The following is a 72,089-nucleotide window of genomic DNA, read 5'->3' as shown; positions in this document are numbered from 1 at the left end:
GCCACACATCCTATAGGTAGTAAGTGCGAATGAAAGTATAAGTTAAATAACTATGTGTTTGTTACACTTTTTAACTTTCGGTACTAACCTGGCTATCTGTTTTTATTGCTGGTACGATTATGTATGACAGCTTGCAATCATTTTCATTGCGGTGTTTCTACTTCCTTTCAACCACAACAAATTGTAGATACTTAGGTACTTAGTAGGTTGTTATGTTTCAAATACCAACTTCCTTTTCAAAAACGGTGAAATAACAACTAAGGTTCGGTGAGATTAATCAACTTTATACATATAAGTACGAGTTGAATGCCTTAGATATGATTTGATTTTGTATGGCCAATAAATATATTATGGACAAAGTCATAAAACGTTATTTTCACCATCTATTACCAGTTAATTTTAATAAATATAAATAAAAAAAACGTTTATTCCGCGCCATCGCATCGCACACACACAGATCAAAAAAAAAATTGTTATCAACTTATCATACAGTTAATTAAAATAATACTTATAAGAAGATGATTTTGCTAAGAATTTTTTTTTTCATTTTCACTTATTTACAAATAGATAATCAGTCATGTTAAAAATAAAATATCGATAGATAATCTCTTTTGAACAGATTTGTGCTTTAAAAAAGATATTACCTATATATATTGAATACCGGCTTAAATAATTAATTTGGATCCATTTCTGTTTTCATGACTTTGTATGTGGACTCATAACAGGCTAGATGGGGTGACGACTTGCGAAAGATCGCATCCAGTGGCGTGCTTTGGGAGAGGCCTAAGTCCAGCAGTGGACTGCTATAGGCTGATGATGAACATCATAAACATTATTGCATCAATGTAAGATCTTTGGTAATTATACAGCGGTAAGTACATACTTACGTAGGAACCTAAGTACCTGTATTCTTGGCTAAACCGCGGCCGAGGCGTTGCGTGCGCGCAACAACCACGCCGTCATTTCCGACGCAAGCCGACATGCAACGTACGGCACTCCTGCGCACAGGGGTCACTCTACAATAGTGATGTAACGAATGTGTGTTTTTGGACATTCGCGAATGCGAATGCGAATATTCAGTTTGTGTTCAAATTTGACGTCATTTGTATGGTTTCGTGGCAGTCTTGTTCTGAACGAGGTACGTTCCGTTCTGGGCGCATTCCGAATGAGACTAGCCAATACTAGTCGCAGTTTTTTTTGAAGTAGTTACACTTTATTTAGCTCCGTAACTGTTACGACACATTGCGACTGTGTACGGTTTCTGAGGCCGACTTACACGAAACATTTAAACGTAAGGTACGTGCGCCTTGTAAGGCGCCAAAAAAGGGTTGCAATAATTAAATAAATAAAAAAATTGAAACAATGTAAGAAAATTAACTTGATTACTATATTCTCCATTTATTTTTAAATATTAATCAACAAATAAATCATCAGATTAAATCAAGCTTCATTACGGAAACAATCATTTTAGAAAACCTCTAATGTGGGACTTCTTAGGAACATAGGCACTTATCAGGGCGCGATTTTAATCAAGTATAATTTATAAATTCTATCAGAACAAAAACCATGTTTTTACGTAAAACTTAAACAAAAATATGAGCTTCTTTGTTAATTAATCAATTACTATCGATTTTTTGGGCGTTAATAGTGCGGTGGCTTAGCAAAACTAAATCTACATTCAATACAGAAGTCTGTAATGATATTAAAATAATAAAAATGTTCTTCTCTTATTCTAACAATTATTTAAAGTGAAAAACAATGCTTCAATTTTTCGTGGGCTTTATTAGGTTAATAAAAAAATATTTTTGAATTTTTGTTTATTTTATAAGTATTTAAACTGGAAAGTAGGTACTTAAGAGACCGTAACTACGCTTAAAGTTTAGTTTCAGTGTTTGAATATAACATAATAATAAAAAATATAGCCGAAATTCTATCTTTCATGTTCCAAAGAAACTATGATATTGTATAGTCCTGTAAGGCCCAGGGCATCTTGGTGGGCCTTCATATGAACTTTTCACGGTGACAAGACCTAATGAAATTAATTGAAAAACAAAAAAGAATACAAACAACGCTTAGCTTCTTCAGAATGCCCTTGAACCTACAAAAGTCTGTATCGAAAAAAAACGATAATAGTTTGTTATTTTAAAGAAATACTACTAAAAAGTTTGTAAACATTAGGTTGTAAATCGTAGGCCATTTTTTCTATGGCACTAACCAAACATTAGAGCGAAATTTCAACTTATACGGGCGTTTAGAAGATTCAAATTTTGTAAGTGGGCCATTTAAGGAATAGGGCCATCTTTGGCGCACGTACCTTATTTAAATCTATGGCTGTCTTGCTGTGACACTATTGTGAAAATACGCTTTTTGATTGCTTAAAGAAGCTATTTATGTTTAGGTCTTATGAAACTATTAACTACCTATATCTAAAGTTTCATTTTTCAAAGTAATGAATTATGATAAAGTAAGACTGTTAATTTGATTAAGAGAGTGACTTGTACTTAATAAAAAAGTTACTTATCGACGAATGGATTTTGACTTTGCTAACCTTTGTTAACCATTATTTTCACATAGTTTTTTCTAAAAAGTACCTACTGATATTCGCAAAACATTCGCATCAAATTTTGCGAATGCGAATGCGAATGCGAATATCCAAAAAAGTGCGAATATTCGCGAATGCGAATGCGAATGCGAATATTCGTTACATCACTACTCTACAATACAATTTAACGACAATTTAATAATTCTTATATAATATTATTAGGTAGGCCTAGAAGGAGATACCGGGATGACCTGGACAGATTTTTGCCGAATTGGCGTCAGGTGGTCGACAGCAGAGACGTGTGGAATAAACATGGGGAGGCCTTTGCCCAGCAGTGGGACACTGAATTGGCTACTTAAAAAATATATATTCGTAAATTCTTTAGTACACTTGACTCTATTTGAACATAAATTTTCTTCCACCCAAAGGTTGTCTTGAAAAAATCGCTTTTAGTGATAAGACCGCCTTTTTTGTACCTATGTGTTTGTATATTTATAAGCTTTATAAATTCTGTTCTTGTGTACAAATAAAGAATATTATTCTACCTATCAACCCTTTATTTGCCCAAAAGGATATAATGCAAAAAAAAACTACTTTTAAGTAAGAAAAAAACGGTACAGAAAGGCGGCCTTGTTGCTCAAAGTTATCTCTACCAGACAACCTTTGGATGAAAGCTAGCTCAGCGGTTCCTGATTAGTGTTCCGCGGAACCCAGGGTTTCTGTAAGAGGGCTTTAGCAGTTCCTCGAAAATTCAAGAATACTGTAATCAAGCACTTTGTACCTACCGCAAATTGGTGTACATAGTTACAATATATATGTAAAAAGAATACTAAGCTATGGTATATAGTATATACTTTGTGGGAATGAAGTGGGAGGATCTCGCAACCGTTACCCAAGATCGAGCCAGATGGGGAAATCTTCTGAATCGTCCCTGCTGAGGGACGTCAGGATGGATGTATGTAAGCTACTATGGTACCGCCAAAAAAGGGTTTCGCAAATAAAGGTATTTATAAGAAAATCTCCCGCTTAAGAATAATTCAGTATCCGAACGCGATAACCACAACTCTATCTCGTTACCCATTTTCATATTGTCTATTTCCTATCTATGTGGTTGTCTGAAAGAGATTACTTTTAGTAATAGGGCCGCCGATTGTACTATTTCTTTTCTTTTCTATTTTTTTGAAACTGTTTCTGTTTGTGTGCAATAAAGAGTATTTTATCTTTATCTCTATCTCGTTGTATTAAAAGTATCTACCGATTGCATGAGGGCTTGTTCGTTTTCACCACAATAGAGTAACCCTGCAAGCCAGCTTATTGCTTCATTTTACTGCTATCGCCATATCGTATTTGATTCTGAGGGAGTAGTTATCACTTCTTGCGATGTTACAATACAATATTTATTTATTTGGATAAACTACAACAATATGCTAAAGATATCTTAAATATAATATAACTAACATAGGTTAACATATTGCCTTAAATGTTCATCACCATGACACAATGAAATATTAATAATTTCGTGACACACAAAAAGGGTAGGTATAGGAAGTTACATAATTTCGTTTAACATTTTCTTAATTGCTCCTAGTTTCTTCTGAAAAATATCAACCGACAAAAACTTATCATTATGTGAGTGGCATATTCTGTGTAAGGGTGCGCGTTGGCCAGAATTTGTGCGGGTAGTTGAAAGATAAAATAATTTGTTAGGATGGCGAGATGTGGTGGTGCGTGGGGCTAAATATTTGATCTCATTAACAAGATCGGGGCAGTCTTAGAGATTGTTACAACTTTATTGAACAAAACACACAACATACATTAAATAACAAAAGGAGTAAGCACAATAGGCGGCCTTATCGCTAAAAGCGATCTCTTCCAGGCAACCTTTGGGTGAATGAGAGACTTATTGAGTAAAAGAGGGAGGTGTACACGTATTGCATTTAAGTACTAGTGATATTTTTACTAGTGATGTTATTGGATGATCTGTTTTCAATTGCCGAAGAAGCCTTGGTGGTGGAACATGTCTGGTGGGATAAAATGTTTAATATTTATATTTAGTATGTATCTATCTATGTATTTGTGTAGATATGTCCGACACCCATAACACAGGTTCTGCCTAGCTTGGGGTCGGATGGCCGTGTGTGAGATGTCCCCACATATTATTATTATAAAAAGGTTATGGGGATAATTGGCTGTGGAAGGCTAAAGACTCAGTGTAGTGGCGCTCATGAGGAGAGCCTATATCCAGCAGTGTACGATTACAGGCTGGTGATGATGAAGTAGTGCGTTTTAGCAATTGAATTGTCCTCTTTGAACTCTCAAAGAACTAATTGTTCTTTCACAGAGACACACAGAGAGACAAAATAGTTAAATAGCTAAAACGTCCTATAACGTTTATATGAATAAGGGGGTAAGTATATTGAATTAATGTACGAATGTGTATATAGATACAGAATGATTTTTACAATATCAAAGAGTCCTCAAACAGTTATTAGAGATGTTATCTGATAGATAATGTGGTGCAAGAATTGATTGATTGACTGAATAATTAATAAGTAGCCACTTATCTGAACAAGATTGACATAATATAAAGTAACTTCCATGGAAATTAGAATGGTCTGGTAAATTAAATATCAGTAGGTACTTAATAAGTAAATATACAGGCGTCCCAAAAGTCAACGTCGCGTGTTTTGAAACTATACAAGGCCAGAACGCAGAGGGTGGGACTGCTCACGTATAGTTTCAAATTAAAATGGTGCCATGATTTACTTGAAAGTATACAAGGCCATTACGCACTAATCGCGTATATTTTCAAGTAAGTTGGGCCAAAATTATGGCTTGAAAATATACTGCAGCAGTTACCACTGCGTACTAATCGTGTATATTTTCAAGTGCTAAGCGGCAATGCGAGCACTTGAAACTATACGTGATTAGTTACCACGTAGTATGTTTTTATATTTAATACCCATAGATAGATGGGGTAGGCTCCCCATAACTTGATGAAAAATATGTCTCTAATAGGTCTATAGAGTAATACGCTCACGAGCAATCAATAAGTCCAAGTTGCAAAATGTCAACACCAAATTTATTTTAAGAGTTATGTACAACCGATAACCACTAATCAAAGGTTGGCAGGTAGAAATTGCTTTTAGCAATAAGTCCACCTTTGTGCGCAAATGATTAACTATGTTTTAAAATGCTTCTGTGTAAAATTTGATTTTTGGGTGCAATAAAGTGTATATAAATAAATAAATGACCCTAATTTTCTAAAACATTTAATTTAGAATTTGATCAAAATCTACGTTTATAGTTGATTATAATAATATTTTGATGCGCTGTTAAAAGTACTTTAATATTGCCAACGGCATCATTAAGCTAGTCTTTTCCGTAGTCGTCACTAGCACTTTTTCATTTCTCGTGAGTGTAGTAGGTATTACTCTTAATTCATATAAATAATAAGATATTAGTATTCTTACTTGCAAGTAAGATTGCTATAAATATCAATTTATGAATCAAATTAGACCTCGTTCATCTTTATTTATTAACATTCCATAGGTATGACAGGTAGAACAAGTACATTTAAATTTACCGGTAGTCATGTACATTTACCGAAATAGTTAAGTAAATCAGAATCAGCATGTACATACGAATAAATTATATGCGACAAGTACGCTAATCAAGCAATGTGCGTAATAGCAATGTATATTTTCAAGAACGATTCGGTTAATCCCATCTTGAAAGTATACGCGATTAGTACGCACAAATCGTGTATATTTTCAAGTAAAATATTATTATTTTTCACTTGAAACTATACAGTGCTAGTACACTATGGGTGCGTTCTGGCCTTGTATAGTTTCAAAACACGCGTCAACGTCTGTACTCTGTAACGAGAAGTAGAATTCATGGAGTATTCTATTCTATTCTATTCTCTGTGGGGGTGTAAGTACCTGCACCTGGCTCTCTCGAATGGAACCTTTGTGCATATCCCCAAGGTCTAAACTGCCTTCCTAAGCTTGGACCATTTCCACACCACGCTGGTCCACTGCGGGTTGGTGGGTTCACATATCTAGATGTGCTAGATCTAGATATGCAGGTTTCCTCACGATGTTTTCCTTCACCGTAAGAGCGATGGTATACATTGTACTTAAGTTAAAAGAACTCATTGGTACATGTCAGCGCCGGGATCGAACCCGCATCTCTGGCGTGAGAAGCGGGCGCTTACCCGACTGAGCTACCACCGCTCATGATCACCGATTCATGGAGTAATTTTGTATGAAAATATGAACAGCGCCCCTGGCGGTCGGTAGCAGAAGAAAAATTTTCCTACAAAATTCATCGAGTAATTTTACTTCACGTTCACGATGAAAATTAATGCTAAGGGGTCTGATATGCCAGCTCAGAAGTGACCAGAATATTTATTTATTTTGGTTATGGCCTCAGTAAAAAGTCGATAGTTTTCGAGACATTATATATCTGTAATATTTTTTGTGTAATCCTGTTAAATTGAGCCCCCTCTTCCTTATATCGACGGTGGAAAGGCAAAATGGTTTAAGCGCCATGACATAAAATGTTCACCAGAGCGATTTAAAGTTTGAAATTTTCGAAAAAAAATCATATCTCTGTAATTATTCTAGCTATGGCTTTGAAAATTAAAATACGTTAAATTGAAATAGTTTTCTATGTTATTCTGTATATAAAATGAATGTACATATTCTATTTATTGAAATAAGGGACATAAGACATAGGCATCTGAAATCTCAGTCAGGTAAAATTGGCTTAAACGACATTAACATTTTAATTAAATACAAGTAAAAACAATTTAAACACCAAGGAGATTTAACCATCACACCAGGATTATGTTTTATAATAATTTATGTTACTTTAAACATTCCATAAGAATGAATTAACCGCCAGACTAAGGCAATTTATATCTAAGATGAATGACTTAAAGAATAAATGAACTTATAATTGGACCTCAGAACTCGAGAACGGTTGAACCGATTTTGGTCTAGAAACATTTGTGGAAGTCCAGGGAAGGTATAAAAGGTAAGAAGGGTAGGGTAGGGTAGGGTAGGGTAGGGTAGGGTAGGGTAGGATAGGGTAGGGTAGGGTAAGAAGCGGTACCTGCGGGCCAGCTAGATTGAAAACAAAAAATTCATAATATCTCACCAAGTCGAGCATAGAAGCGGCATGGCCGTACCTTTTCTCGAAGCATTATTTTATTATAAACTTTATTAACATATTGTTCACCGCGAAATCACTTTGAGATTGAGATCCAAGTGATCAGCAGGTTTACTTATTCATTAATTAATAATCATAATCCAACCGACATTTCTTCGTCCGTCTCTATGCCACCATTCTGTCACCGCCTTTGTCCACCTTCCGTCCTGCCTTCGAGCCAAGTTTCCTGCCGACTCGATATTTCCTGCATACCGACGTCGAAGACTTTTGTCTTTTGGTGATTTACCACGCTGGGAATACGGTCTGTAAGCGAAATTCTTAACATGGATCGCTCCATAGCTCTCTGTGCAACTCTGATTCGGTGCACAGTTTCCTTGGTCAGCGTTCTTGTATCGGCACCGTATGTTAGTGTGGGCAAGACACATAAGCAATTATCAATCCATAAGCAGCGTCGCTCGCTTTAAACTATCTGTCAGATTCATACAAGCTACGCTAGATTTGATAAGCAAGCGACGATGCTTTAGGATTGTTAATGGCTAAGTTTTAGTGGTGGTAACCCCAAAGGACTATCACAATGTGAGTTGGGTCTCACCCGACAGCCGGACCAAGAACCAAATCGACCGACGATTAGTCGAAAATGGAGACACTTCTGGATGTTAGGAATAAGAGGGTTGCTGATGTCAATAGTGATCACCACTTAGTCGATGGAAAAATGTGCTTGAAGATAGCGGGAGTTTAGGAGCAGGCCACAAGATCTGCCAAAGGTGTCGTGTAAATAAGCTGCAGGACCCACAAGTTAGAAGAAAACTTAGTATCCAGATCGGCAACAACTGGCATCAAAGACGTGTTGTTAAAAATTTGCGAAGAAATAATAAGGCACAAGGAACACTTAAAGAATGAATGGATATCTAAAGAAACATGGGATATGATCAACCATCAAGGAAGACTTAACGTCGAACTAGACGACCATTCTAAAGAAGCACTTGCGTACGAGTATTTTCTTTGTGAACTTTATATCAAACGAAATTTATAAAAGGACAAACGCTGCTAGGGGTAACCCTATATCCAGCGATGGTCTCATCGGCTGCCATAGGAAACCTGAAGGATCTATACAAAGCATCTTGAAGAACATTGCAACAAAACCCAGGATATCTCCTTGTTACTATGAAAGATTGACTTTCAAGATGGTATGGCCACATTGCCGAAGTTTTTAATGATCCTAACCACCACCTGGGGAGTTGGATGCAGATGCAAATATACCAGGAGCATCTTGTATCTTGATGCATAATCGTAATCATTATGATTAATAAAATCGGCAGGTCTTACAGGCTAGTCAGAGGCCTTCGGGTGGCTTGAAAACGTCTGACAGTTGGGTAGCCCACTTACCCGAAAACTCTCTCAGCACAAGATTGCTTGTGTTGGGGCCCAATAACCCGCGCTAGGCCAACGTGGTAGACTAGGCCTAAACCATTCCTTCATTGGAAGGAGACCCGTGCCCCAGGAGTGGGGACGTAATGGTTCGTGATGAGATTTATGACTATCCTGCATCTTGACAGAAATTTAAATATCCAACCCCCGAATAAGACGAATTGATACGGACCATACGATCGCTGAAGAGTGGCAAAGTACCAGGGAACGATGGATTTCCTACGGTGGCATAAAAAGCAGGATAGATGGAATATACCAGATATTGCACTCTTCAGCGATGGAGGATGATGAAGTGAAGTTAGAGAAAAGTTAATTTAATTCATGTCCAACTTTTTCCTATAAGGTTTGCTTTTCGTTGAAATACTTTATTCTGAAAATTATGGGATACAAACAGGTCGTGGTACTCGTGGTCACTGGTCTTCTATTTCGTATAATTACCTAACAATTATCAAAATCGGTTAAGTTGATCCAGAGATTTGCGCTTGGGAACACATTTTCGGTTAGATTTTTATATAGATAAGAAATCCTGTTTCTGACTAGATTTCGATATAAATTATTTATGAATAAGTTTATTTATGATATATAATTATTATTTTGTATAAAAAGTAATGTCATGTTAATACAATACAAATATTTTACATTAAGAACCATATTGTCATAGAAAAAATATTTTATAAAAAATAAATATTTGGTTGGATCCTTTTAGAGAAACGTTAAAATTCCCTACTTGCATAGAAACAGCAATTTAGGCGAAAGGATCCAAGTGCATATTTATAACTCAATAAATATTAATTATAGCAAAACTATTTATTTAGAACCTGTGTAAAGAGTAATATAATAGATATCATAATTTAATGTAGTTATCGGTGATATAATCAAAAAATATTTACAGTTTTATACTGGCGAACGAATCTGAGTTTGTACCTACGTAATTACGCTGCGCACGCGGCGCCAACTGTCGCATAGACGCACGTCCTCTCCCAATGAACGTCCCGGCGGGGTACTGAAGCGACACCTTTCCAACCGGTCCTATTTATATTATTGGCGTTTTCACACAATATCCTTCTGGATATAACAGCTTAAACACCATAGACCGCTTCATTGCGATTCTTTTGAATTGTTTTATATCACTTATATCAATTATCTACAAATCGCAAAAAGCTGCTTAAGTGCCAATTGTACCACTAAACAGATTTAGGTAAAGTTGTATTAACCGCCAAACGCCGCGAGTAAGGCTGACTGGTAAAATGGTTTAAGTGCCAGTATGGCTTCAAATTACAAAATTGTAAAATGTATTAAGTGATTTTATGTTATTTTTGACCAGAAGGCATTTTGTTTTATATCAATTACGCAATCAGGTAGGTCGCTTAAGTAACTAATGATACAAATTCACATTAGTTCAAAATGAATTAAGTCACAATGTTTTACTGTTTTAGTGAGGGTACAATGTTTTATATAACTTTAGTTTTGATCAAGTATGTTTGAACATACAAATGACTAAAAAAGTGGCTCTTAATACAAGAAAAAAGTATTAAGATTTCCAAAATCACCGTTGTCTTAAGCGCCAAAAAGTGCTCAGATCGAAACGAGACCCGCACCATTCGAAAGAGAAAAATCAGGCGATTCCAACGGTATATATAACTCATATTCGCCAAAAGTGGCGGATAATACATTTTGCCTTTCCACCGTCGATATAGGGTTCCTAGCATACGTCTGAAAACCCCTGGGCAGTCAGCGACAGACCCTAACCTGACTATTTGTTTTTTTTGGCTTGTATCGAACACATGCGGTCGAATGGCGTAGTCGTTAGTGGCCCTGACTGCTATGCCGAAGGTGCCGGGTTCGATTCCCGGCTTGTGCAGATATTTGTTTAAAGACAGATATTTGTACTCGGGTCTTGGGTGTTGATATTTATATTTAATATGTATCTATCTATGTATTTTTGTTGTAGATATATCAGCTGTCCGACACCCATAACACAGGTTCTCCTTGGGGTCGGATGGCCGTGTGTGAGATGTCCCCACATATTATTATCATTACAGGAAGAATGCAGTTGAATTGGCCACGTAATGTGTTGAACACTATGCCTCTAACGGTTATTCAACTTGTGATACCAGTCGTATCTGTTCAATATTTATGAGATGGGCGAGCGCTTCGTCCATTTCTAGTTTTACTTGCAGTTTTATCAGTTTTAATTTTTTTAATCTGGTTTGTATTAATTGGACTATTAAAGTAAGCATCTACCTTTTAACATCGTACGCGACGGACGCATCGCATTCAGTGTTCTTTGTAAAGAAGGTCACACAAGTTTCTCCATACATTTATGAAAATTGGTCCAATACCGATTTGGACGCTTACCTTTAATTGGAAGCGGACGACCTATTGGTCGCATCATCCTAAAGATCGCATCCAGTAACGTGCTTTGGGAGAGGCCTACGTCCAGCAGTGGACTGTTATAGGCTGATGACCTATTGGTATCTATGTGCGCGTCGACGAATCCCATAATATATAGACACATCATCAGTTTTAACTTCATGATAGTGGGAGGGTAGTTTTATGTTGCAGTTACAAGTAGGTCTCGTTTGCTAGTAACCCTACTAAGTGCCAATTTCTCCATAGTCGGTTAGAGCATAACCACGTATTAGTGGTTGCCTTTTGACACATCTGTCAAGAATTTTATATGGAGATGACGTATAATTGATAACCAATCTCTAATCAGTTAGATTTTTTTTTTAATCATTTATTTATCCCAATTACATGTTTTTACTTAATTCTATCTAGCCACTATCGAAAACCACTAGGTTTATCTGTAGCAGCGAGTGTTACTGGCGGAAACTTACTAATTACTTAACAAATTTAAACGAAACAGAGTTACATTACTTACTTCAGTATCTAACAATTAACTTATATATTACAGTTCCTAGATGTATTATTTTTAATAAGATAACCGACTATGGAGAAATTGGCACTAAATATGCTACCATTAATGTGTCAAATCTGGAAAAACTTGAATCCGAATCCGTCAAACAAGCAATGATGCCTAGAATTGTTGATGTTGATTGCTAACAGCTCTTCATGTCGTAATCTCTCGTGGAAGCCATTTGCAGTGATGGCCAGAGACGACGGTTGTGTGATAGAAACCGCATCGTTTACAAAATGAAGGCATTTATTTGTTAGCAGCACTTTATGCCGGATTTCTAGTTACAGAATCAGTGTTGTCAACAATCTTTAGTACCAACTGAACCAAACATACATTTCTTCATACATGTGTCTTGTAATCCTTACCAAGGTACTATATATCTAAGAAATACACTAACGGGAAAAGGACCAAATTACTCTTAAACAAAAAAGGCTAGCTTAATTACGCCTTCTGCGACATTGAAGTACATTTAACAGAGCATCAGGATATTACCAACAAATAGCAGTAATAACTTGTTAAAATATTTTATTAGATCTGTTAAAATATTTTGAAACAATTGGGATCATTTGGTGTCGGAATTTTGTGAGTGGAACTATTTCATTGCCCGTGAGTGTAATATGAAAATGGTGCACGACAATTTTATAATCCATTTTTTCCACTGTCAACGTGAAAACATATTTTTGCCGTAGTTCGATTCATATATTTAAATTTGACCCTGTTAAAATACCTATTTACTGTGGGGTATTTATAATTATTGTTACCTACACCACACGTGCTTTTCTAGTTTTTCTTGTAAGAAAAATGTGCATAACTCGATAAACTAGTTTAGATAATCAATAAAATACTTACGTATATTTCGATTAGTCATTTCTTTGTAGACATAATTACCGTCATATTATTATTATATTAGTCTCTGGTCAGTGCACGTGGAAATCCCGGAAAGAAGTACCTGGATAGTTAATTATTATATTAATTGATTATTGAGAATATAACATCAACGATTACAAAAACAATTAGACATGTTACGAGTAAATAATTATGTATACATGTATGTTATAAATCGTCATGATAATGTATATTGTCCTAAGAGAGTCATCATCACGACCCATCACGTCCCCACTGCTGGGGCACGGGTCTCCTTCCAATAGAGGAAGGGTTTAGGCGGGTTGGTGGACCCCAACACAAGCAAGTTTGTGCTGAGAGAGTTGTCGGGTAAGTGGGCAACCCGACTGTAAGATGTGTCCTAAGAGAGTCAGTGATTCTGAAATTCATCATAGGCTCACCATATTCAATTACACTTATCCCTATTTCATCTCATATCCTTCCACCCAAAGTCTGTCTGAGATGAATCTCCTTTTATACCTGATAGAATAAAATTTCTGTTGTTAAATGTGTCCTGTTTGTGTACAAATATAAATATAAGGTATTCTATCAAAATCGTATTGCGTAAGTACCTATTTACAAAACTATGAAAAAACATATGGTTTCACATCTTTAATTTATTCATCGATGAACCTAGGATGATTTTTGACAGACGCCCCAGCTAATCCAATGAATAAAAGAGTTATTTAATTAATAGTATCTACCAAACCTAAGCAGGTATCAATTATTATCTTTAACAGTAGGTACTTATTCTAACATCCTTTGCAATAATATATTATATTAGGTATTGTTAAGCAATCGAGTAGGAAAAGAACTGTATAATTATTTAACGTTACTTTTAATGTAACAGCTATAATAATTTTATTGTAAAAATCCGAATAATGGCTGCTATTATAGGCGGAAACACAGTTTCTACTTATATAATTTAAATTAAAGCAAGTATACTTATACATATATTACCTCCTATCGCAAACTTGATTTGACAACGATTCTGTTGTCAAATCAATGATTTCACTCTAATTATAATAACTTCGTAAATGTTACTTCGTTTTGACTTATAAATCTTATACACTCGCAAGATTGTTGGAAAATTTTCAGCTTAAGATAAAGATAAAATACTCTTTATTGCAAACAAACAGAAACAGTTATATAGAGTTTCAAATAGTACAATCGGCGGCCTTATTACCAAAAGTAATGTCTTCCAGACAACCACATAGAAAGGAAATCGAAAGTATGAAAAGGTTAAGGTTATATTGTTGTCCTCCACGTGCCAGCAACAATAGGCATCATATTAATAAACATAACCTAAAATTAAGCATGGGTATATCCACTTATTATGTAAATAACGAGCTTTCCAAGTACATTATGTATGGGGGGCAAGAGTCAGCGGTGTCGAGGATAGGTAAATAGTAAATACAAGTTGTGTTTAAGCATAGAATATGTAGTAAGTAAGAAGAATAGTCTATGAATAGAATTCAAGATGGCGGCTTGAACTTCGAACTGGGAAGCTAAAGAGATACATCTCGTGGCAATGGATTTAATGAGATTTTGTAATTAGAATTACTTTTTTAAACACGACATAGATGATTATTATTATGTTTAAAATTAGGGCCTATTTTTTATTCCGTAACTGACGTTTATATCGGAAACTTTGTGGTTTCCGAAACTTCAGAACCTAACTATGTTTTACTATGAATTAGCGTGATTAACCATTTTGTATTGGAATTTTTTGAAAAAAAAACGCTTTTCGCTAGCATAAAGCACCAGCTTCGGGCGATATGTTTAAATATGCGAGGCTTGAGATGTATTTTTCATATTTTGGAAGTGGCAAACAGATACCTAAATGACCTCCGACTGTGTTTGGGACTCATACGAAATCCTGTCACCTATAAATATAGTGACATTAGCGACCTTATCAAGGCACAGTACAAATACACACTGAAGTTATAAGTGTGTGTACTAGTCCGTGCTATGTACGCAACGTAGATATGCAAACGGCTGTAAGTATCATTGAAAACATTTATCAAAGCTCTTTAGAAAGACAAAGAATGATGTAATGGCATGCACTTGGCTCTAAAAATATCTTGTCTCCTTGGAATGAGTACTGAAGCTACTCAGTAGATACATTATATGCCAATAATTATGTGATGAAAACTAACCGAATCTAATATTAAAAAAATAAACAGCAAAGGTACACAAACACATAATATGTTTAACTATAAATGTAGTTTGATAGTATAATACTCTTAAAGTACTGACTTAAACATTTTACAAATAAAATGGTCGAATATTTAATTATTAATCTCTTGGATACTGATACTTGAAGTTAATGTATACATTTTAAGCTACTGAAAACAATTGCCATTGTAATAAACTGGTTTTGTTCCCTAGACATGTGTGAAGCAAAGTTAAGTGTTCATATCTTATTTAATAATTTTCCACAAAAGCTCGGTCGGATGGCCATGTGTTATGTCCCCACTTAATAATCGTACTTCCTACTAATATTATAAAGTTTGTGAGTATGTGTGTGTTCGTGTATGTTTGTTACTTCTTCACGTCAAAACGGCTGAACCGATGAAATGATGTTTGGAGTTCGCTGACACCCTGTATTAACACTTAGGCTACTTTTTTATCGCGGAATTTCCACGGGAAAACTTTTTAAGGCTAAGCGAAGCTCGCGGGAACAACTAGTATTATTATTACATATTTTAAAAGTGCATAACTTCGGGGTTGTGGGTTAAAATTGTGCCAGAGTTTTTAGGTAATGTATATCATTGTCATTATCACCCATATCATACGTTTCGTACGACGCAATGCCAACATAGAACCTCTTTTTTAAAAGCTTTAAAGACAATCGTATGGTATGTTTGTCTTACGTTTAGTATTATGATAGTAATTTGATTAAGATGTGACACTTTGGCCGGTTTTAACTTGTATGAGGTACTCAAGTGAGAATTTGCTGACAAATGAAGTTTGTTCAGGTGGTTTTAGCGTGTGTGCTTATTTTATAACTTATTTTAAAAAACTTACTACCTTGTTGCAAGTGAATAGGCATCTTTTTTGGATGGCAGGTTTTGAGGTTATCGTAACATATAAGTGTTTAGTGGATGGATGGAGCTATACATAAACCTTCTGTAGCAGCAGCAGTCCATCTTTCAGCATAGTACGCAACGGACGCATCGTATTCAGTATTCTTTGTATAGAAATTCACACAAGTGCGTCCACTTTATCGGTATTGCCGACGCTGCCGCCGTTTCTCCATACGTTTTTGAAAATCCGTTTAGTCCGATACGTACGATACCGATAGGTGGGTTCACGTACACCTTAGATTCAAGAGTACGCCTCAAGATTAATTAAGTAAAACTCACAAACTGTGCTATCTTATGGAGGGCACTGTTGCCTGTAATACAGGGATGACCTAGTACCTACGGGTAACAGTGACACTATTTAATTGTAATGTTACTATTTTACTGCTCAAAATAAATTTTATTTTTATTTTTTTTATTTATTTAAGATTAAAGTCTTACGGCAAAATCGGTAACTAAGCTAGCCTATCATACTATCTGCCAAAGAGTATAAATAACAAAATAACACTATCTTTGAAACAGCGTCGCGGCTCTATGGGACTTCAGCGGTGGCGCGGACTCTTTGTCAATTTTGTCATGTCATGTCAACCAACGCAATAGGGCTTCTGTCACATCGGTTTCCCAATACGTATAGTGCCACAATCTTATCTGTTCCGGTGGCGACGTCGCTGTCATTGAATCCAGTGATGCCATCGATTAAATTTTGCCTATTTCTGGTTTAAACGACAACTCATTTCTGCTATTATTTTTATAATTAGGTGCATTCATAAGTATAGATAAATCAAAATATAGGGTCGATAGTAAATGAAAGAGGACATAATATTATATCAAACGACATTTGTTGTATAAAAAAATTGTCCACGGCAAACAGAAACAAAATTAGTTCTGATTATGTTCTGATATAAGACATTAAATCTAGATTTTACAATGATATAGGTATGTAATATCTGTGGGTCGTGGGAATAACGAGATAGAAAACTATTGTACTTAATTATTATTTATTTATTTATGAACACTTTATTTTTTTCATTTTCTTAAGTAACAAGAAACAAGAGCATAAAATTCAAAGAAATTCAGACAATGTACAATGGCTAATTGCCAAAAATCCATTTCTTCCAGCCAACCCTTGATACTCGTAGTGGAAGAAGAAGATGTCATTAATCATCATTATTTCGTCTAAAATCGCTGCAGGTGCGAGAAATTCTTCTTGGTATACTGCCTAAGGTATAGGTACGCAGCTTCACTCACACCTGTAATCAAAGAAAAATAAAGATTATATACTTTCATCACGACCCATCCCGTCCCCACTGCTGGGGTACGGGTCTCTCGGGAAAATATTAATAAAATTACATGTAAGTATATGGGTAAAATTATTCGTCATATTTGGCAACACTAACCTGTAGCCGCTGCAACTCGCTCTTCCAATTTTTCTAACGGAATTAAAGGCGCCTGAATACGTTATTCTTCCTGCATAAAAGCCAATATATCTAGTATTACTTTTCTTGCATCACTTTTCAGCGCTTTTGGCATTATTACACCCAGAAAATCACAAAACAAATTAAATAACGTAGCGTCAGCCTCTTCGCAGAAATTGACAACTCAAATAACGCACAGAGTATGAAAGGACGTTTGACAATGACGTCTCGTTAGTACACATTTTGACCACCGGAACAGATAAGATTGTGGCACTATAAACGTATAGTTGAAGACAGAAACCGGTTCAGTAGGGTTACTCTATACTGGCAAAACCGAACAAACCGGAGCTGTCGTGCAATCGGCACGTGTAACACAACGAGATAGAGTCGTGGCTCGCGCAGCAGCGCTACTAAACTTCGGTTTTTGTCATATAGAGTGACTCCCAGGCAACCGGACGTCGCCGCAAACGGTAATTTTACAAAACAGAATATTTAATTAGAACCTCCGGAATTATAGCTTTGCCTATTCCATTTCTCGCTCTGTTTGATTGCCTGCAGCTTGCAGAAGGTGCAGACTCTTGAATGACAGAATTATCTAGAATCTAGGTAATAAGTACCTATAAGGTATGTTTATTGGACAATATTGTCCACGGCAACGTGAGTGGTAGACTGTCAAACTGAAGTGTATCCTTGCCGTAAGTATTTATTTTATTTATTAAAGAACACTTCATTGCACATTTGCATTTACAAAGGCGGGATTAGTGCCAAAAAGCAATTTCATCCGAGAGAAGATAACATATCAACCGTGTTAAACAATTCATAGCAGCTCTATCGTTTGTAGCTAGTTATACTCTGTCCATTATAGGTACACTCACGGGCAATGAAAAGGTTCCACTGAGAAAAGCACCAAATTACTTCTAAACGGTAAAGCCTAGCTTCGTGACGCCTTCAGCAACATTGAAGTACATTTAATAAAGCATGAGATATTACCAACTAAAAACGGTAATATTTTATTCCAATTTTAAATTAAATGTTGAAAAAATAGGGGTCGTTTAGTGTCTGTATTTTGTGAGTGGAACGTTTTCATTGCCCGTGAGTGTATTATTGGTTTTTTGACAATCGAAATCCCATACATATTTGATGACTGCAAAGGAAAACCAACTACTTACCAGACATAAGGAAACGTCAACAATGCAATAACATAGTGGAAGCTCTATAGCCGGTTAGATATGCTAGGTTGGGCTAGGTAGTTTTCAAACTGCCACACAACACGATGCAATTTGCGTGAATGTGTATCCGAACAAGAGATGATGCATTTCTTCGTTCACCTTCATCATCACAACCCATCACGTCCCCACTGCTGGGGCACGGGTCTCCTTCCAATGAAGGAAGGGTTTTAGGCCAGCGTGGTGGACTACGCTGACCAAGTGTGGGTTGGTGGACCCCATCACAAGTAAGCTTGTGCTGAGAGAGTTGTCAGGTATGTGGGCAACCCGACTGTCAGATGTTTTCAAGCTGCCCGAAGGCCTCTGACTAGGCTTAACGACTGCTGCCGATGCAGCAACCGGGACCCACGGCTTAACGTGCCGTCCGAAGCACGGAAGCGTACGGAAAAGAACCATGCTTGAAATCGGTCACCCATCCAATGGCGGACCGTGCCAGTTGTTGCTTAACCTCAGTGATCAGTTACGATCACCTTAAGTTCGAGAAAAAAAAAACATGACAACCCATCACGGTTCCACTGCTGGGGCACGGGTCTAATACAGGGGAGGTTTTTCATAAGTCTTAAAATTACTTAATTCGTTTGGTACTGGGGATTATTGTTAGGTTAGTGTTAGTGTCTGAAGGTTATTTTCTACTTCAATGATATAACGACATGATTACAAAATCCTAAACAACGTGGGAGAAACTGTCTTTGTAACTTAGCACTAAGTGGCCTTTGTTGTTAATAATGTAGTATGGAGCTCGCTCGCCTTGTCTAAAGCTAAGCTGAATTATTCTGAAAAAGTTATAGTTTGTACGTTTTAAAAGAATGTAGGATATTTAAGTATAGGTACCTACGTAATTTGCTATTGCTAGGGTGCAAAAACGCACAATATATACAATGTGTTTTTTTTTTACCCGACAAACTTTAAGGGTGTATTCTACGTGTGTTTTGAACTTGCAATAATTTTTTTATTGCCTCAACGTAGAGATACGGTTTTGGTATCATTGTTTAGCTTAACTCAAATACTTTTAAAAGAATACATAAAAATGCCATCAAAGCGGGGCTATTTTCAAAGTTATTCAAGTAAATGTTCATTTTTGCTGTTTTTTTTTGTCAAAAAAACAAGATTAGGTGCTTGTAACTTATTTTAGGTAACTTTTTAGCAGTTGTGCATATTTTTATTGGATAGAAATGACTTTTTGCGGATAAACTCATTTTATTTCAAGTCCGTGAGGCGTTTAAATCTCGAGATATGATTTTTTATGAAATTTAAGAAGGTATCTAAAACTTTAAAATGGCCGCCATTTCTTGAAAATTGAGATTTGACCCCACATATGGGGTGGAAGCGTCCGTAGTCGAGCGGGCTTCAGTGATCGTAACTGATCACCGAGGTTAAGCAACAACTGGCACGGTCAGCCATTGGATGGGTGACCGATTTCAAGTGGTTCTTTTCTGGACGCTTCCGTGCTTCGAACGGCACGTTAAGCCGTGGGTCCCGGTTGCTGCTTCGGCAGCAGTCGTTAAGCGTAGTCAGAGGCCTTCGGGCGGCTTGAAAACGTCTGACAGTCGGGTTGCCCACTTACCCGACAACGCTCTCAACACAAGCTTGCTTGTGTTGGGGTCCACCAACCCGCACTTGGCCAGCGTGGTGGACTAGGCCTAAACCCTTCCTTCATTGGAAGGAGACCCGTGGTAGAATACACCCTTAAAGTTTGTCGGGTTCGAAAAACAACACATTGTATACAAACACATAGGCGGCACAAAAAAGGCGGTCTCGTCACTAAAAGCGATTTTTCAAGACAACCTTAGGGTGGAAGAATATTTATCCTATCTAATATTATAAATGCGAAAGTAACTGTGTCTGTCCGTCTGTTACTCTATCACGCCAAAACTACTGAACGGATTTGAATGAAATTTGGTATACACACGGTCTAGACCCCGGGAAAGAACATAGGCTACTTTCTATCCCGGGATTCCCACGGGAAAACTTTTTAATGCGAAGCGAAGCTCGCGGGAACAGCTAGTGTTCAATATAAATTGTTTGATCATAAACACTATACATACCAGCCCAGTCACCCCCTTTCAGCTTATTATATGCTCGCACTTATCCTATTTACAGATAATTTAATTTTTGATTTAAAATTAACAAGTCAACTTTTTTTTTTCGAAAATTTTCATACTCGTGGTAGGTAAAAACCAATATAACTGTGATTTTTTGCCTAATTCGTACAGACACGTTTTTATCTCGTTTCAAAGTTAAATAAATAAATAACTGGTCTTCACTTAATTGGCTAAAAAACTTAATACCCTAATGGTGTTCCTATCCTGTCTTGACAAGGTGAGGCAGATTTTAAGTAAGTAAATAGGAATTATGTATTAGATTATGTTATACTAGCTGTTCCCGCAAGCTTCGCTTCTAAAAAGTTTTCCCGTGGGAATTCCGCGATAAAAAGTAGCCTATGTTCTTTCTCAGGGTCTAGACCATCTGTACACTTAATTTCATTCAAATCCGTTCAGTAGTTTTGGCGTGAAAGAGTAACAGACAGACAGACAGACACAGTTACTTTCGCATTTATACTCGTATAATATTAATTAGGAATATGTATAGATTAGATAGTGTGTCCCCGTTCTTCTTGTTTTAAAAACAAAGAGATCTTAACGAACTACGAGTATCACGATTCACAATAAAGCCGAACGTCCACCGCAAGCTAAACTAAGTTAGTTTAGCTTAGCTCGCACAGTTGAGCCAGTTTCTCATACTGCATAGTTTGCGGTGGACGCACAGGTATATGAAACTGGCTCAACTATGCGAGCTAAGCTAAACTGAAAATGAATGGTGAAATCGCCAAAATTTGTACGTAACAAAAACGTAACAAAAGGGAAACGTTACAAAAATGTTACAAAAAGGAACTATACGGACTCGATCACACTACTATGAATAAATAAAACAATTTTTATTTAATCAGCACTACGGCGAAGCGAAAAGGAGGGTTATGATTTTGACCGGTATCTATTCAATAATTAAAACACGAACTACTTTCGTAATTTTTGAACAAAAATATTAAAAAAATATATTTATCTATGAGGTTTTTTTTTTATTAATTGAATTATTAATTATTTTGGTATTAGGTATCACTAGTTTACAAATTAAACTTATGTACAACTAATATGTTTTTGTAATTTATTAGTTTAAAAAATGTCATCACATTCTTGTCAGTCTGAATGTGCCCTTAGCTTTCCTTTTTGTAACGTTACAAAGAAAATTGTAACAAAATGGAACAAAAATTCTTACGTTTATAAGCTAAAAATATTTTAACACACGTGGATTTAGTTTTCCGAAAATTTGACTAACTGCATAGTAAACAGACTGAAATTATGATTTTACGTGCAGGAATTACTTTGTAAATACATTCCTTTAACTTAATTTGTCGGTTGTTACAAAGGGGAACACAGAAAAGTCTTTTTTCTTCCGAGTTCACTATAACTTCGATAACGACTACAAACAAAATGGCGGAGACGCGACACTAACGCCACTTCTAAGAAACCTTTTGCTCGTGGTGATGCCAGTAAAATAATTTAGATTTAATACTATTTTACACAAAGAAATATGATATTTTTATTAAGATTTAAATTTATGTAAATTTCAATAACCAACCACTGTACAAAATATGATAAAATACAAATAATTTAATACGTTACTTATTCTACTGATATGATTTACCAAAATTTTCTATGTGAAGTTGTTATATTTTTCTCATTTAGTAGGTTTTAGTGCAACCAAGAGAAATGGACAAAAAATGTACAAATTTTGGCGATTTCACCCTTATAAAGCTTTCAAATGCAAGTCTCCTGCAAACTGACATCAGTTCAAACACCACCCAGAGGGTCTAGTACAGGTTTGATACTTAGTCGAAAACTGTAAAAGTTTACGTTTTCTCGCATACAAAGTGGCGCGTCTCGCGGAAACTGTCATGAAACTTTAGACAGATAATGTATGCAGATGACAGAAAAAAAACAAAACTTTTAGTTTTCGTAAACTGCATTACCCGTACCAGAGGCCCAGGTTCTTACAGAAAACTATGTTTAAGCAAGTAGCAAAAAAGTATAAGTAAGTACGTATTTAACTATTTGTATAAATCTCGAGTGGACAACAAGAACATGATAAAAGAATTATCTGTACTTTTATGGTGCACTAAACCTTTCAAGTACCAACCGAGCTAGCTTAAAACGACGATAGACTAGTCTTGTACAGTGTACCGATCTTATATCTCGTATTTAAGTACATCCCTTACAGTTTTGTGTTACACAAATTATAGGGGATAGTAGGTACCTCCTCTATACAGGGGCCGTCGTTTTTCGCATTTTTAAAAAAATCCCCATTATGTGGGGTCAAATCTGAATATTCTAGAAATGGCGGCCATTTTAAAGTTGTTAAAATAATTAAATAAATAAATAATTATGTATATACATACCAAAACTAATAGGCCGAATAATCTTGAGTAGGTAGGTAGGTATATAGAAATATTTAGTTTATTGGCTAAACGCTCTTTCTTGGTAGCGCAGCGCAACCAATCAATCTTGATCCACTTTTTATTTAAGAAGGTATACTATGAACACTATTATCAATACAAAGCTGTGGTTTTATTTATGTTATTTTTATAAAAGAATATAACACTTCTATATAAAATATTCAGCTCTGTAGATACCTATAGTTATTAATAATAACATCTTGGATTTTTTAAATTAAATTTTTACATGTTGATAAATCACAAAAAAATAATGAAATAGACCATATCCCAGGCGCTTGTTTTATTAAACATAGTAAACAGAGTGGGCTCACCTATCACAATAACATACTACTATCAGTAAGATATCTTAGAATCCGTAAACATATTTTTATCCTACTTCATATCGTAACTAATAAAAGTATACCTAATAAGATTTCAATAATCCACTATAATAAGATACGTGTTTATTATCACTCGCAAATTATTTTATCTTTTACTTAACCCAAGGTTTTGACAATTAGGTGCCAAACTACATAGATACAAACAAGTACATTAGTGTTACGTATACGGTTATCGTCTGTTTGGCCTTGTAACTTTAACAGGAGAGGTAGGGGACATCTCAAAAGCTTTTTAAAGTTGTTTCATAAAGAAGAAGGCCGATCGACATAAAAGAGTTCATTCTGGCTCACACATCCGTTTTTGCGAGGTAAACGCATTGAAACTCGAGTTATGCTATATGTATTGCTACCGACACGGTATGTATGTACATCTACTACAAAATTATAAGGTTATTAAACGGTTCAATTGATAGTAAAACTAACTCCATCAGTATTCCACGCGTGTGTACTTTACAGGCTATTGATGATTGCATTCATAATCAAAATATATGTAAGTATAAATACATACACATCAATTTATGCTACTTATAAAATCTTATTAAAAAACCTCTTAAAAGGTATATTGAGCCAAAAGGAATAAATTCAAAAGGCACACATTTATAAACGTCAGGTCGCATCGTCGCAAAAATCTGCGACTGTAATCAAGCATTTTGCGAGGAAAACTGTCAAAACAGTCGCAGTGATTTGACGCAACACGACATTGTAGTCGTACATATGTGTGCGAGCCCTTAATTACTTAGTGACAGCGTAACTTGTATTATTTTGTCTTTATTGTACAATTTAAATAATTATATTTTATATTAATATAATTTGTTTTCAGAAATCGTTTGTCAGTTATAGGACATTATCTATTCATCAATTGAATCAGGATGGATGAATTAGTAATAAATTAATCTTAGGTATTTCCGCTTTATTATGAAATGAGCGGTTAGGAATTTATACTGCAATTACCTACCTACTTACTTAATTGTAACTGCGATCGATTATTTTGTTTGGCAATGTGCATAGGTCGAAATATTTTAGTACTCATTCATACAATACATATGCACTCACGACTGTAATCCCCGAAGGGGTAGTCAGAGGTGGCTCACAAAGCGAGCCACCCACTTTTCGCAGCACATTTGTACTCACGTGATAGGTTGCGAACCATATCGCCGTTTTAGGATAAGTTTTAGCACGAATTCATTAATATAAATTAAATTTACAACTGAATTGTCAGTATCTCTTTCTTGATGCTCATCAGATCGCTTAAATATCACTCTCTTATCTATGTATTATATTCAAGTACCTAGGTAGGTATATCATGAAACTCGGGATCTGTGGATTCTTAACCAAGCCTTGTTAGTTCTTATCTGATATAAGCCGAAGATAAACTAACTCTTAATTATCTAGCGGCTCATTAAATTACACACTACAACTGTCATTCTAATAAGGGCGACAGAACATTTTCAGTATTGTCATGACTACTCATGACCATCACGGTTTCTTGAAGTCATCTTCAATTTGGTGTGTCGCTTCACCTTTTAAATTGTGTCTAACATATACTTTAGTAATGCTTCATGTTCACTGTGTTTAGATAACCAGATGTTAACTAAGTCCTTAGGGTTTCAAAGTGTCATTTTCAGCTGGGCTATTTGTAAGATCTCTCAAAGTTACACACTTTCGTTTAGGTGTTAGAATCAAAACTGCCGTACCTAACTACTTTAGAAATACAAGTTTGCCGTTTCATTCGTTGCCACCACTACTTGGAAATTACAATTTATAGTGGAATGCTGATTCTTCAGTTCTTCGATGCAAAATAACTACCAAGCTGCGTTTTTTTCCATGGTAATAGAGTGGACTCAGTGGTCCGAAACTTCGAACCAGGAGGGTCACTATAGCTTACGGACAACGAACGACATCAAGTTGCGTGATATGATATGAGTGATATCTCTCGTTCGTTCATTTTTCCTAAACTATAGTCACCTATTCATTTATTCAAAGACTGACAATTGGTCAGTTTGACAAAGCACAAAAGTATAATCGTCAACTTCAGTAATATGATGTTGTTTGAACCGAACTGTATTTCATGGCAGGATTCGAACTCGCACGAATGAAAGTCGAGAGTCTTATGTCTTAACGACGGCTTATAATACATAGTAATTTCAGTTAAAGTAGTTAAATAGGTAATTTCAAAAGAACGGATGCACTTAAATTAACATGAAGATTCATGGTAAAATATTTTTAAAATTGTTATGTTTTCGATCGTTGCCATCATTGGAATTAAAACCGCCTGCTTTCGGTATATGTATAGGTACCTATTTCGATTAAGTTATGTGGGGTTTGGAACGCAAGAGGACGGAATTGTCTATGGTGTGGAATGACAGAGAGTGAAAAAAGGAAGAAGATTGAAAGACGACGAAAGACGTGTATTATTTGGATTTATTTTATAAAATTAAATAAAAGCCGATAAAATCTAAAAGCCAGTCTTTTCAATACCACAGTCATATTGACAACGACGTCAACGAAACATCTCCAATCCAACACTCTGGTTGTTGTTAAATTATTTATAACGAATGTCGTCATACGGTGGACGGTGACAAGGCAGCATTTTCCTAGCTGTCTTTTTAGCATAATTATTATTATGTTAAGTTATGCTTATTCTTTGAATATCCAAATCTTTAATTTCTTTGAAAGTAGTTTTATTTTAGAAAAGTTATGGACCAATTAATTTATGTTCGCATTTTTACTTTTAACACTACGATCAATGTTCGTAGTTTTAACTAAGTACTTTTAACATCATAGGTCCATACGTAAACGTATGGGTTAAGTAAATATTTTTTTTATCTTTTTACTAGACTTTTTTTAAATAAAAAAAATATTTTGTGTTATTGAGTAAATACAAAAAGTCCTTAGATATTATAACTATCAAGGTAAATTAACCTACCGACAGAGCCACGAAACGAAATAGATATCGCACCACAAACCAATTAACCCCTGCTGATCAGCATTTTCACACACCAAATTTCCCCCATTCTTACCTGGTTGCTGAGCACATCGATGACGACGTACGCCAGGTACACCACCTCCTCCTCATCGGAGCCCAGCGCAGCCCCGCCGAGCCCGGCCGTGCGCACGTGCAGCGCGCAAACCCATCCCCCGGTGATCATGGCGTCATGCACCTCCCGCGCACGGGTTAACACCAAATCGTCACCGGCTCACAATCTACACTCACGAGATTCGCATTTAGAGTAATTTTGCACGATATCTGTGTACTGATTACGATAAGCTGATAACTAAACTCGTGTGATAGCGCCGAATGAAGTGTTTAACATAAACAGTGCTAGCTTTCTAAGTGAACAACAAAGTATCAAAACCGTTCGAGCGTGCTACAATGTGTAGGCCGCTTAGGATGTCCTAGTCACAAAAGTTGACATTCGAAAAGTCACGATTTGATTGTTTGTGTACAGAGCAAATATTTGTTGAAGCAACGAAAGCACTTTTTTTAGAAATCCGACGGTTACTCAACAACACTAGTCTCGCGTGCGGCTGAGTTTACCGCTAGGCGACTACGTAAGCCGTTTCCTGTGCTGCAGGTGAAAATCCCAGTAATTACTTCACATCACTAACTTCAACTGGATTCAAAGTGTGTTTCAACTCGAAGAAACCACCTAGCGTAGCGATCGGATGAATTTTTGATTGGTGTCGATGCCCGATTCCAAATTTGAATGCCTGTTCACACACGTCCCGTTTTCACTTCGCGGTGTCCGTACGCAACCGTTTCACAAACTATTATCACTTTGTTTAGACAATGAGGTTGATTTACAGGTTGTTTATTGTTGGAAGTTGTGATTGGTGGTTATTTTTTATTACGAAGCCGAGGACAGCTCAGAGGCGAGCGTGTCTGCCGACTCGGTGGTTCGACTGCGGATCCCCCCTGTTGACACTGCGCAGGTAGCGCCAGGTGAGCGCGACGTTGCCACATCGTGCATTATCAATGATGAGATAGTGCCCGAACCAGGTAAATTTTACGCATCGTTACTAACGAGTTTTATCGACGCGTCCGTTGACGGTTCAAAGCCTTTCGGTCGAATGTTGCCTTCAATGTACTGAAAATATTGTAATGTTTCGATCGCGGATTGCAATGAGAGCTTTCAGGTAGTAGCTATACTTTTTTTTTGGTTTTCAGCAACTTTTTGAGTAGATATTTTTGTATATACCTAAATAGGGGTGTAGTAAGTATAGATAATAAAATAATAATAGGGTACAAGATATTAAAATCAATATTCTATTAAAATTTAGTCCATATTTTATGTTTTGAAAAAAATGCAAAAGACACGTAAGTAGGTACTATTCTCCTTCAATCAAAAATATATTTAAGTGGGGGGGGGGGCAGAGATGTCACACCTTATTACTGTTCATACTAATGTATTTCATAATTGAAATTTGATGAAGAGAAGATGATTATGTTACAAAGAAAGTGTTGGAAATGAGACCCGAAGGAAGGCGTAAGAGAGGGAGACCAAGAAAGACGTGGCTTGATTGCGTGAAAGAAAATATGAGGGAGTGTGGACTTATGGAGTGAATGAGGATATGAAAGGTAGTGTCATCTTCGGTGGAAATACATCAGAGCCTTTCAACATGCGCAGAGGCGTTCGTCAGGGCTGCGTTTTGGCCCTTACCCTATTTAGTATATTTCTCGCGTTGCTTCTGAAAGTTTCGATGACCGTGAGGCAGATAGGAGAACGATACGCCACCAGCCCGACAGCGTTTCACCATTCGGGATCTTCTCCTGCAGTGCGTATGGTAAAATATACCTATGAATATGGTAGATTGTAACCTGACTAATTGTTTAAGGTTAGTTAAATCTAAACATTTATACTTTTATGCACGTTAAGTGGAGTAGTTTTTCCACCCAGTTTTGGTTAATCCAAAATGTGGGAAGAAGAATGAATTTAAAGAAAATTTATTATGAATTTATCACCAAGCTATAGGCAATAGACGTCGTACATATACATATCACATTGCTATAAAACTTCACGGTATGCAGATAATAGGTGCTTAATTCAAGGTACAATATACACCTACGTACTAACATTATTTATTTTCCTGCGACCCGATGACCCGGCGCTGAACAACGATAGGACGTGACGGTTCAAAGTCGAAACACTAAAGTGTTTTTGAATTTTAATTCGTGATTTTTATTTAATTTATGTAGGTAAGAGTACCGACGTTCGCTTTTTTGACTGGGGTTATGGGTATGGGGTAACGAGGGATTGAATAATTGCAATTAATGGAAGTTTAATGCGGCTATTTCCGGTTGGTCTTGTTTTTTTTTCATACTTTGTGCTTTTAATGTTGATAACTGAATTGGAGCCCAGTTTAAAATTTAAATTATTGGACTAACAGTACTACTGGCCCACGTAGCCGGGGCCTTATCGCGAAGTCAAAACGAAGTACTTAGTGAACTTAAAATTTTCAATAAATACAGTTTGAATCCGAAAATCTAAGTACCTATGTGGAGCCAGGACACATTGGATGTCTATCCTATTCCTACCTACTTTTAACATTTATCCAACATGAGTTCAATAGTTTAGGCAGTGATCCTGTTGCGCGCCGCCCCCGCGCTCTCTGATTGGTCGGAACATTATAAAATCCAAGATGGACGCCTACTACTCGAATTACCGCCACATGCACATTGACTGCCACTATAAACAAAAATTCCGACCGTCCCATTTGTGCGTATGAAAGTGGTAAAATGTGCTTTCTCTTTTCTCTCACATAATACCTACCTGTGACAAAATTACGCAAAGGTCGTCGTTTTGACGAATATCCTGCCTTTCTCTGTTAAAGTGGGTCAACCGTAGGGATTGCTCGGGAGGTTTTACGGAATATGAATTCTTTGAATCATACTTTGAGCACACTGGTTGATATTTTTACTATAGGTATTACTCGTACTAGTAAGTTAGTAACTAAACTGCTTACTTATTTATCTTATAATAATAGATTTATTTAAGCAGATACATAATAATGGGTATTAAATAATCTAATAATAGAAAACTTATATTTAACTAAATGTGTATCTTATAATGGGGAGTAACGCGTGTGAATTTGCCGCTAGGGGCGCTGGTGTCGACTGAGGTTAAGTGACATTTTACTTTTCATATAATTTGTTTGGCGGGCTTCGTGATAAATTATATTTTCGTTCATTTCCCTGTTGAAAAGTGATCTCTTTTCGCGAAATTATCGCAAATATGGATTATTTATCGATGAATGTGCACGCTTTGAAAGCTGAATTAAGGAAAAGAGGCGCATAAATAAGCGGTCTCAAAGAGCAGCTAATTCAGAGGTTAGTTTGTTTACTGTTTACAAACTTATTTTTTACGAAATGTATGCTTGTTTGCTTAGGTAACAGCTATGTTTTTGCTTTTTACAGACACCAAGACTATGACCGTAACAGTAACTTGGTTGTTAACGTAGAGGACAGCATCATACAACAAAATGATTCAGTGTATACTGTTGAGTGGCCTTAAGAAACTTTGTATAGCAGTGTAAACACTAAAAATGAAACTCCAGATCTAGATATTGTCACCAATGAGTAACTACTTTTGGAATTTATGTACAGTGTACGGTGGCCTGCGCCTAAAAGTATACAGGCGGAGTTTTTAAAATAGCGATCCCTGATGATGAAGGGACCAGCTACATCTGTTATAAATCCGGGGATGTGTTGTGTGTGATGTGTGTAGCAGTGGTGTTTATGTGGATGTGCTTGAGCAGCATGTGAGCTTGAGATCGCTATTTTAAAATCGCCGCCTGTATACTTTTAGGCGCAGGCCACCGTACATACCATCGCTCTTACGGTGTTTGAAAACATCGTGATAAAACCTGCATATCTAGATTTTCGAACCCACCAACCTGCAGAGGACCAGTGTGGTAGGAAATGGTCCAAGCTTAGGAGTGGAGTTTAGACCTTAAGGCGGACATGGACAAAGGCTCCATTCGAGTGAGCTAGGTGCAGGTACTGACACCCCCACAAATAATAGAATACTTAGTATACTATACTACCATTATTAAGTTTCAACTAACAACTCAACCAGCATTCATTGTGTGGATTACTAATGTGTTATATTTTTTGTATAGCAGTGTGTTTAAACGGAGAGGATAAATAAAAGTTAAATCAGTGTGTAATTCTTTTATTTTTAGTGTATTTATTAAATGCCTAATCCTTATTTACATTATGTTCTTTCTGAAATTGGTTATAATGATTTTCACAAACACGAGATTATCGGATAATAATTATTTCACAAGCCACTGTTTTAGAACAGTTTTATCACTTGGTAACATATGTCCTCCTTTTCTTTCCCAATATAACGGATCTGAACAACATTGCGGCATAGTAACTCGATATGATGATAGTTATTTTATAATTAATAAGCTTATAAGATTCAAGATTTAAAAACTTTATTTGGCGCCAATTTGATAAAGTCGCCTTTGATAAATTTGACAGCTATGGTACCTCTTTACCTCAGTCGACAGTGGCGCCAACTGGTGAGCAAAAAAACGGTAGTCCCCATTATCTACTTACGAAACTAAAGCTAAAAAAAATGGTTTCATTGTGACAATTGTATGACCATCTATACAAGTAGGTATTTTATTGGTTCATATATTTTTTATTTTAAAACCTAGTTTTTAAATAAATTCAAATAAAAATCCACACATATTTTTTTCCTTGTTTAAGACAAGTCTAAAAAAAGCTAAGTATTTGGTGCTATGGTATGTCACAGGAACTTTTTAATTGCTCTTCTTTTACATAATAAATAATTTATACTTATTTATTTTTAAGTAGGTACGTTACATTCAGTGTTAAACTATTATCCATCCCATATTAACATAAGTAAATGATTTTTTTTTTTTTTTTTTTTTTTTTACGTAGCCAATTCAGTGTCCCACTGCTGGGCAAAGGCCTCCCCATGTTCACTCCACACGTCTCTATTGTCGACCACCTGACGCCAATCCGGCAAGAATCTGTCCAGGTCGTCCCGCCATCTCCGCCTAGGTCTACCTGGGCGCCTGCGTCCGTCGCTCGGCACCCACTCGGTTATAATTTTTGCCCACCGGTCCGGGTGCATTCGCATGACGTGGCAAGTAAATGATTAGAAATGTTAAAAATATTTTTATTTATAAAATCATAATCATTATATGTAGTACTAAGACTGTCTATTTGACTGTACACACCACTGCTATACTGTCTGCGACTGTACCTCGCCTACCAACCTGTCGTCCCGTAGAAATAGGTAATTCACAAAATATAAACAGCTGTTTTTATGAACTACGAACGGTAACATAACTACGGACAGCAACTAGACAGAGATAGCTAATCGCCGCATGCAAGGGTGGGAAAGAAAGAGTATGAGTTTTGCGGCGTTGCCATATCTCTCTTGTCCATACAAAACGGCATTTGGAGGGAAATGAAGTAGTGACTTCAAGTGACCAAACACGTTTATTTCCTCGATTATTATGAGTTATGAGAGAAATAAACTGCCTTTCTGATATTTCTTTTTTAATTATTCCTATTTGGAATCCTTGGTGGTTGGAGAAATATTTGATATAAGTACCTACTTAGGTAATTCATAAAATCATGGTGACTTGATGAGACTGTTTACTTGGTTTTTGTGGTGTCATGATTGTCACAATTGTCATGATTGTGAAAATTCTTTTTTTGTTGTATTGGGTTGAGCTCCCAGGTGAACCCATTTTTTTTTCAGAATTTTATCTCACCGCCAAGGGTGGGTAAAGGGGTAAAAACAGGGTATGAATTTCCATTTTGGGCACATATAAACCGATTCTAATGAAATTACGAACGTAAATAAAGTTCTTATAACAAAAAAATATGATGGTGACCTTGAGCTGATCTGATGATGGAAACGGAAGGCAGTCAGGGGAACTCCTCAACGGTATATAGAAACTACCTCGTGTTTAGGCTTGAATGATTCGTATTGATAAGTAGAACTTTTTGGTATCATTTGCACCTTACTTTTGATTGAAAATTATTGCAAATAAACTAAAAACTACAAAATAAAAAATGTTGGTGCGGTGACAAAGTAATCTAAAGAAATATGGCACCAACTTCAAAAAATAACAGTTCCTGCTTAGGTATATTTGTACTGTCACATACGAGTAGAATTTGTGTAAACCTTAAATTATTTCTTACATTTTAGTGGTTTTTTGAAGTCGGTTTTTTATTTTTTTAAATTATTATAATATTGCCATTTTGACTGTCTTTGTCATCATACTCATAAGATATTAGTTAGCCCTATTCAATGATTGTGAAACGCAATTCTTGAGTTTATTGGAAACTTAAGTTCCAAGTAACTAGCTTACCTGAAACTTTAATCAGGCATTGTGAAACTGTGTGTAGGGTAGGGTAGGTAGGTACCTATTCATGTGACGTCTAATTAGTGTTGTAACATGCCATAATTATTAAGTTACACCGCACTACTAGTTAAGTAAATGGTGCTGGAAACCTAGCTATTTTCTATGTTTGTACTTAGTAGTAGGTACCATGAAAGGTATGTTTATAACCACCTTTTATACTTATAGCTATAATAATGATTAAATAGTTAAATTACCTACCCATTTATCATGGTTCACGAAATGGACCTCCTTGAGTTGGACCTAGTCGGCAAAAGAAAAGATAGTTGGAAAAGAGGTAAGAGTAAGCAGGTAAGTTTAAGCTAACTATGAATAAATTGGCAAGAGACCATGTCCCTGAATACGGATAATACGATAATAGGATTGATCATCGTCAGCCAATAATCATCCACTTCTTGACTTAGTTAGTTAGGTCTCTCCCAACAATAGGTCGTCGGCCTTCCTCATCTAGCCACTGCCGGATATCCGCTATAGGATTGATGATGATGATGATGATTCTCCAGGGTTTTCGGTGTACCCTGCCACTACGCCGCCGCTGCGCCGCGGCGTGGTACACAAAGTAAAAAAATATACTTAATGAAAATCGGTTCAGTCATTTGCGCTCTACGTTACCACAAACAGATACACAGACACGGTAAACTTATAAAAACCCTGATTTCTGTAGGGGGTTAAAAAAAATACTACGCGTGCTGAGACAAAATGTGATGCTCTTGAAAAATCAAACCACGACCACGTTAGAAACTTATAATAGCGTGTTCAGAATAATAACAGAGATTTTTATCTTACTGGCAACATTAAAATAAAGCGGATGACGGCGGAACGGGAGCTGTCAGGGGAGGGGAAGGGACCAGTGACAGGTGTTTACGCGCCAAACAACAATGGATGGTTGCGTGCTAACGTTTTGATACTATTTCTCTACACGTTTTTTGATAGTTTTTACTCTTTTTCGTTTATTTTTCATACACCACAGTGCTCTTAACATCGTCCTTTAGTGTTTCCGTGAACATGTAATCCGATTCGGACTGAAATAGAGCTCCGTTGACTAGCTGTGCTAGACGTTGAAGCTTTGTTGTAACTGACCTATTTCACCGTGTATTATTGTGAAATAGTTGTCTTTATTGACTGCTCGAGATGTCTGCCGTGACGCCTCGTCGTTCGGCGCGTACTCCGCACAACTTCACGCCAAAAATGAGCGAGAGGAAGAAGAGTTTGTTTCAAGGTGAAGTGGAGGCGCGGGTGGCGCTGACGCAGCACCGGCGGCTGGCGGTGGTGGACAGCGAGAGCGACGGGGAGGACTGCGACCTCGGCATCGTGGGCGCGCTGGACTGCAGCTCCGACGAGCTCACCGACCCGCCGAGGACACCCGAGAGACAGCCGTGGCGTGAGTTGTCTTGTACACTGTCTAAACTTGTAGTTTGTTAGATAGATACGAGTTTGCTAGCTGAATTTGATTGATATGAATTGTTATGGTTAGTTGCTGGTGTCTTTTTAACTGGTTGGCGTGTTAATTGTGCCATTTTGTTCTTTCAAAGTGTGTTGTTTGGTCACCTAACCTCACCAGACAGACCTTGTGATAATTTACTCAATACAGTGGGTTTTGTCATCATAATTTCATGTTATATTCATGATAAATAAACTAGCATTACTTCAACAGATGAAACAAGGAGCCACTCCAAGAGACTGCTGAAGGAAAGCCATGACTTGAAGAACTTCATCAAATCCCCTTTCACATTGAAGAAATACCAGACCAAGTACTCCCATGAGTCCCTGCACTCACCTCTGTCCACGCCGGCCACCCCGCACGTGCACCGGCACCTCGGCACCCCGTCGTCCACACACTCCTGCGCCAGTGCCCACACCACCTCCTCTACCTCCAGCAGAGCTCGCAAGAGCCTCGCCAACCTCATCGCTGACACAGAGAGCTGTAGCAGCTCTCTCAAAGACTTAAACTTTGACACCGACTCTGGGACTGACTCCAAAGAAAACACACCCACCAAAGGACCGAGGAGGTCGACCCGCAAACAGAAAATGAGCATGAAACTGGCCACATTCAAAGGAGTTTTATTGGAGCAGAAGAAGAATGCCACATCATCTCCAACCAAGTCCCCCATGGTCTGCTTGACGAAAATGGACCTTAGCAACTTTGTGTCTCCCAGTCAGATGCTCAAAACTCCAGAAACATGTGAAGCCAACATGTCCCCTCGGGTGCACAACCGGCGGCCCATCGTTGAAATAGCTGAGAGTCCTGAAGACACATGCGACAGTGAGAAAAGTTACAAAAGACTTCGCAACAACAGCATTCCTTCTGACAATGAACCCAACTCCAAGTATCCCAAGCTGGACACCAGCGGCTCTGCTCCTAAAGCCCGCTTATCCCTATTCAACAGTGACCGCCTGAAAGAAATGCTTTCTACCAAGTCCTTCTATGGCAAACAAAACCCAGACCTCAACGCTAGCTTATCCAACAAACTATCAAATGCAATCTTAGCTACAAGCCAGCCGCGGCAGAAACGGTACTTGACACACTCACAAAGATCTAAGTCCAGGAAGTCAGGTCAGATAAATATGGGTGTGAAACACAGGATCAGGAAGCCTAAGATCCATAAGACTAAGCTGCTGAACCGCTCAGGCTCACGTTCGGGCCACGAGGGGGACAGCACGCTGAGGTCCACTGCTAGCGCCGCTGACTCCTCCATGATGAGCCAGAATACTTCACAGGAGCTTGACAATGGTAATTATTAACCTGGTAATTTGAATTGCCCTTTCATGTTCTACAACATCTGTACAGATGGTGTCGGTCTGAAGCTAGACTATTTTTTATCTTTAGCATCAGAACTATGGGTAGTTCTGATGATAAACATAAAATCTACAGAGCCAGCCAATATGAGGTTGAATTTTAATAATAATAAATCTGAGGTGATTTTTATACATAACTGATTATTAATTGAAACTTCATTCCATTAATTATCATTATACATGTTACCATCACTTCACATTACTAACTAAAACCTCCTGTGACTTCACAGACAAAACAGATCCCTTCGGCAGTGAGAAGCAAACCATAGACGCCTTGCTCAGCCAATGGACCGAGGAGGAGGTCCCTGAGACAGAGTTGTCCTACACCCGCTCTGAGCAGTCCTACACTGCCCCGACAGAACTGCCCTGCTTCAACAGCACTGTCATTGAGGAGACCCATCAGATCTTCCAGCCTGTTACAGCCGTCCCGGTGACGGTCACCGAGAATATCAATCCTAACTCTGAAGTGATTGTGGAACTGGGAGCCAAGGAGCCTTCTGCAGGTGAGATTAAAATTTTTGGGAAATATTTCTTTTTCTCTAAAGAAAGAGGCTTACGTGGCGTCTTTTTGCTGCAATGTTGTGGAACAGTTTCGGTCCTAACAAGTAGATAGTCATGAAGATAGCAGCTATAACACTTTTGTACCTTAACAAACTAACAAACCAGTGGCAAGGTACCAAATATCTGCCAACTTCAGGACTATCTACTTGCTAAGTCTTGTTTGGACGGACCTGTATCTAAGCGGCTTATTTGCTAAGTTTTAGATATTTCTATGTATATAGGTACGTTTGAATGTCTATAAGGAAAAAAGTATATCCCTTGCCATACTCTCTAGCCTAGATCTAGGTCATCTAGGCCTTTAGCTAACACTCGTATTTCTATGTAAAATTATTTTATATTGAATGTCCATTAGCAAAATTATGTCCCTTGCCATGCCATCCCATCCTAAACCTTAAGCTAACTTAACTCATCTACCTTCATCTTCCAAGGTTCACCTTCACTCTTAAGCTAATTTAACCCCCCAACCATCATCTTCCAGCGCCATCCCCGCCCCTGGACGTGGCGATGTCGGAGGGCCCGCACGCGGCGGCGCACGGCGGCGCGCACGCCGGCTTCCTGCCCGTCGAGGGCGGGTACCTGCTCGTCGCTGAACATGTGCAGGGTACCTACCTAATAATAATAATAATCCATCAAAACTCCCCAGCATGATGCGCACTTGGCTGAGGTCCGTGTGCATTATAATTCTGATACAGCGCAACCGAGCTACAAAAAAACAGAAACAATAATAATGTGTGGGGCATCGCACACATGGTTTTCCGATCCCTAGCTAGACAGCCTGTAATAAAAGCATCGGACAGCTGATATATGTATCTATACAGATACATAGATAGATACATAACAGTAGATAAACAACAACCAGACACAAATTAAACAAAAGTGCTCATCACACGAATGTTTGTCCTGGGCGGGATTCGAACCCGCTCTGGACGTGACGATGTCGGAGGGCCCGCACGCGGCGGCGCACGGCGGCGCGCACGCCGGCTTCCTGCCCGTCGAGGGCGGGTACCTGCTCGTCGCTGAACATGTGCAGGGTAAGAAAGAAGAGCAAGCGCTCTCCAGGCTCTTGACTAACTACAAGAGACGTAGCGAATACGAGAGTAGCTGGCCCTATTCAGCAGGTCTCGCCAGTAGTTTTAATAGTGCTAGGATAGTTTTGTCGAGACCCGTCGTCGTATGTCGGATAGTATTGAGAGAATTATTATTTATTAAATTTAATGTTTGTGTTATTGCGTTTATACCTACTTAAATATGTATCTGTATTGATCTATCAGCTGTCCGATACCCATATTACAGTGATATCTGCTCTGACTAGCTTCCCTAGTTTAGCCCAGTGTGAGATGACCACACACATATATCATTAACCCATCAACTGTTTATCCCCCACAGAGGACGAGCTGACAGACTTGGACGCGATCGAGCGCGAGCTGAAGATGCTGGACGAGCAGATCCTGCACATGGCGCGGAGCAACAACATCGACGCCAGCGCCGCCATCGCGTCCACGGAGACTGCTGTCGTTAGCGGTGAGAGCTTAGATGAACTTAGATGAACTAGATGGTGTATCACCTACGAATACAAAGCAAAAAAAGGGCCGCCATCGCTTCCACCGAGACCGCAGGCGTTAGTAGTCAGTAGCGTATATGTTTTAACACTACCTCGAAAAATGTGCCCTGGATTTCCACTCTCTCGAAATAATCTTGTATTCTAAAATTTCCAAATTAAATATGATATGGTTACGGGTCAGTAGAATGTGTAACGTATGTCTGGATGAGGTTCATCCTCATTGATTAAGTGCACCTTGAGCTCTCTTTCATCATGATGACAAAGCCTAGTGTAGTCTTCTAGTTGTTTTATCAAAATTGGTCCATGCAAAGAAAGCTTAACTAAAGTCAACATTGCTATGCCCTTGTCAGTATTAAAGCGTGCACGTGGAGCAATTATCTGTTACAATTCACTTGGTTACAATTATCCGTTGTGATGTGATCCTAATTAAATAAATTGCTTAGCTACGGTTGGAATAATTGCAATTATGTAATCAAAAATATGTGGAAAACTCGGGCAAAAAACATAAGCCCTTTGCGTGTTTATTAGGAAAGGATATTATTACATCATTAAAATTTAATATGTAATTATTATATCACTATAACTTTAATTAAAATACAATCAATAATATAACAATTATTAAACTATTTACGACTGCGACGAAACAAAAGACAGAAAGTAATTTCATTGGAGGTTTTTAAAACAAACAATAGTTTTAATAATTTTATGTTCTTAATTTGTTATAGCTTGGTAATTTAACAATGAATAGTTATTGCCCTTGCATTTTTTCTAGTAAATTAACAATTCGTAAAATCTTAAAACTTTCCATAACTGTCCGCATTGGATTTATTTTTGTAATTAAAAAATATACACCGAAGTGTCCTACTTCAGTGTGAAAGACCAGATGTACCAAATATCCTCCTAGCCGAATTTCGACCACGGCGGCCAATCTCATTTGAGATCAGCCATCTACGCAGGAGTAGATTATAGTGCCCAAGTGTGTGCGCAGTACACAGAAGCACTCTCTGTTCCATGACTCTCATAGCCCAATGGGACGGATTGACGGACACGACTGGAGAGAGCTAGGCGCAGGACCGACTGCTTTACATGCCCATCCGACAGCATGGATCGTTTCACTGTTTCGGACATCAGGTGATCAGCCTTCTATGTCCTAATCAAACTTGGAACTACAATTTAAAAACACAAATTGATGGTCCCACCCGGGAATCGAACCCGGGACCTCTGGCTCGTTAAGCGAAGCTTCTACCACTAGACCACAGAGGCAGTTGTATAATATTATTGTGTATTTATTCCACAGAAGAGCCCAAGACTGAGGAGAAGACAGAGAAGCCGGCCAAGTTGTTTCCGATCTTCAGCCAGCCCAACCCTGGGACCGGCGCACCTTCTACTAGCAAACGTAAGTTGTCTTCTAGCGCCCTCTTCTTACGCCAGAGATAAGGGTTCGTATCCCGGCGCTGGCATGTACCAATATGTTATTTGGAATTTAAGTACGATCTACGTATACCATCGCTCTTACGGTGAAGGAAAACATCGTGAGGGAATCTGCATATCTAGATATACCTGCATAACCAACCCGCAGTGGACCAGCGTGGTGGGAAATGATCCAAGCTTAGGAAGGCAGTTTAGACCTTCGGGATATGCGCAAAGGTTCCACTCGAGAGAGCCAGGTGCAGGTACTTACACCCCCACAGAGAATAGAATAGTGTATGTATTTAAATGGTATTTAATGTATATCCAGCCACCACCAGCGCCGAGGCCACCAAGAAGCCGCTCCTGAAGAAGTCTTCGAACCAGTACGTGATCGACGCGGGGCAGAGGCGGTTTGGAGCCACGCAGTGCGGCGAGTGCGGGGTCATATACGAGGTAAATAACGCACTTATTTACCTACTGCTCACGTACATAGACGTAACATAGAGTAGAGAGGCTTATCGGTACCCCACTTGGCTATTCGTGTTAGTGTATTTGCCTAAACTTCCACGTATGGTTAGTATATTCCCGAAACTTATTGCAGTATGCCTATAAAATGCCTGTTCGGCAAATATTTCCAATAAAACTTTTGGCTAATACGAATAGTCAAGTGACCCACCTGACTATTCGTAGTCAAGTGGGGCATAGCAGCATCATAATTTGAAAGTGAAGCGCGGCTGGAATGTGCCAAATCATTTTTGCAACATGCACTAGAAGTCGTTTTTAAAAGAGATAAAGTAGAATTATATTACTAGCTGTTCCCGCGAGCTTCGCTTCGCCTTAAAAAGTTTTCTCGTGGGAATTCCGGGGAACCATATGTATACCAAATTTCATTCAGATTCTGTTCAGTAGTTTTGGCGTTAAAGAGTAACAGACACAGTTACATTCGCATATTTCGCATTTATAATATTAGTTAGGATTCTATAATGTTTTATTATGCCTGTGTTTAAAATAATTGTTTTATTGTTCAGATTGGTGACCCTCAAGACGAGCACGATCACCTGGTCCATCACAACGCAACAGACGTCCTCAGGTTTAATGTAAGTTTTAATTACTTAGATATCTAGAATATAAAATTAAAAAATACTTATACAGTCCAACTATAAAGTATTGAAAACGGAAGTAGATCCTAACTAATTAATAATTGTAAAAGACCGAATTTAATCGATTTATCATCTTTTTAAAGCACAATCCATTAATCGGTATTTTATTTTTAAAATATATGTGAAAGTAAGTAAATAACTGGCAATTATAAAAAGACTCAGCAAAATAGCTCTCTTTATTGTCAGGACCTTATAGTTCGACTCGACTGCACATAGTATCATGACATCTGTAGAAACCTCACCATCCCACTAACACGCCATTACACCCCCAGGGCTGGAAAGAAGAGCGTGTGGTCGGCACCTACGGCGCCGGCAGAGTGCTCCTAGTCCGCGGCGGCTCGGCCGGGTGGAAGCGGGTCGCGGCGTTACTGAGCCGAGTGGTGCACCCGCAGCTGGGGTATAGTGAAGCACTGCCGGGCGAGCCGGCGGGTTATACTGTGAGTATTGATTCGCATAATTATATTGTAAGTTTGGTAGGACAACTCTCTCACCCTGTGTGCGGTCTACTTGCCTGCGCTGGGCCCGCGTGGTTGGACTAGGCCTAAAACCCTTCCTTTATTGGAAGGGACCCGTGCCCAAGCCACTGCTGGGTCGTGATGTGATTGCTTTGATTATGATCAAAGGAGGATTGCAATTTTTTGGTTGTTATTGAAGTATGGGTTCCGCTCATCTGGCATAATCTTTATTGACCAAAACTCATTTCGCATAACTCGTATGGTCTAAACTTTTTTGGCCGAACCATCACTTTGCCAAGACTTATTATTATTTATTATTTATTTATTTATTTAAGAAAACTTACAGCTAACACATTTATTATATATAGTAAAAAGTAAAAAACAAAAAGCCAATTAAAAGTTTTCACTAATAGCTTACAAATTAAAAAAGCCAGGGAAGCCGCTGTTTGTACAACCAATTGCGAATAAAATTTTAATAAAACTAAAACCTACATTCTTAAAGGTAAGATAATTGCAACACAAAAAAAAAAGCTAGACAATCTTAGAACTAAACTGATAGTTAAGAAATAATAAATGCTCTTGACATCACTATTAAATAAATCAATATCACTGCATTCAATTGCCAGTGAGTTAAACAAGTGGGATGCTCTTAAAAGAAATGAGTTACGACGGTAATTCGTATGAACCACCGGCACATGCAAAATTAACTTACGGCGGATTTGACGTTGGGGAACTAAAATGTTAATTTTATTTAATAATTCAGGACAATCAATGAGATTCTGACATAACTTCAGGAGAAATGCGATGTCCGACGCATCTCTTCTAATATAAAGAGGAAGTAAATGGAATTGATTACAATGGAATTCGTAACTTATTCTAGGGATTTTATTTGAAACACAAGTACCGAATAAACTTTTTCTGAATGGATTCCAGCTTCAATTTGTAGATCTCATAGCGTGGGTTCCAAACTTGACATGCATATTCTAGATGACTTCTTACTAAAGCACAATAGAGCATTTTGATCGATTTCATTCGTTTAAAATGTTTACAAGACCGTATAAGAAAACCAAGAGCTCTATATGCTTTATTAACCACGCTCTCAATGTGGTGACCAAAAATCAACTTAGTGTCCATTATCACTCCCAAATCTCTGATTTTATTACAACTTGTAATGGTTTCGGTGTAAATACTGTAAGAGACACTTGCGAGATTTCGTTTACGGCCAAACGATACCGAAAAACACTTTGAAACATTAATATCTAACTTGTTTAGGATACAATACGATATAACTCGGTTAAGATCATCTTGGAGAAGGCTAGAATCTATCGGACTATTGACCACCCTAAAGACTTTCATGTCATCAGCAAAGAGAAGATATTTAGAGTGACGGAAACAGGTGCCAATGTCATTTATATAAATGATAAAAAGGAGTGGCCCGAGCAGGGATCCTTGAGGGACTCCAGAGGGAATACATGTCCAGTGAGACGTGTAACCATTTAAAACTACAGCCTGAGATCTGTTACTGATGTAGGATGAAAACCAGCGGTACAAGTCTCTTATGTGGCATAAGGCTCGTTTCGTCTAAAACTCTTTAGGCACAATCTTTAAACACCTAAGTTTCGTTTGCTCAAATTTATGTTCGTCTATACCTATGTATAATCTTGTTTCTTCTAATGTTATCTTAATAAATAATATATTAAGTATGTAGTAAATGTACAAATTGTGGTATTTTTCTCCTACATCCCAAAAATCACGATATTGTATGATCAAAAAATCTAAAATTAACGACCAATATAATTATTACAAACCCCATGAGATCGAAACCTAAAAATAGGTGCGACGACGAGCAAAGCGAGTGTTAGGTGCACATGTTCATCAAAACCAAAGCGGAGCGCAGCGAAGCGGAGCGGAGCGTTTTCCAAACAGCGGAAACAATACAAGGCACCAGTTTGCGCTATGTAGGGAGACGCTCCGTCAAAGTTAAAGCCAAACGAATATTATTACTTTGTATAAACCTATGCCATAGCATTATTAGGCTATTCAAGATTTGGCCATACCATTATTAGGCTAAACAATGTTATGCGAAATAACTTTTTACTAAACGAGATTTATGCCATACGATTTTCGGCGTAACGAGACTTTGACCAAACGTCACTATGCAATACGAGATTAGGCAAAAAATCTTATGCCAAAAAAGGTAGAACCTTGAAGTATACTTGCCAATTTAGTCGTAGTGAGATTAGTGCTTAGTGCAAGTGAATAGAAATCGATCCTTTTTGCTAAGCGACAAGTCGATACCCCTACCAAGATTTACTAAGCACTTGTCACTTACTGACCAGTTAGTTAACACTGTTGATGTATGACAAACAATGTATAATAGTAGTATAAAATAATTAGTCCTACATTTATCCGCTATGTTCTATTCCAGGCCTACCTATACGTGGAGAAGAAGCAGATAGTAGGCTGTCTCGTGATGGAGCCGAAGAGCAGAGCCTTCAAGATGATCCCCGGAGACCCCGACTGTTGCAGCGTAGAGGACTACCCCGTCAAGTTAGTATAGCATCCTACTACTACAAACACTACTTATACACTGCCAAGCAATGAAAAAGTTTTGCATACAAAGTGTCAACACCAGATGACTTGAAGTGATTAATTTAAAATTTGAACAATGTATTTACGTTTTTAGTTGAAAATATTCTGTTGCGATTTTAAATGTTGTACTTCAATAATGCATACAGTGTCATTAAGCTGGTATTTTAGTTTGGTAGTAATTTGGTGCTATTGTCACTGGAACTTTTTCTTTGCTCGTGAGGGTATTTCATCGAAAAATACTATAAACTACAAAGTTAGTAAGTATGGACGGATGTGTGTTACATACTTCTGAACACTATAACGGCTGGAAAAATGTGTTGAAATTTAGTATGTAGCTGACACCGAAACAAAACGGGATACTTTTTATCTCGAAATTCCCACGGGACAATTTTTCAAAATAGAACTTAGAATTTAGTATACAATAAAAGCTTGACACATGCATATTTAAATTAACGGTCAGCTGCATAAGTAGCTATCATAGACCTACTATCTCTAGACTGGCAATCGCCGTGTGCACTATTCTCTTTCTCACTCAAACCATAGATGTTGCCGACAAAAAAATTAAACCTAAATATGGGGAAATTTAACTTATCATAATAACAAAAACAAAACTTGAGTATATCGTCGGTTGATAGGAAAAAGACAATAAAGGCTAATTTTTCAATAGCCAGATAAAAGTTTTGCTGGGAAATAATTTTGATGCTGTTGCGTCTCAATGTTTCTCAATGTTTGTATTACCCAGATAACATTTATCTGAATATTGAAAAATCAGCCTTAGTGAGTTTTTCCTGTCAACCGACGATATAAGAAAAAAAACTTTACTCATACTTATTTGATTTCAATATAATTATTTAATATACACAAACTGAGTGGATTGTATGATTCATTGTCTTCGTCCAATCGAAACAATCCTCTTCAAAATGTGCCGAACACAATTTTTGTATGTTTCTTTGGTTCCCAATTTGTGCGACCGGTAAAATGTCTATCCATTTTCTTGATATTTTTTTTTCTGTCGGAAACCTATGAAGCAGAGATAAATGGATGAGCATGAGCATTATAATCGTGGGCCAAATATGTGATGGGGTTTTTTTTAAAGGAAACACGCATTTCGTATCAATACAATAAATTTTATATTATACAGAAGAAATCACACATAGAAGAAAAAAACGAAACGAACGTTTCCTCACAATGAGAGGCACCTCATTTGAAAGAGGAGAATGACTTCTACAAAATACAATCCTCACAAAAACCGAATTCGTGCGCCCCATTTGTAAACCCAACCCGAGTCCGTTACAATTTCTAGTATTTTCTTTGCATACTATAATATTTGTGGGTAAAATAAATTTTTAATAACTTGCAACACCATGTGATTTGTTATGATATGGTAGCTCGTAATTTTTACTTAAAACTGATACTAAAAGACCTTACAGTATTAAAATTAGTATCGTTTTATATTAAAATCGAGCCAATAGATAGTACTATGATGAATGTAAGCTTGTTAAACTTGATAGTATCTACTTACATGTGAAAATATATCTCATCCATCATTCCATCGTGTTTTCGTTCAATATGCTCTATACAACCGAACAAAATCCACCCACCCATGTCACACACTCGTTAAGTGATGATAATAGTCTAATAAACTTAATAAACACCCACAAATCACTAGCAAATAAAAAATAAATAGCATTTAGAAAATTTTGTTGTAACTGTCAGCCTTTGTTTGGCAAAGATTTTTCATTTGTTTCATTGTTTGGCAAAGAGAACTGACGTAAACAGGCGCCACAGCAAAAAGGACAAAAAACATTTACAGCTTAACGTTTCTTTCTTACGCTTAATGTAGCTAAGCGTCTCTTTTTCGCAATGTCAGAACTGTCACGATTATACCCCTGTGGTAGCTATACACTTCTGTACCCTGTCAAACTGACGAACCGTCAATGTTTCAATGAGAATGGATATTCGGTTTGTTAGATTGACAAGATACAAAAGTGTATAGCTACTTATGCAGCTGACTGTACATATTTAAGGTTTCATTACTAACCATAACTTTCCTTACCCAGATGCGGTGTATCCCGCATATGGACGCACAAGAGCCACCAGCGGCGCGGCGTGGCCGGCCGCCTGCTGGACTGCGCGCGCGCCTCGCTCATCTACGGACACGGCCTGCGACTGGAAGAGATCGCTTTCAGCGCGCCCACCGCCGCCGGGAAGGCGCTGGCTACTAGATACTGCGCCACCCCTAACTTCTTTGTCTATTTGCAGTAGATTGTAAGACTTAATGAGAGTTTCAATAACTCTAACTAGCTGACAGTTACTTTATGTCGATTTTGTCAGAATGCTACTTTTTATGTGTTAAAGTCGTATGATATTAGTATAGTAGTAGTACTGTCTGCTATCGATAGAAAGAGTAGGTGTTGAAACTGGCAGTTAGGGCCGTTTAACAATGTCTGGAATGGCTACCTGTAGGATAAAAGACATGCTCTCTGTAATTATGTTTTAGACAGTGACAGCATTTATTTTATCCTACAGGTAGCTATTATCCAGACATTTTGAAACAACCCCCCTTAGAGATTTGAGGATTAGGAAAATGAATATTGAACTGCAATGAGGATGGTCGAAGAAACTTTTTTAGAAGTTATTTTTTAAAATGTTACAATGAAGGGAAAAATTACAGCCAATAGTCATAGTAGTTAATATGCAGGTATCGACAATATTTGAACCACTCATACATAGGTTACATACAATAAAGGCTGTTCAAAAGTGGTATAGTCAGCCGAAAGTGGTCAAGGGGTCATTCTGAATTCGTGATTCAGAACACCCGCTTTCGGCTTAGGTTCTATACCATTTTTTAACACTCTGTACAACTTTATCTTGTCATGTCTTATTACATTATAGAAATGATACTCATCGAATTTTTTATACTATTTTTTAAGCACGTGCCAATATTTTTCTCAAGTGCCTTGTATTAAGAAATTTGAATAATGTGCCAGTTTTAAAGATAGATTTAAGTACATATTTTGATAGAATTTTTTGCTCTCTAAGGCCATTTTTATAATTTGTATTTTTAATTACATATTTGATGATTACGCTTACATATTGTTTTAGTTATACTTTAGCAAGTTTACTGTGCAGAAATGGTTAAGCCAGTTGGAGTGTTTTATTAATATTTGTTTTTGTCAATTAGTTAGTGCGAAATGGATGATTTTTATTGTAGTGTTTGCTGTTAGGTCCAACTGTCCACCAACCAACTATTGCAAATTTTTACGGATATTTAGTCAGAAGATATCTTTTGGACCTTATCGCTGGTGGCGATTTAATTATGTTTCCATTGTCTCGGTAACTTTAATCTCATTTCAATGTTTTATATTAAGTATTCGATTTCAGAATGGCCTAAATTATGGTATTTTAAGGTCAAATGCTCAATATTATACACAGTAATCTTGAGTACCGATATCTCATGCTTTTAAGTTATTTGTAAATAGGCCATAATTTATTGATATGATTTTTAAGCGTAAAAACTGTTTTACTTCTATTTTACTATACTGTGACTTAGTTTTTAACATTCCTTGCATTTAGACCTTTCGTTTTGAGAAAGTACCTACTTAATATCCTATATTTTATTGTAAGCTAACTTGATACCTATTTTGTGGTAGCATTTTGAAATAGTTTTAGTGGCATCCCCAAAGACTTAGTACCTTTCTGTGTAATGCCATTTCGCTGTAAATATGTTATTATAAGTTTTATTCAGTCTGATAGTGTCATACGCTTAGCGATGAAGTAATTTTTTATTTAAATTTCAAGGATTTTGAGATTTCTTGGACATACATACATACATGGAATGTTATGTAGTTGAATAGAAGCTACAAATTTAATTACGGATATACTTATTATTGTCAACGATAGTTTACGGTTATTAAATCCATCTTTATGATTGATGTAACTACTAAGTACTTATAAAGCATTTACAGAAATTTACCGTACTGTTCAAACTTAAAAAAAAAACTACATTCTAACTTTCATTCCATTAATTTCTGTGTGCCTGTGTTTAAAATAAACGTTAAATTCGCAAATTGTTTTTCTATTTTTCCGAATACTTCCAGGTTTACTTTCTTGTAAATAAAGGAACAAAATGAAAATGGTGGACATTACTTTCATATTAACAACTATGGATCTTGTAAATCTGAAATAAATAAATTGAATTGAATTACATATAAATGGAAATAGAAAGGATTCCTTTCGAATGAATATTGACCGACATACATTCACGATTATAATACAGCCAGATAGCATGAGTCTTTCTGTACCCCATTTTCATTTGTTTCTTAACTCTACAGGGTGTTGCAAAAAGGGTATATTAAGCCGAAACCAGCATATGCAGCATATTATATCTAAGCCCGAATCTGAAATCAGAATCTAAAAATCGCGAAAAAAAATAGGTAATCATTTTCCATAGAAACTTCGTTGGTCACGTGACTTTTTACTATGAAAAATGAATATTTTTTTCGCGAATTTCCAAATTCTGATTTCAGATTCGGGCTTAGCTATAACATGCTGCACATGCTGGTTTCGGCTTAGTATACCCTTTATGCAACACCCTGTATATAAGGTTCTGGGTCATAATGACCATCATAATAATTATATTTGAAGTTTATGACATCGGCTTAAGTTCCAAAACTAATGAAATATTTGAACTCATTCAGCCTTATCTTACTCTGGTAAATAAAATGACCCAACGACAAGTATGAAATGAGAAAATCGTAATTTTTAAAACAACATTTATTTTTACATACATTAAGTCGGATTCAAAATGCTTGAAACATACTGATATATTTGTACACATCAGTTAAGATTATTATAAATTCATGGACAGTAAATTATACATTCTTATTGCACGAAACAGGAAAAAAAAAACAAATCATAAGCATTTTGTTATTAGTTATTACATAACGCGCAATAGTACTACTATACACTCACGTAAATATTAAAATTTCATTTTAATCTTTAGGAATTTCATTAATTAGGTATATTTTTAAAATTAATTTCGATAAAAATATAGATTTTCAGTTAGGTACATATATAATTATAAACGTAGGTATTTAAGAATATGTAATTATTTAAGATTCCACAGTCTGCCGGGTACATTATGTGCTTTCGTCTAAACAAAGTGTGATTGAGCTATGCTAGAAAAATTATATTAAAGTTACTTGCTATTGAAAATTACTACGAAAAATCGAGAGAAAAATACAATTTGTGCTACAATTCGAAAGAAAATCTATAAGCTCTAGTTAAATGCCATCATGATTTATATATATTTTTATTTAGCGAAGAGCTTTACATCGGTACAGTTCGAATATTAACACAACGCTCATCTAGAATAATAAAGGAATCTATAATATCATTCGCTTGTTTATTTATAAGACGTGAAACACTTCATTGGGTGAAGATACCAAGCACTTTCATTATTTCCATCACTTTAACATCTTATAGGTATTTCCCAAACACTTTATTACAAGTGATTGGGAAATACATATTTATAACCCGGATTAAGTTAAAATCGGACATAACTCAAGTTAAAATGTCCAGATTATTAAAGGGGATGTTTGAATAATTGTACATATTTGCCTCTCCTTAACCCTTTTTGTGTCACGAGTGCATGTGAGGAACTAAAGCAGTTAAGACCTGTCTAACACCACTTTTGACCTACCTATAAAAGAGAGATTGGTATCTTCCACCGCATAAAGTTTTTAAGTATTAAACTCCGAACGCCGAAAAGTAACCGGGACAGAGGTAAAAGTATACCCAAAAATAGTTGTGAACCACAAACGGTACACAATTCGTCATATTAAATAAAAAATATACACAGGGTCACTTGATATAATCATCCCTTTCTTCTTGTGCGCAAATACATCCACTTACCTACTATGAAATATATTAAAAAACGAGGAATCTTTCAAATACTATATGGTTATTGGCAACTGACGATACCCTACAAGACCGTAATTATGCAAAACAATAGAAAACTGTATCATACACTACATCAAAACCGCAAGGGACATCGCTCGGCTGTCGTTACATTATTACACCACTGAAATGAGGATCACCTAAATTTATAGACCTTAGTATGTTTTAACTTGACATTGACACTGGCAGTATTTCATCTAAATATCGAAAAACATAGAAAATATTCTATATTCCTACTTTATACACATTACTCACAACTTATTGCATTTCTCTTACGTCTGTATCGGGGGGGAGGACATTACTCGTTATGCTGAAGCGGCCTGAGATTCGCACGATTACGCGTTTATTTACAACTAAAACCGCGAAAAAAAACTACACTATTTGCGCTGTAGAATGGTGCGGCCGGTGCGGGTGACATCCAATACAGTCCAAACAACTTGATAGTTCCTGCGAAGTTGGCTGCGATTACACTTTTTTCGTTTATCAAACTAAACAACTGACTATCTTATAAAGAATGAATAGGCGGTTTATTAGTTTGACAAGGTACAAAAACATGCACATTCGTTGCCTAATTCAGAACCACCAAGTTGTTTGAATCGAACTGTAGCTAGATGAACAAAATAAGTGGCTTGATTGGATAGTATTACGTTCTTATCTGATAGCGGAACCCGCACCAACAGAATACCGCGCAAAGTGCATATTACATCATTTTGGATGACGTTAAGTTTTTAAAATATAAAGCGAAGATTTTGATTTGTGCATTTTGCTTCATAGAATTTACCCATGTCTACAGGATGTTGCAAAAAGGGTTTACTAAGCCGAAATGTGCAGCATGGTATATCTAAGCCCGAAGTTGAAATCAGAATTTCATGCTGCGCATTTAGGTTTCGGCTTAGTATACACTTTTTGCAACACCCTGTATACAATGACAAACAAGGCATCGACTACAGTGAAATTTGGGTGCAATTTTTCTAGCATTGTCAAAAAGAGAACCCAGGATGAAAGAGTTAGTGCGCGTCAATAGTTTTTGGACAGTATGTTTCATTCACGCTATCCGCAGGTTTTAACACTGAGAATACAATAAACTAATGCATGATGAAATGACATAAATAACAGAATGCACTGAAATTATTTATTAATGGGGAAGAAAACCAAGTGAAACTTTGGCTGCGCAATCGAGTGTACTTGAATTCCTCATGTTTAAAAATATGGATCAAAATCCATGAATTTTTAGGTACCCCATATAAGTTGCAGCTGTACAACATCATTGAACATGAATATGAAAAAAAAATTAAAGGGTTTTTCGCTAAAGTAAAGACGATGGTTACCTTTGAACATCACTAATTAATGTTTTAGCGAAATTTGGTACCTAAAACTTACTGCCACAGTCAAGAGACACTTCTTGATAGGTGGTTAACGCGGCGTTATATTATTTTCGAACATTACCGACAGGGGCGCTGATCAAGATGTCATACAAATAGCTGTGAACCACCTATCGAGTGTCAAAAATGTATTGAAACCACAGTACTGACTGTCAAGTACAGGTTTTGCAATTTTTGAATACGAAAAAAGTTTACGTTTTCTCCTGTCATCTGCATACATTATATGTCAAAAGTTTCATGATAGTTTCCGATAGAGTCGCCACTTTGTATGTGAGAAAACGTAAACTTTTATAGTCTTCGCCAAAATATCAATCAGTTCAGAATCAGTGTTAAAACCTGCGCAGCGCACTCGCACGCATCCGACAGTTAAACAGTAGAACCGCTGAGATTAACAACAAAAAACCTCTCACATAAAATTATTAGCAGTCTACATTATATTTTTTTTGTTACTTTTGCATCCATTTCCTTTTGCGATACGCTAAAACTTACTTAGATAGCTACCAAATAGTTTTACTTTTTAAGTTACATATACAATAAGTATTTAAGATGCCATGTTATTTGTTTAATTACACAATGATTTTTCCTATAGTGATTTCGCTGAGGGTTGGGCGTCACCGTACAATATTGCACTTGATACAGCTAAGTTGGTTTAGATTAGGAAATTAAATATCAAAATCACCAAGAGAAATTAAAGATTGACACGAAAGGACATGTTAATACTTAACTATTCGAAATCAGAGTTACATATATGGTTAAAGAAGCTAAAATATATTGAAAACATACATTATAAAAATGATAGCTGCCTAACTAATTATCTAGAATACGATGACAGGCGTTCTCCCAACCCACATACGTTTTAAGATGAAACATATATATTTATATATAATTAGATGTATATATTATATTTTCTTTCCTACTTACATTCAAAGTGAAACTTAACGTTAACTCAAAAGAAAAATTACAATAATCATAATTATATTTATAAAAAAATAACGATAATACAATAAAATTGTTAAAATTAAAACGTAAAATAGCATTTTTATACACATTACAATACCAGGAAGGAATAACGTCTCGCTCACAATTGTCCAAGTATATTTTTTTCATATTTTATGGTAACATTGGGTTAATGGTGTTTTTGCGGGCTCACTTCTATATTATGGCACATTACACAAACTAAACCAGCAAACATTCTTATATTAAGGACCATATTTGGAAAGGAATAAAGGATACCATTCCTATCAAAAAATTACAAACCAAAATTTTCATGATTAGAAATGAAACATTACCGTAAAAATCTTAGGAAACCTTTAAAACGATTGGAATCTTTTTTTAAATATAATTCATAAAACATAAAAATATATAATAATATGTCTATTAAATATATAAAATGAATATTTTCATCAATCTCTAGCGACATAATATACATTCCCTTTTTGTATATAAGTACATGAACCAATTTAATTATATTCTTATGTATTCATAGGTTAGGGATCTGTTAGTTATGTTTGTACTTAAAGGTTAGATATTTGTGTCATTAAGTAAAGAAATATTATTTTTACTAGAAACTTTTTAAATCATATTCATAGTTTTCACTCATAAAATTGAATTCTAACCCCGATGTTATTTAACTAAGTGAAAAGAAAATAGTGGAGATAATAATATACTGAAGGTCGAAAAGAGAATATACTCTAGTTTTTTTTTTAAATATTTGAATAAAATACTGAAGTAGGCAGTTTTTTTTGTGAAAAAAGAAATTTAAAGCTTTGGTAGTACCAATAAAATAAATATATTTAAACCACCTTAGTTTCTTTTTGAATCCCACTAGAACCCGATACTAAAGACAATACGCCTTGATTGGTTATGGTTTATACTGTCCATTATTAACTTTAAGTATTTATTTGACTTTAATGGCATAATTTTTTATTTATTTTTTAATTAGCTGTGTTAAGCCTGAATCGATTTAAAGGCACACAATTTTAAATCCGACTATGTTTTTTTTAATAAAACGCAAGTGAAAACTATGATTCGAGATAATAATAATTTTAATAAAATTCCCGTCAAACGAACACTGCTAATTCATGATATTCTTCGCCTGTCGTATCAAATACGATCGCTTTATAATATTGTATCTTTGGACCTTACATATTACGTACTAAAAGCTCATTATATTAAAAAAATATTTTAAATAACTATAAGTTAAATCTATAGCGAAGCTCATGCTTTTTGTAATTTTTAGTCAAAAAATTGTGCTATGTGATAGGTATTACGATGTAGCGGCTTCCACGCCGGCCGTCGGTCGTGGGAACCTCAAAACTAAAAACCCGCCCGGAAGACATATAATTCATAAAAACTTAAATGTTACTTGTGATAACCTAAAACATTATTCGTCAGAAACAAATAACAACATAATTATATGTAAACGGTCATATATAGTAAACAAACTAGACATATAAAAATCTGTAATCAAAAATATACAGACACAACGCAAGATAAACTGTTTATGCTTTATGTTTTGCTTAAAACAAAAATAAAATTGATTAAAATATCATACATAATTGTATATTTGCCTAAAATATGAACTACATTACTAAGACGAAAATAAAATTTAATTTTCAACTAACAACTTTTAAGCGAATCAATAAATAAATAAATCGATCTCGAGTTGATTTGAGCGTACATTCTAGTTATTACGATATGCATTGAACAAAACTGGATCGCATTACGAGAAACCAAACGAAACCTATGTTTAAGACTAAGGTTTAAAACTTCCACATTCTAAGTTACAAGGGAGAAGGGTGTACTATGATCTAGCCTCAAAGAATGCCACTATACATACATCAATGATCCTTAATATAAACAAATGTATATACAACGCCCTTACTCTTGGCACTTATGTCTTTACGTCACCGCTAGAACCCAAACAAATTATGGAGTCGAGATATAACCCGGCCAAATGAAATCGCTCTAACAATGTTGCCAGGTTTTTCTGGCAACACCACGGGAGAAAACGCCGGGTTGCCACACTCGACGCCGAGTTGTGCATGTATACAAATAAACATTATGTCTCATGTACAATTGTATTGCTATGCGGCAGGACATTGGTGTCTGGGGGTCCGACGCAGTCGATGTTGGTCGGACGTTGACTGTCATCACTTTTTCGTGTTATTTTCTGTGAAAGGAATATTGTTTGTGGTCAGGCCTAAGTCGTCTTGATCGTTTAGAATAAGGCCCTGTTTCACAATGTCTGGTTAGTGGCTACCTGTGAGTTAAAAGACATGCTGTCACACTCTGTTATTATTTTTCTGACAGTGACAGCATGTATTTAATCCCAGAGGTATCCACTAAGCAGACAATGTGAAACGGGCCCTAAGTATAATTCAATGATCTTAGGAGAAAAGAGTCAGCTTTTTGGGCATCTGTCAAATACCGTGACACACTCCCACTAAACCTGGTTTATGTATGTGCTAAAACGCTAACTTTTAACTTTGAGAAAATATGGTCATCAGTAAAACATAAATGACAAAAACAAAGATTATTTGTTTCGCGAAAAGACAATTTTTATCAATCCATCCCTCTACATAATCATTTATCCCACAACCATGCATTGTAAAATAAAGCATGAGAAAACGTTTGATTTACAGTGCTTATGTCTGGTAAATATAGTTAGTTTTTCTTTGTTTTTTTTTGGATCATCTATCACAGGACTCACTATAACCAGTTTACCAAGTACAATCGCGGCCACATACCATTACAACAGCTCGTACTGGCGCAGATGCATGCGCTGGATGATGTCGCGACAGTCGTTGAACACCCGTTTAATGTTCTCGGTGTCGACGGCGCACGTGAAGTGCGGGTAGCAGTAGTGCTTGCCGTCGCCCGACGCTGTGCTGATGCGCTGTGGAAGCAGGTTTGTGGGTTAATATTAAATACACATAACGATATACGGAAAAAAAGTTTGCATTGTTTTTGTTTTTGATAGGTACTACTATTGCTTGACTTTTTAACCGACTTCAAAAAAAGGAGGAGGTTCTCAATTCGTCGGGATATTTTTTGTGGTGCTTAGAGATTAAGTGTCAATTCACACGTACCACAACCACACCACGTCGCGGCGACATAATGTCATCAAGCTGTGGTTACGTGTGAATAGTGTCGCAGCGTCTTTTTGCAGTTGCGTTGTGGCAGCGACAAAATGTCGATGTGGTTGCGTTGTCGCTGTCATTGCGTTGTGGTCATGATGCAGTTAATAGGGAGAGGTGGTGGCCGCGGTGCCGCTCGATGTGGTTGCGATGTGGTCGTATTACACTGGTGGTCGATAACAACGGCAAAATGTGGCACGTGTGAATTGGATGATTCATTTTCAATACAAAATATACGCCCGACCACACGGCATGGTTGTGGTGTGGTTGTGGTACGTGTGAATTGACCCTAAGATAGATTAAGATTTTCAAATACAATTGTTAATATTGTTATTATGAAATAAAATACAATATTGAAACTACTTTTTATTTTATTCACTATTACCTTTTTTCGTTTTCACTTAAAAACTATTAAACGGATTTTTATGAAATTCGGCATACGGTAAGCTGACACATTCGATTAACACATTGGCTACTTTTCATCCTAGAATTTAAACGCGAGAAAATTTAAAGGCGAAAGCAAGCTCTCGAGAAAAGCTGACCAGAACAAAATGGGTCCATAAATGGAGGAGTTATCGGTGAACATACTAAAAATAAAATACATACAGATGAATTGAGAACCTCCTCTTTTTTTCGAAGTTGGTTAAAATGGCTAGAAAATCCTGGTAAAACTAACCAGAAACTCGTCCCGGATGAAGTACTTGGCGGGCGCCACGTCCGGCGGCTCGCGACACTCGGGCGCGGCGTCCGGCGGCGTCTGGTAGCGCGCGAACTCCGCGAAGTACTCCTCGAGCCGGGACAACACTTTACAGGCTATCCGGGGATATACACGGGTAAATAGCAGTCTAGTGTGATAATGCAAGGTCTCAGCTTTATATGTACCGTTTTTTTTGTCGGAATTGATTCAGCCGTCTTCTTATGAAATAGCAACAAACTTTTGCGTATATTTGATTAACTAAAATGATAATTAACAAAATGTTTGCCGCTCTTTAACGCAAAAACTACTGAACCGATTTTCATGAAATTCGGTATGCAGCAAGCTGAGACGCTAGATTAACACATAGGTTACTTTTTATCCCGGGATTCCCACGGGAATACCTGTTATGGCGCAGCAAAGCTCGCGGAAAAGGCTGGTTACTACCAGCAAGTAACCAGAAAGAGCTTGCAAGACGTAGTGTTACTAACCAGAAACTCGTCCCGGATGAAGTACTTGGCGCGCGCCACGTCCGGCGGCTCGCGACACTCGGGCGCGGCGTCCGGCGGCGTCTGGTAGCGCGCGAACTCCGCGAAGTACTCCTCCAGCCGGGACAACACTTTACAGGCTATCCGGGGAAATTCCGGGGTAAATAGTAGTGTAGTGTGATAATGCAAGGTTTAAGCTGTATAGATACCATTTTTCGTCGCGTCTTCCCCTGAACGAGCAACAAATATCTTTACAAACTTTTGCGATAATATTGATAGTTAAGAAAATGTTTGACGCTCTTTAGCGCAATAATTACGGAACGGATTTTCATGAAATTCGGTATCCAGCAAGCTGAGACGCTAGATTAACACATAGGCTACTTTTTACACACTTTTCACCTCGGAATTCCCACGGGAGAGCCGGTTATAGCTCGCAGAAAGTAAACAAAACACAATGTTACTAACCAGAAACTCGTCCCGGATGAAGTACTTGGCGCGCGCCACGTCCGGCGGCTCGCGACACTCGGGCGCGGCGTCCGGCGGCGTCTGGTAGCGCGCGAACTCCGCGAAGTACTCCTCCAGCCGGGACAACACTTTACAGGTTATCCGGGGACATTCCGGGACAAACAGTAGTCTAGTGTGATAAACCAAGGTCTCAGCTTGAGATGTAGCGTTTTTCGTCGCAATTGGTCCAGCCGTCTTTTCGTGAAAGAGCTACAAACTCTCGCGATTATATAGCTAAGTAAGATGCTAGATAACAAAATGTTTGTCACTTTTTAACGCATAAACTACTGAACGGATTCTCATGAAATTCGGCATGCTGCAAGCTTAGACACTAGATTAACACGTAGGCTATTTTTACACACTGTTTACCCCGGAATTCCCACGGGAGAACCGGTTATAGCTCGCAGAAAGTAAACAAAACACAATGTCACTGACCAGAAACTCATCCCGGATGAAGTACTTGGCGCGCGCCACGTCCGGCGGCTCGCGACACTCGGGCGCGGCGTCCGGCGGCGTCTGGTAGCGCGCGAACTCCGCGAAGTACTCCTCGAGACGGGACTTGCCCGCCAGCACCTTCTCCGCGAGCAGGTCCTGCTTGTTCAGGAACAGGATCACGGAGATCGTGCGCAGCCATCTGTGGAGGTTAAGTGAAGAGAATATTTGTTAAAAAAGTTTTTTTTTGTGCAGGTTAATTGTTCAGTAAAAATGATATTTGTAAAAAAAGTTTTTGTTTTAGGATAAATTTCTTTTAGAGGAAGCTTTAGGGGGTAAATAGCAGTTTGGCACAATATTTAACTGGTTCATACGGTATTTGACAGCGGTTAACATAGACATAGACTAATATACCAATTAGTCTATGACATAGATATAGACATTTGCACGTTATATTCCCCGAAGAATCAATGACCGGTAAACGAGTTCTCGAGCGGAGACCACGAACAGGCCTGTGTAGGAAGTTATTACGACGGGACGTCGTATCGTATTAGAGCGGGTACACAGCCGTGACAAATGCTTTTTATATTACGTTTTTGTCTAATATACCAATGTGACGAAAATTACAGCCGTGCCCTTAGGGCCTTCTATCTATCTAACGTGGACGCCATTATACAGACGTCAGCCTGTTCGCCCTCCTCTTCAGTGCGTGACGCAAAGGTCAACGACCGATTTTCTCTGTGCTTGCCCTACTCTCACCTGTTATTCCAGATGCTCTTGAACAGGTCCAGCGACTCCCGGAGCCGGTTCTGCGTGGGGTCCTCGCGCAGCACCATGTTGTAGGACGAGCACGCCGTCACGAAGATGATGGCGGTCACGTCGTTGAAGCACTGGATCCACTTGCGCCGCTCGTCGCGCTGCCCGCCCACGTCGAACATGCTGGAATGACACGGGTTGTGTGTTTAACAACGATGTATGTGTAATAATTATTATTATATGTTTTCTCTGTTTTTCACTCCTTTTGGAAGTTTATTCCCTATCTCACGGGCGTAAGCCAAGTGAGGAGGGCCTAATTTTGGGATGAAATGACGGATGTTGTGAGGAATTTTCTGGTGATGCGGCATGTGTTTAATATGGTGACTTTTTGTAGGGTGTAAATGATTAATTGTTTCCAGGCTATTTTTAAGAGATTTTGGGATGATTCCAGTTGATGATAAAACTATTATTATTATTTTTTTTTATTTTTTTTTTTTAATAAATATGTGGGGACATCTCACACACGGCCATCCGACCCCAAGCTAGGCAGAACCTGTGTTATGGGTGTCGGACAGCTGATATATCTACACAAATACATAGATAGATAGATACTAAATATAAATATCAACACCCCAGACCTGAGAACAAATATCTGTCTTTAAACAAATATCTGCCCCAGCCGGGAATCGAACCCGGGACCATCGGCTCAGTAGTCAGGTCACTAACCACTACGCCATTCGGTCGTATTATTATGTGTAACTGAGAGCCGTGATGGTGTAACGGATAAAACTCTCGATTTTCACTCTAGACGTAGAATTGCATTGTCAAAGGGGTAGTCGGAGGTGACTCGTAAGCGAGTATCAAGTGATAGGTAGCGAGCCGTATCGCCATTTTGAAAGAAAGAAAGAAAGAAAAGTGAGAGTGAGATGAGTACAATTGCACTGAAGTTGTCGAGTAAGTGGGCAACCCGACTGTCAGATGTTTTCAAGCTGCCCGAAGGCCTCTGACTAGGCAGAATTGCATTGTACTCACTTTAATCTCTCTATCACTTGTGTGCAAATGTATGTACATCGAAAAGCGGGTGATTTGCGTGCGAGTAATTACGTGATAGGGTGCGAGCCGGATCGCCGTTTTTGAATGAGAACAGTGCACTTCTACGTCTAGAATCTAGATGTGCAAGTTTCGTCACGATGTTTTCCTTCACCGTAAGAGCGATGGTGTACATTATACTTATATTTTAATGTACTAATTATAAAAAATAAGCTTCCAGATTCGAAGCCGCATCTCTGGCGTGAGAAGCGGCTTACCCGACTGAGCTACCACCGCTCTTACTAATAATTGTAATTATCACAATACTCACTGGAAATTGACTTTATCGACGACGAACTGCGTCTCGAAGATGCCCGAAGTAAGGACTCGGCAGCGCAGGATGTCCTGCTCGCTCGGCGTATAGTTCGGCTGCTTTATGTTGTGCACTTGGTCCAGGAAACTGCAAGGTAGAGTGACAATCATTATACAGGGTGTTGCAAAAAGGGTATGCTAAACAGAAATGGGGTGATTCAGTGGGACAGTCTGAACAACTTTTGTTAAACGAATTACGCAACTAGCGGAATAAAAAAGTTGTTTATAGTGAAAAAGTCACGTGACCACATGACCAACAAAGTTTTTTTTAGCTTTCAAAACTAGTCGATTGTCCCGTGATTGAGTAAGGTATCGTTCTGTTAGCGGAACAATCGACTGTTGATGATTGTTCAGAATCTGTCAATTTAGTATCTGATGTAAAAAACAGACTTTAGTTAGTATTCACTGATAATTATTATGCTTGGTAGCAGCGTGCCGCGCGGCCGGCTCGAGTGAGACACAGTGTACTCACTACTCGGCGCAGTGTACTCACTACTTGGCGCAGTCTATGAGCTGGTACTCGTTGCTGCGCTCGTACGCTCGCTGCACGCCGGCGTCGCGCCACAGCGCCTCCGTGTGCGCGTAGAACTCCGCCGGATAGTCGAAGTCCGGTTGCGACGCCACGTCCTGGGGACACAAGTTTGTGCACGTTACATGATGTTATGCCTATCGAAGTAGAAAAAAAGGCGGAAGGAATCTCGCTAACTAAAAACTGAGGCACCCTTAAGTCAATTTCATTGTTACGACGAAGCGACGGCCTACCTTTTTTTCACTCGGTCTCGAAGCTGTGCGAAGTGAGTCAGAGCGATGCAAAACTCTTGTCACGTCTTAAATGCGCCCCGTACTAGCCCTTCTGGTCGTGGTTGGGGCCATGATCTCAGGGGAAACGTTCACAGAATTTAAAGAACTTTTGGGGTGGTAAGTGAACAGCTTGCTAGCTCAACTCATCAAAGGCTCAACCTACATACTGAATAATACTGATGTCGATTCTGACGGCAAACATTCTAATTTTAGAGCTGTCAAAACCTTAATTTCTTTATTTAAAATTCAAATTTATGAGTGTACCTGTAAATGTAATTTTTTGCTAGCAAAATGTATAGTTTCACAGCGTCAAAATTAGAATTTCTGCCTTCAGAATAGCTACCATTACATATCCTTCTTATTTAACCGACTACAGTTGGTTGTTAGTCATTTACCTGTATGTAGTCGACGCGCGCCTTGTTCTCTGGCTTCTCGAGCGGGATGGGCGGCGTCAGCGTGCTCATAGCACCCGTTATTGTCTGTAATTTCATAAAAAAGGTATTTAGGTACTTCCGATTTCGTAGTATGATGAGTCAGTTTACAAGAAGCTGGAAAACGTAATTGTGATCTCGAATTTTGTCTTTCTGTTTAATGTATAACACAAAGAGTACCTAGTATGCAGGTTGTCCTGAAAAAATCGAGCCCACCATGCATGACGTTGACTTTTGGGACACTCTGTATATTCGTTGTCGATATTCGAGTGTTTAGTACAAATTTTGACCACTGCTTAGTAATAAAAAATATATAGGTATATGGATTTGAACAGGTTTTAGGCCGCAGATACTATACTAATCATAATTATTCATTTTCAGACTACAGGGACCACTTAAAAAAGCAATAATTACTCAAAAATTTACGCAAATCAAAACGTTTAGCTCACAAGTATAGCATCCCTGATATTCTTCTTGATATCCTCGATCTTCTCCCGTCTCTCCTTGTCCGAGAAGCCGTTGACGTGCAGGATGCGCATCTGCTTCACGATGGTGGACTTGCCCGACTCGCCCGCCCCGAGAAGCAGGAGACGGTGCGTCGCGCGGTATAACTGGAGAGAAACAGTGTAAGTTGCTTTTATGAACAAACTAGCTGTCCCCGCGCGCTTCGCTTCGCCTTAAAAAGTTTTCCTGTGGGAATTCCGGGATAAAAAGTAGCCTATGTTCTTTCCCAGGGTCTAGACCGTATGTATACCAAATTTCATTCAAATCCGTTCAGTAGTTTTTGCGTGAAAGAGTAACAGACAGACAGACAGACACAGTTACTTTCGCATTTATAATATTAGTTAGGATTAGGATTAGGATTAACTTAAGTCAGTCTACCTAATTGTCTTATCTAGTTTTAGTTAACTGGTTGCATTTATTAAGTACAGATATCTCAGCGCTGAATAGCGAAGAGATGGGTTCTAGAATGCAAGCCTTACCATTTGAACCATATGTGGGAACTTGTAATTGGCTATTAGCTGTTTACCTGATATGTTCATATTGTGTTATAACTGTAAGTTCTCCAAATATTATAAAATAAAATAAAAACTAAGTAAATAGTGTAGGGAAGAAACGTGTTCAAATATAAAAAGAGGGAAAACGATTTCTACTTCTAAATATTATTCAATCTTCTTTTAAAGACAGATATTTGTACTCGGGTCTTGTTATTTATATTTAGTATGTATCTATCTATGTATTTGTGTAGATATATCAGCTGTCCGACACCCATAACACAGGTTCTGCCTACCTTGGGGTCGGATTGCCATGTGTGAGATATCCCCACATATTATTATTTAATCTTCATTGACTAGGTTTATAGTTTTTTTTTTTGCTATAGATTCAAACTTATAGGCACCTGTGTCCAACCAAGCCGTTTGTTGATCAAAAATAATGTTTCTTTATATAAACAAAAGCGAACCTACAAACCTGCCTGGGGTGTCGCTTTCTGAATTTTCGGAAAACTGAAGCGCTAACCACAACTCTATCTTATTAAGCGTGTCGATTGCGCGACAATGTGACGCCCCTACCCGCCTTAAGTTTTAGAAAAGAGCACCCTTCAGTCAGTTACTCGCTAATTCTATCACCACGATGATAAACCCTAAACCAGCTCTAGTGTTTGTCATCGGCTCTCTCGAATTGAACCTTTGCTCACACCCCCTATAACTGAAAACCAGCGCAGTGTCCTTTAAACCAACCAGGCGCTGCAATAGCTGAGTGTACACCATTTTGACGACGACAGCAAATTCTTTATATAAATTAATATCTATCACCAGTAGATTAGATTAATTACCTATATTTATATCTCTTTGTATATGTAAATTAATATTGCTGTCTAAGACAAATAAAGTTTTTCTTTCTTTCTTAAAGTCTAAAACCCTTACCTGCTTATCTTTCTGCAGTTGCCGCGTGATGGCATCACTGCGCCGCTTCTGCGACTTGAGGTCGTCGCCCTCGCCGCCGCTCTTGCCGCCCGGAGACCCGAAGCACCCCATGGCCGACCACGCGGTCCACCTGCCGAACGTCATCATCATCAACACGACCCATCACGTCCCCACTAGGTCACGGGCTACTTCCAATGAAGGAATGGTTAGGCCTAGTCCACCTCACCATCAGTCATTTGAACCCCCAATAAGACGGGATAGAACCTGGCTGTCCCAATACCTGCACCAGGGAAGACCTCCTCAAGGCCAACCAGAGGGGTATCGACGTGGCGGTCCACTGGCCCGCGCAAGTCTGATAGTTGCCATCGACACAACAAGAAGAAGCACGGGGCGCAATTAAGACGTGAGAAAAGTTTTGCATCGCGCTCACTCACATCGCGCAGCTAAAGAGCGAGCGCGTCGGACAACTTTTGTCACGACTTAAACGCGACCCGTGCTAGCCCTTCAAGACAAGGGCTTGAGGAATCTTTCACCAACAACACATTTATTTCACCATTTCTTCTCCTCAGAGACAGAGCCTTTGTGAAATAGTGGTACTCATGATTTATTAATTATTAATTCGACTAGTTATTCTTTTCCCCAATATCTTCATCAATCCTTTAGTAAGTATCTTTTCCCGTGAGTTTCGCTTCGCCCTGAGAGGTTTTCCCATGGGAATTTCGGGTTTAATAGTAAGTAGGTACATATAAACCTTCCTAATAAAGCACTCTGTCTACAAAAAAAATATTGCTTCGAAATCAGTTGTGTAGTTTTAAAGATCTAAGCATATAAACAAAAAAAACGCGCTGTTGCTTTCTGTTTCATCAAAAAGTTCTCTGGTAGCAAACGGGCAGGCTTTTTGTCCTAGTTCAAAAAAGCCATATAATAATGGCTGGATGAGGAAGGTGCAATAAAAATAGAAATATTATACTATTTTGGATGATGAGGTACCTACCTCCTGCAACTTATGGTGAGTAAAAAAGTAAGCATACTTCTGAATAAAACATCATACATGCATTTTAGTTGTTCTCAAGTTTTCATCTAAATTACTTAAGTATGTATAATTTATAACCTATAAAATTCCGTTTAAAAAGTAACCTAACAAACCGATCTTACCAACAAATACCTTTCCACTCTACAGTATTAGTGATGCAGATGGTAATTTTGCATGCAAATTATATACAGGGTGTCCCAAAAGTCGACGTCACGCCTTGACTTGAAGGCCTGATAGGGATAGGCCTAATATGCCTGCTCAGGACTGACCGGACTCGTTGACGTTGACTTTCGGGACAGCCTGTATAAACTGCTCAGAGTGATACAGTGATAATATGGTACATTAGATTAAAAGGCTACATATGTACCTGTCCATAGCACTTCCAGTCATAAGCATAACACTTCGGTATAGTCAACTATGTGTACTAACGGCCATAGAGATGGCGAAAATATGGACACTAATACCCATTGCATCACAAATTCACGACACCGAGAACAAACTAAAAGCTTAAGAACTTCGATCTTGATCAAAAATATTATAAAAGCGAAGAAGTTGTTATTCTGAGGTTCCCATGCTATATTTATGTGAGATTCAGTTGCGAGCAAAACGAACGTCCAGTCATCAGTTGTTACCGACGCGGCATACTACGTTTATTAACACTATTTCGACAGACAGTAGGTAACGCGGGGGCTTCCTAGACGCTACACGACTGTTCTTGTTATCTTTACCGGACATCTATTTTCATTTGTTTCCTTTGTTTAACAATGTAGATAGATAGATAGATAGAGTACTCTTTATTTGCACACCAAGAAATGATTAACAATTTTACATAGACACTTAACTAGGGTACAAAAGGCGGTCTTATCGCTTATAGCGATCTCTTCCAGACAACCTTTACTAACAAGATGGTGTGTCGCATACCACATACAAAATAAAAAAAAGATCGCATTTTGTTTAATATCAAACCGTTTTAAGTCCAACCTAATGACAACCATTGTACCAATGAATAGTCACATCAATAAAAACTACTATAAAGCAGAAACCTATACTTTTCCTTAAAAATTCTGACAAATTGCCCCACAAGGAAAACGCTTCCTACAGTTATTCCACAAGTAAGAACAGATATTTGTACTCGGGTCTTGGGTGTTGATATTTATATTTATTATGTAAGTATCTATCTATTAGATGTATTTGTGTAGATATATCAGCTCTGCTGTCCGATACCCATAACACAGGCTCTGCCTAGCTTGGGGTCGGATAGTCGTGTGTGAGATGTCCCCACATATTATTATATGCACAACTGCCGCGCTATTATTATTATGAAGAGTCTAAAACTGAAATTGAATATTAAATCTAGCGCTGAGATTTCAGAGGCGCTTGGGAGAGAACCGCAGAAACAATTCGACAGTGTCGGGCCGTCCTATAATAATGCACGGAATATGCTAATTCGCTCATTATGCCATAAGCACAATGCCTTACGAGCAAAGCTGACCAGCCACCACTACATTTCAGTTACTTATTTTCATCTTGGTAAATTTAGCCTTCAAACGAACAACTGTGGCGTGGGAAGCCCTCCGCTTGACCAACGACCTTGAGGTAGCCGTTAAATGAAGGAAGGTCGAGGACAGATCTAAATTACACTCACGAGCAATGAAAAAGTTCCAGTGGCACCAAATTACTCTTGAACGAAAAGACTAGCTGTGAAGTACATTTTTTGGCGTATCAGAATATTACCAACTGAAAACGTTTGTAAATATTTTGATCAAATTCCAAATTAAATGCTGTAAGAAATTATCGTCATTTGGTGTCAACTATTTCTAAGTGGTGTCTTCGCAATAAAATAAGCCCCGAGTAATAGCAGTTATTTAGTTTGTCATAGTTTGTGTGCAAAATTCCGGCTTCGGGAAGTTTTTTTTCAGTTTCACCTGAAATAATCAATTATCCTTTTGCTCCGATCGACTGCACAGGTCCCAAAAACTGGACACATCTATGTGGGTATTACGTATTGTATGGCGACACTATGGCATACCTGCACAGGCAGACCTCTCCGAAGGACTAAAATGTGTATGATCTACTTCAAAAATATTTGTAGCTTACTAGTTTTAGAGGGCTAAAACGGGCAAATAATGAATAAATTGATTAGATGGCGGCCACACATAATTATTCTTAAATTTACAGGTAATATTTTATAGTTTTAGTCAGCTTTGATTTACCTACTTGTAGACTGTACCAATTACGATATTTAATCAACTGGTGAATATAATAATACGTCTGCTATTTATCCTCGTCAATCAACGACCATTGCAGTCAGATGGTTAAAAAAACATGAGACAATGCTCGTGAGAAAGCCAGTGGCGAGGAAAACGATTATATATAAATAGAATCCAATAGATTCTTAACAACTGCCTTAGTGCAGAATAGTTAAATAAAAACTTATCTGTTGTATCAAAAAGCAGAATTCAATAATACATAGGTACTTATATACATACATAGGTCGGGAGCCGTATCGCCGTTTTTGAATTAGTACAATGCACTTAAGGTACACAGAGAGGTTTCCTCACGATGTTTTCTCTAAAGAATTCATTGGTACATGGCCATGGCAGGATTCGAACCCACAGCCACACAAATGAGAGCATGCAATAATACAGCTATTTAAAAAAAGATCTCATTCTCTGACGCTGTACTGAATTATTTTGTTCGGCAGTACAGTTTTGTTTGTGTACGTTTTAAAAAGTTATATGTACTTATGTATGTTTCAGTTATAACATGCTTGGTTTGCTTTTGGCCACTAATGGGTTAAAGGGACCGATTCTCAAGGCACAAAATTTTATGAGGTTTAGCAGTGAGATCATAATGTTGATTTCGTACAAAGAATTTTACTGGTGTTTTCAGAATCGCTACCAATATTGCTGTATATAAACTGTTTGTAAATATACCTATATGTTGATAGATCAGGAGCTCTTGTAGCTTACCGAGTATAGGACATTTAAAAGTACCTGAATGATAAATATATTTTACTATTGATTAAGTGTCGAATTACAAAATCATTGAGCATATTTTCAAATCAAATCTAATCAAATCATTTATTTGTTTAACACAGGTTAATGGTAAGGTGGTATAAATATTAACAAATATTTAAGTCAGTCCTTGTCAGTTTGACAAGGTACAAAAGTGTACAGCTACTTATGCAGCTGACTGTACCTATACCCTGCATGAATATTTCAAATAAAATAATAAACTTTTATTACATTAATGTTTATGGCGTAAGTAGATGCTTTTGTAAATAGGTAGTGTTAGAAATAGCAACATGCTTTTTTATTTTTAATAAAGTTTAATTATTTTTAATTTTACGTTATTTCAACTCACATCTATGAAGCTGAAGATAAAAAACAACCAAACTCTCACAATATATTGATCTCTCAAAAAGGCACGGACATAAAGTCTGTGGAGTGATAATTAAATCTTAAAAAAAAAACTCACATCTAAAATGTTTTAATTAAAATTCTAAAGTCAAACTGAATCTATATTACCTATAGTATATATTTTTTCCCTATGCTTCTGAATAAAACTATAAAATTAATGCCATGATTAGGTCAACATCTTTTCTGACCTAATTTTAGATGACCTTCCAAATTAATATAGAGGTAAGTAGGTACTAATAAAAAATCAAGACTGAAGATTTTGTGATACAAGTTACAGTATTGTTGCAAATCTTTTACCCCTGCACCAATCATTTAAATTAAATTATGATCCCCCACACAGTTATTATTAAATAAAAATAAGTAAAAATAACCACCTAAACCAAGGCCGAAGTGGTACAGTAAGAGGCAGATAAACCTGACCCCCCCTCAGAAGCATTGTTACTATGAGGGGGGTCAGGTTTATATGCACTTGACCATACATGTTAGTAAAAAAAAGAGCATTGGTCAACCTTAAAACACCTCAAGGCAATTAGTCAAGTAGGAAGCATTGTTTAAGAAATACTTAGTTGGGTTAATGGCTTCCACAAGAAGTAGCAGCCGTTTATAAAATATGTATGAAAGATTTACCCAGAGTTGAGCTCCGGGTCCCTTGTGCTGGAATGGTAGGAGATAGTACATATCAATGTTGGCTTTTAATTGTTTTCCATTTATTATAAAATTGATGGTGATTTGAAATAAAAATTGATAGACTGCTATGCCTCCCTACAACTATTACAAGTTATACAATTTTGTACCTTGTCAAACTCATAAACCATTTGAATGAATAAATAGGCAGTTTTTCAGTTTGACAAAGTACAAAAGCGTAGTCTCAGGTCAAGAAAATGTGCTCATCTGTATTCTGAGTACAGTCAGCTGCATAAGTAGCTATACACTTTTGAAACTTGTCAAACCCACAAACTTCCTATTCATTCATTAAAACAATTATGTTTTGTTTATTTGGTAGTTTGACAAGGTACAAGTGTATAGCTACTTATGCAGCTGACTGTACATAGCTTTAACTAATGAATTGTGAATGTACTGTAAAGGGGCTAAGTTACAAAGATGTAAAAATCACACAGAATATTCATTATGATACATTATGATTAAAGCTCAAAACATGTGTAAAAATTAGTGTTATAGTGCGTCAAACTTATCTGTTCCGGTGAGACCGAACTAAATTGATCCATATCTCATAACTTACCAATGAATTATATATTCATATTAGATGAGTTTATTAAAACCACAAGGGTGAATACCACTATAGGCAAACGTAAAATCTTACAGAATCAAGAAATATTAGACATTTATATGTTAGTTCTCACCGGAACAGATAAGTTTGTGGCACTATACACATGTTTTTTTATATACATAGATTAATGATATGATGTTTATTTCTATTTACTTATTAATAAATAGTTATACATCTAATAGTGACCATAGGCATGTGGCATTGAAATCTATTCTATTGGCTGAATAAGTAACATATGTACAGCCATTAACATACACTCTGGCGAAAAGTGGGTGCAGCAATGCACCTCTGCCTACCCCGCAAGGGAGTACATTAGTACAAGGCGTGAGTGCGTGTTTTTTTTTTTTTTGTACAGCCATTTCACACATCCGTACCCTATAAGTCATTACATCCCTACCCTATAAACATAAGTGAGTATGAAACATGAGATATAAACCAAAACAGAAACATGTATTCTATACTTTCAGAATTTCAGAATTCTGAATTTCAGAATTCAGAATTTATTTATTTAATAAATATACTCTGTGGGGCATATCCCGAATATGATATATAATATCATGAAGGTCTTAACTCCCATCCTAAGCTTTGACAATTTTCCTACTATGCTGGTCCACTGTGGGTTGGTGGGTGCACATATCTAGATATCCTAAATCTAATCCCGGGTTTGATCCCCGGCTGGGGCATATATTGCTTAAGAAAGATATTTATAACATCATCATCTCAGCCACAGGATGTCCACTGCTGAACATAGGCCTCCCCCAATGATTTCCACCTTGTCTTGATTTATATACTTGGGTCTAATGGGTTAATATGTTTATGTAAATCTGTCACCCACTGGGCCTGCCTAGCTTGAGGTTTGATGGCGGTGTGGGAGATATCCCCATATTGTATTATTATCTCACCCACTCCTGACAAATCTCTACAACAATCATAATAACATCAAAGCTGCATACATTCACCAGCATTCAGGCTGTGGTTCAGCTTATCTCAAATCCATCAAGTATCAACAGTCGCATATATTCTAAATGTTTATACATCTATCCGAGCTGTCACCAGGTGAATTAAATAGTCTTGCACAGGAGACGGACTTACCAGCAAGTGGGAGTGGCGTTGTCGACAGTGTCCTGATTGGCCTGCGAAGGAGACTCAGCTCCCCGCGCGCCGCCCGCCCCGGAGGAAGCCGTGGTGCTGCCGCTCACTGCGCCCGCTTCATCACCACCGCCGCTTATTACCTGCAGCCCTCACCCGCTGGCGCATGCATCTCTACCTGAAACCTGAGCGCACTACACTTCACAACACTGTTAGCACACACTGCACCGGCCAGCTACACTGATGGTGTCACTGAGGGGGACACTCGTGCGCTACCACTCCACAGGTTGCTCGGCGCACTCTTGGGCCCAGCTGCACACCGAGATCACGCCTATATACACTGCTCCTCGATTTATTCACCGAAAAAATGGCAACCTTCACTATGAATGACCAAATGCTCTCTTGACGTTCTTCAAGGAATCATGTTCGAACATTTATGTACTTTTCAGGCTTATTTTTACACCACACGCTACTATTAATGTTTGTACATTTGATAAAGCTATGAAATTAATATTTATAAATAGCTTCAGAATATTTTGATGCAAATCTATATTGGTCTATCATCATTATACACACCCTTGCCTCGGGTGGAGCAAATCCTCTTCTTTCACTTTAGAATTCGTTTCACATATGTTATTCAGCACGGAATGGATAATTAAACTACAATTACTTAAATGACCTACACCCTGATATCTACAAAGACATTTTGTTGCAATGACAGCGATCCGTATCGGCTCGGAACCTACAAAAAATCAACATGTCGCCTCTGGAAGGTTTTTTATCGCTGCATGTTTCGTTCAATCGAGATTAGGGGCGTGGTCAAATGAAAATCAAGAAATTTTCCGACTGAGAACGTAACTTTCTCGATTATAGGTAGTTTATGCAAGTTTATATTTTGGTTGTACGTAAGTACTTATTACTTCCATGATTTTGTGTTTTTTTATGTCTATATAGCACATCTGTAGCTTATCGTTAGAGAAGCACTCATGTTCCTTGGTCTATTCTATACAGTCTATATAGTGTCCGCAGGTTTTCTTTCTCAAGTTTTCAGCTCTGTTTTATATTGTGCACAATCTTGATGTTTTTTTTTTGTTTTACCCTTAGGCCCAGCACACATGGTGAAACGCAACTGCAACGAAACTGCAACTACCTACTAGTAAATTTTGAGTTTAAGCCGGATTCAAACTCAAAATTAACTAATAATTAAGTAGTTGCAGTTTCATTGCAGTTGCGTTTCACCATGTGTGCTGGGCCTTACTCAAAAAATGGGGCTGGATTGGACATGACATGACGTGTTGCGCAGACCAGACATCCATGTTTCCAACCAAGGGCTGAAATAGCAAACGAAGGTGAAGAGAAAGCCGGGTCGCCCCGGTACCACCTGGATGCCGGAAAAGGAGGCTGCATCATCTGGTCTAGGCTGGGATAATCTAGCTAGAGGCTGCCGCGCAGGATCGGGATCAGTGGAAATCTTTTCTTCAAACCCTATGTCCCTGATGAGGGATAACAGGATTTAATCAGTTCATTTATCCATATAGCTCATGAGTCTCATCACTCAAAATATTAATGGTACCGACACACCATCGGACGCAGCTGACGAACGCGGTTACGCGGCTGTCAGTCGTGACTGATAAGTGTGCACGGTCTTTTGGGACAGTTCGTGCCAGATCGCTCTCGGAGCTCTGAAAGCTGAAGGGAAGCCCAAGGTTACGTCCGATCGATATTTTGAACAGCGTAGTGTACATTCCTTGCCTAGATACCTTTATATCGCGGCTGACAGCCGCGTCCGATGGTGTGTCCGTACCTTAACGGTCTCGTTCCCTAGCTTGCGTTTAGTCTATGGTGCGTTTGTGGGTTGCCACCTCGGTGAATTTTTCGCCATGCTTACTTATGCATGCGATAAAGTTGAACTTATTTAAAATATTTTTAATTTCCTCCTACAGTCGTCGAAAAATAATAGGCCCGTTTGGACAGCTCCAAAATGTATGGGATGACAGCTGGTGTCCAACCTAATACATGGAAAATCTTAACAATAAGTAACTTTTGGTGCTTTAAAAGTTTTTCTTTCGACCGTTAAATAATAAGCCAGATTATGTGTCTTTTTATGTATTTCATCAAGTAAATCAAGAGTTTATTATATTTCGACAACTGAGTGGATGAATATCAAACTGCCATATGTCCACCTACCCGAAAAATTGACTTTTTGATTTGGTCGTGTTCTCCGTTAAAATGACAGTTTGCCTATGCCCTTCAAGTTCCAATAAGTGCAAGGCATCCATGAGAAAAAAGCCGTTAAAAAAGTAAGAAGTAATAATTATAATAATAATATATCTTTGTTTCAGGTGTAAAAAGCCCATATCATATCCTAATTACATTTACATTTATAAAATTAAAATTAAAAGATACAAATGTCTTTTTATGTATTTCATCAAGTAAATCAAGAGTTTATTATATTTCGACAACTGAGTGGATGAATATCAAACTGCCATATGTCCACCTACCCGAAAAATTGACTTTTTGATTTGGTCGTGTTCTCCGTTAAAATGACAGTTTGCCTATGCCCTTCAAGTTCCAATAAGTGCAAGGCATCCATGAGAAAAAAGCCGTTAAAAAAGTAAGAAGTAATAATAATAATAATAATAATATATCTTTGAGAAGCTTCTCGAGGATTATTCTCCCAATTTCGATAACACTATAGTCATGGGCGATTTTAATACGTGCCTCTTGAAAGATGATCACCGTTCCAAAACAATATGCTCCATCACGGCTGCGAAAAATCTCCACATCTTGCCTCTTGGTGCTACGCACCATCCACCTAATTCCGATCCTACTC

The 72,089-nt window shown here is 37.6% G+C and overlaps 3 protein-coding genes and 1 long non-coding RNA gene across 8 annotated transcripts in view; 1 reads left to right on the top strand and 3 right to left on the bottom strand.

The window, feature by feature from the left end:
- Window positions 1-27,482, bottom strand: part of LOC105388868 (RNA-binding protein fusilli) — a 75,906-nt gene extending 48,424 nt beyond the window's left edge. For 2 of the 4 annotated variants that reach the window (XM_048628312.1, XM_048628313.1), the window contains exon 1: window positions 26,585-27,482. In XM_048628312.1, coding sequence (XP_048484269.1) covers window positions 26,585-26,713 — 129 coding nt within the window. In that variant the 5' untranslated portion in view covers window positions 26,714-27,482. The remainder of the gene's footprint in view (window positions 1-26,584) is intronic. The other 2 variants (XM_048628315.1, XM_048628314.1) reach the window with 1 other exon arrangement.
- Window positions 17,179-17,486, bottom strand: LOC125490114. Its single transcript, XR_007267457.1, has 2 exons — window positions 17,434-17,486; window positions 17,179-17,286 (listed from the first exon to the last, which is right to left on the bottom strand). It is a non-coding gene; the product is annotated as an uncharacterized LOC125490114 (long non-coding RNA).
- A 6,312-nt stretch (window positions 27,483-33,794) lies between the features above and the next one.
- Window positions 33,795-47,580, top strand: LOC105388867. Its single transcript, XM_048628288.1, has 11 exons — window positions 33,795-34,356; window positions 34,630-35,706; window positions 36,002-36,274; window positions 36,811-36,933; window positions 37,719-37,853; window positions 39,191-39,289; window positions 39,632-39,756; window positions 40,332-40,400; window positions 40,736-40,900; window positions 43,347-43,468; window positions 45,571-47,580. Exons 1-11 carry the CDS (start codon window positions 34,107-34,109, stop codon window positions 45,773-45,775), a joined length of 2,643 nt encoding a protein of 880 aa, XP_048484245.1. The 5' UTR covers window positions 33,795-34,106; the 3' UTR covers window positions 45,776-47,580.
- A 7,022-nt stretch (window positions 47,581-54,602) lies between these two features.
- On the bottom strand, window positions 54,603-70,053 carry LOC105388866 (guanine nucleotide-binding protein G(s) subunit alpha). 2 transcript variants are annotated; one of them, XM_048628402.1, is made up of 12 exons: window positions 69,833-70,053; window positions 69,260-69,441; window positions 67,507-67,533; window positions 62,425-62,554; window positions 60,949-61,110; window positions 60,464-60,547; window positions 59,761-59,894; window positions 59,227-59,355; window positions 57,870-58,049; window positions 57,225-57,312; window positions 56,640-56,750; window positions 54,603-54,751 (listed from the first exon to the last, which is right to left on the bottom strand). In XM_048628402.1, the coding sequence occupies exons 4-12, from the start codon at window positions 62,533-62,535 to the stop codon at window positions 54,605-54,607; spliced, it is 1,146 nt and encodes a 381-aa protein (XP_048484359.1). In that variant the 5' UTR covers window positions 62,536-62,554; window positions 67,507-67,533; window positions 69,260-69,441; window positions 69,833-70,053; the 3' UTR covers window positions 54,603-54,604. The 2 variants fall into 2 exon arrangements, with proteins under 2 accessions (XP_048484359.1, XP_048484358.1); XM_048628401.1 differs by lacking the exon at window positions 67,507-67,533 and having other exon boundaries at window positions 69,833-70,051.
- Window positions 70,054-72,089: the final 2,036 nt, after the last annotated feature.

This window comes from Plutella xylostella, chromosome 20 (genome assembly GCF_932276165.1).
Source record: "Plutella xylostella chromosome 20, ilPluXylo3.1, whole genome shotgun sequence".
Taxonomy (NCBI): Eukaryota; Metazoa; Arthropoda; class Insecta; order Lepidoptera; family Plutellidae; genus Plutella; species Plutella xylostella.
The sequence above is the reverse complement of the archived record's forward strand: the minus strand, read 5'-3'. Positions and strand labels throughout refer to the sequence as shown.

Bases quoted from the DNA above. Each gene is read 5' to 3' on its own strand.
- LOC105388867 (XM_048628288.1), top strand. From the start codon at position 34,107: ATGTCTGCCGTGACGCCTCGTCGTTCGGCGCGTACTCCGCACAACTTC. The intron at 37,854-39,190 runs GTGAGAGCTTAG...TTTATTCCACAG, and splicing joins GGAGACTGCTGTCGTTAGCG to AAGAGCCCAAGACTGAGGAG. The intron at 40,401-40,735 runs GTAAGTTTTAAT...TTACACCCCCAG, and splicing joins CAGACGTCCTCAGGTTTAAT to GGCTGGAAAGAAGAGCGTGT.
- LOC105388866 (XM_048628402.1), bottom strand. From the start codon at position 62,535: ATGGGGTGCTTCGGGTCTCCGGGCGGCAAGAGCGGCGGCGAGGGCGAC. The intron at 58,050-59,226 runs GTGAGTATTGTG...GTGTCATTCCAG, and splicing joins GTCGATAAAGTCAATTTCCA to CATGTTCGACGTGGGCGGGC. The intron at 54,752-56,639 runs GTTAGTAACATT...CTGCTTCCACAG, and splicing joins TCATCCGGGACGAGTTTCTG to CGCATCAGCACAGCGTCGGG.